General features: G+C 42.8%; 2 protein-coding genes across 3 annotated transcripts; both read right to left on the bottom strand.

The window, feature by feature from the left end:
- Positions 1–22159: 22159 nt before the first annotated feature.
- On the bottom strand, positions 22160–28277 carry LOC112263746 (ammonium transporter Rh type C). The gene is made up of 11 exons (XM_024440305.2): positions 27971–28277; positions 26985–27177; positions 25938–26088; positions 25598–25745; positions 25245–25411; positions 24939–25076; positions 24541–24677; positions 24108–24232; positions 23887–23960; positions 23540–23625; positions 22160–23281 (listed from the first exon to the last, which is right to left on the bottom strand). The coding sequence occupies exons 1-11, from the start codon at positions 28194–28196 to the stop codon at positions 23242–23244; spliced, it is 1485 nt and encodes a 494-aa protein (XP_024296073.1). The 5' UTR covers positions 28197–28277; the 3' UTR covers positions 22160–23241.
- Positions 28278–44791: 16514 nt separating this feature from the next.
- On the bottom strand, positions 44792–71764 carry LOC112263745 (tyrosine-protein kinase Fes/Fps). 2 transcript variants are annotated; one of them, XM_024440303.2, is made up of 19 exons: positions 71613–71764; positions 69716–70033; positions 68519–68692; positions 63992–64088; positions 63531–63714; positions 61610–61747; positions 61379–61498; positions 58359–58481; positions 56701–56896; positions 50593–50670; positions 49384–49593; positions 49047–49169; positions 47909–47962; positions 47668–47786; positions 47475–47569; positions 47257–47380; positions 46437–46594; positions 45891–46013; positions 44792–45252 (listed from the first exon to the last, which is right to left on the bottom strand). In XM_024440303.2, the coding sequence occupies exons 2-19, from the start codon at positions 69938–69940 to the stop codon at positions 45101–45103; spliced, it is 2493 nt and encodes an 830-aa protein (XP_024296071.1). In that variant the 5' UTR covers positions 69941–70033; positions 71613–71764; the 3' UTR covers positions 44792–45100. The 2 variants fall into 2 exon arrangements, with proteins under 2 accessions (XP_024296071.1, XP_024296072.1); XM_024440304.2 differs by having other exon boundaries at positions 69716–69976; positions 71613–71758.
- Positions 71765–72089: the final 325 nt, after the last annotated feature.

Raw genomic sequence — 72089 nt, 5'->3', positions numbered from 1 at the left:
GCTGCCAAACCCTACAGGGACACAATGGGCAGCCACTCGGCCTCTCTGTTTCATCTCCCTACCAGTCACCATGGGACAGTCTGACCACACATAGACATGTCACTCTCAGCTCCTTGATTTACATGCATGGGAATGTCTGTGTGAGGGCATACCAGCGCTGTATTGGACAATGTGTGTTCTGAGAACCAAGATAATAGGATTGGAAATAGCACTGACTGCAATCCATTTACTTCAATTTCATTATATCACACATCCTTCATAGGAAACCAAACACACTTGCAAAAAGATGACTCAAATTCAACTGCAGTTACAAAACAACGTTTAGTAGTGGCTGAGTCCAGAGCCTGAATGGATGACCATAGGGGCCAGTGACAATTACTGTGTCCCTCCCCTGTGTGTGGAGGAATGTGTGGAGTGCTTTCACTGCCGTGAGGAGTCAGACCTGCCTTCAATCAGACCGACTCATTCACAAGACTATGTGAGTGTGTATGTGTGATTATGTGTGTGCGTGTGCCACCCAGCAGGCTCAGGTTCCCTTAGAGGGACCAGGACAACGTGAGGCAGGCAGGGACGTGTCAATCACGGCTCCCGTTGGACAGAGATGTCTCGCCAGGAAGATTAATACCGCCAGACCAGGCTGCGTGCACTCTACAGCTCTCTGCCTTGCCTAGCAACCAGCCTCAAGTGAGAGAGAGGCGCCATCCCTAGCAACAAGAGCTGAGCAATGAAAAGGCCTTGCACCTTAGCAACGGGGCCCTGCAGTAGAGAGAGGGCCTTCGCTGTGACCGACTGAAAACGCCTCTTTATTTATCCTGTGTGAAGTTCATCTGATGGTTCAGAGAGGAGACCCCTCCCTCTCTCATTCACTTGCCACACAGAGAATGGAGAGATGCAGAAACTTGGAAAGGAAGAGAAGAAAGGGGCAGATACTTGGAGGATAAGATCATGACTAATGGTTGTTCTTTGCGGTGGAGGTCTGACAGAGACTAAAACAACTGCAGTGAAAAGGCAGGCCACTGGTACAGAATGATGATGACGGGCTGGGGGGTTGGAGCACAGGCTCTCCTTTGCATATGAAGGAAAAGAGCGGGAACGTAGAACGAGGAAGGAATAGGAATATCGGAAAAGTTACTCGAGAGCAACTTGCTTGAATGCTAAAGGGACAGATTTGTGCTACCAGAGAGAGATTAATTTGAGAGATCACCGATGTGACTGGCGTTTCGGCAAATAAACCAAAAAGTCAATCCCTTCTCAAAGTGTTGGCTTAAAAAACATCCTAACACCCCCAGATGGTGGAACAGAAGGGCTGTGAAGAGGTGTAGATGGTGGAACAGAAGGGCAGTGGGGAGGTGTAGATGGTGGAGCAGAAGGGCCGTGGAGAGGTGTAGATGGTGGAGCAGAAGGGCCGTGGAGAGGTGTAGATGGTGGAGCAGAAGGGCCGTGGGGAGGTGTAGATGGTGGAGCAGAAGGGCCGTGGGGAGGTGCAGATGGTAGAGCAGAAGGGCCGTGGAGAGGTGCAGATGGTGGAGCAGAAGGGCCGTGGGGAGGTGTAGATGGTGGAGCAGAAGGGCTGTGGGGAGGTGTAGATGGTGGAGCAGAAGGGCCGTGGGGAGGTGCAGATGGTGGAGCAGAAGGGCCGTGGAGAGGTGCAGATGGTGGAACAGAAGGGCTGTGGAGAGGTGCAGATGGTGGATCAGAAAGTCCGTGGGGAGGTGTAGATGGTGGAGCAGAAGGGCCGTGGGGAGGTGTAGATGGTGGAGCAGAAGGGCCGTGGGGAGGTGTAGATGGTGGAGCAGAAGGGCCGTGGGGAGGTGTAGATGGTGGAGCAGAAGGGCCGTGGGGAGGTGTAGATGGTGGAGCAGAAGGGCCGTGGAGAGGTGCAGATGGTGGAGCAGAAGGGCCGTGGGGAGGTGTAGATGGTGGAGCAGAAGGGCTGTGGGGAGGTGTAGATGGTGGAGCAGAAGGGCCGTGGGGAGGTGCAGATGGTGGAGCAGAAGGGCCGTGGAGAGGTGCAGATGGTGGAACAGAAGGGCTGTGGAGAGGTGCAGATGGTGGATCAGAAAGTCCGTGGGGAGGTGTAGATGGTGGAGCAGAAGGGCCGTGGGGAGGTGTAGATGGTGGAGCAGAAGGGCCGTGGGGAGGTGTAGATGGTGGAGCAGAAGGGCCGTGGGGAGGTGTAGATGGTGGAGCAGAAGGGCCGTGGGGAGGTGTAGATGGTGGAGCAGAAGGGCCGTGGGGAGGTGTAGATGGTGGAGCAGAAGGGCCGTGGGGAGGTGTAGATGATGGAGCAGAAGGGCCGTGGGGAGGTGTAGATGGTGGAGCAGAAGGGCCGTGGGGAGGTGTAGATGGTGGAGCAGAAGGGCTGTGGGGAGGTGTAGATGGTGGAGCAGAAGGGCCGTGGGGAGGTGTAGATGGTGGAGCAGAAGGGCCGTGGGGAGGTGTAGATGATGGAGCAGAAGGGCCGTGGGGAGGTGTAGATGATGGAGCAGAAGGGCCGTGGGGAGGTGTAGATGGTGGAGCAGAAGGGCCGTGGGGAGGTGTAGATGGTGGAGCAGAAGGGCCGTGGGGAGGTGTAGATGGTGGAGCAGAAGGGCCGTGGGGAGGTGTAGATGGTGGAGCAGAAGGGCCGTGGGGAGGTGTAGATGGTGGAGCAGAAGGGCCGTGGGGAGGTGTAGATGGTGGAGCAGAAGGGCCATGGGGAGGTGTAGATGGTGGAGCAGAAGGGCCATGGGGAGGTGTAGATGGTGGAGCAGAAGGGCCGTGGGGAGGTGTAGATGGTGGAGCAGAAGGGCCGTGGAGAGGTGCAGATGGTGGAACAGAAGGGCTGTGGGAGGTGTAGATGGTGGATCAGAAAGTCCGTGGGGAGGTGTAGATGGTGGAGCAGAAGGGCTGTGGGGAGGTGTAGATGGTGGAGCAGAAGGGCCGTGGGGAGGTGTAGATGGTGGAACAGAAGGGCCGTGGAGAGGTGTAGATGGTGGATCAGAAAGTCCGTGGGGAGGTGGAGATGGTGGAACAGAAGGGCCGTGGAGAGGTGTAGATGGTGGATCAGAAAGTCCGTGGGGAGGTGTAGATGGTGGAGCAGAAGGGCCGTGGAGAGGTGTAGATGGTGGAACAGAAGGACCGTGGAGAGGTGTAGATGGTGGATCAGAAAGTCCGTGGGGAGGTGTAGATGGTGGAGCAGAAGGGCCGTGGGGAGGTGTAGATGGTGGAGCAGAAGGGCCGTGGGGAGGTGTAGATGGTGGAACAGAAGGTCTGTGGAGAGGTGTAGATGGTGGATCAGAAAGTCAGTGGAGAGGTGGAGATGTCCTAAGTACTTCCTTTATGCTTCCTTTTTTTTGATGGTGGGTTAAATTTAGGGGCCTGTTGTATTTCCCTCTTTCTTTCTCTCTCTTTCTCTTTTCCGTCACTGTCAGGTAGCCATCCTTTTTTTCCGGGTCAGTGAAGGAGGATCATTTAAGTTCTCCTGTCTGTTTAGAGGGATTGATTAAAGGTCCAATGTAGCCATTTTAATCTCAATATCAAATCATTTATGGGTAGCAATTAAGTACTTTAATGTGATTGTTTATTTTTGACAATTTTAATTTAAAACAAAAATAGCTTCTTGGCAAAGAGCAATTTCTCAAGCAACAATTTCACTAGGACTGTCTGGGAGAGGTCTGCGTGAGGGGCTTAATTGGATGAGCCTAATGGGAGGGATATTTAACCTGAAAACTTACTGCTATTGGCAGAGAGGTTTCAATCTCTCTTTGTTATTGGTCTATTAACTTATAGCGCCTGGTGATGTTGCCTGGTAGGCTAAAACTCCATCCCACCAAAACAGGTTGAAATTTCATGTGGTCTTCTCAAACAGCTCTTACACTAAAAGGGCATTCAAATAATTTTCGCAATTTCACAATATAATTCCAACCTCAGTGTGTAAATATATATAAAACACAGGAAAATCACATATCTGACTGCACTGGGCTGGCAATCAGTTTATTCTTATCCATTAGTCCCTATCAGGGCTGTGGCAGGTCAGTAGGCCTGTATTCAGGGCCTAAAACCTGTCATTATCAGTAACTCTATTCCTCCAGCAGCATCCTGATGCTAGAAAGGACATTGTCCCCACTCAGAGACCACTCTGGGCGTGGGGATGAGCACCCAGGCTGCTCCAACAACTGCTTTACGGAAGTTTTATTTCCATCTCTGTTTTAGAATACCATCTTGCAATCACTATCACATCTTAACTTATTCTCAGGACCAGAAATATAATAACTTTATATTATAGTCAATGGTCTGCCATTGATAAAGTATCTGTGTACTGTCTATCAATATTAAAAATAAAATTGTCTGTTTTACCCTTTGACTTTATGTCCGCCAGCTATTTCTCCACCTACAATTCCAGAAAATGTTTAGCAACTAAGAAAACTAAGTAAACAAAGGAATGTCTGTGATGTTCTACTTGCATTTTCAATGAACCTTTAAGTCCTGAATGGTCACATTTCTAGTTTATGCTACGAGGGCATTGGGGTGCAATAAAACAACTGAGTGACAGTTGAAAATACAGCCTAGCGGGGTGAGTCATCCTCCCGACGTGACATGTCAACTAACGAGTGAACCCAGCTACAAAACTTTGTTGACACTGTCTAGACCAGGGGTGTTCCTGGAGAGACAGGTACTGCAGGATTTTGTCCCAACTAGGCACCACACCAGACCAACAGAGCTAATTGATCAGTTCAGTGATTGACTAAATTCAACACACCTCATCTTCCAGGTTGGTTAAATCAAAAACAGGACCAGGGTTGCCTACCCCTGGTCGAGACTTACAGTCCTGACTTATAGTTAATTATCCGGCAATAATCACAACATATTATATGCATTTCAACTTACTGTTGGGTTCATGATGAGCACCATCATGAGCATTGTAGCAGCTACACAGAACTTTCACACATTATACCCTTTCCATCTCCTATTCACTCTCTGATTCCACCTGCCAATCAAACCAAGCTATTGGTTTATAAAAGGCTAATGATCACCTCTCGATTAGACGGCACTATAAGACGTTTCCCCACCAGCCTACTCCAACTCTAATTGGTGGCCTGATGCAGGTGGAGAAACTAATTGGATCCTTTTAATCCAGCCCCGCTCGCCACCCCTTTCACACCATCACTGATCCTGCTGCTTTTGTGTCCTGATCAAAGCCCAGTCCATCTATGAATTGATGTTTCTCTGGTTCTCCCCCCTCAGTGACTCCTCTACAGAGTCATCCCCTCCCTGGAACATCCCATTTGACCCCAACAGATGGACTAATGTCAGATGGCAAAACAAATGTTTTACAATGAATAGTGTTTTATCTGTGAGGAGGTGACGATTGGTGATGGAAACGTAGAGGTATTGTAGGGTACTTCTCCATCGACGTAAGCATCCACCTTTGTAAAAAAAAAAACAGTCTCTAGAATCTACCTCTCTCACAGAGTGGAGAAGAACCAATCTACGACTACAACAGTCTCAGGTAGCAGTATCCTTTTCTCAGTGACCTGAAAGAACTTGATAGATAAAATCAACACACATCCAGTTATGTCACCTGACATGAAAGAATGTGGATCAGGAAAGAATAGTGATATGACTATATTACCTGACACTCCCTCTGCAAGGCACTCCTTCTCCAGGTTCTCCTTCTTGTCTTTCTCTGCCTCAGACACATCTACAGGCTCCCACAGCCCTGAAACCAATTGATGTTCACAAATTATCTTGCCCTGATGATCTAGACCCCCACCTACTACAATTAGCTGCAGACAAAATTGCTCCTCTTTTAACATACAGTCTCACCCTAAAATGTAATGAAATCCGCAAGTTGTGGAAATCAGCATTTGTTCTACCTCTTTAGAAAAGAGGTGATCCCACTCTACTAAGTATCGGCCCATATCTAAATTGTCTGTTCTGGCAAATGTATTGGAATCCCTAGTCATTAAGCAGTTTAAGGCCTACCCCCAGGAAAACAATATTTTCAGTGGTATGCAATCAGGTTTCAGTTCTAGCCACAGCACTGTCACAGCAACTTTGAAGGTTCTGAATGATGTTCACCGTGCCCTGGATGTCACGGTTTTCTGTATGGCAAAGAGAGTCGGACCAAAATGCAGCGTGGCTATTGAGATTCATGTTTAATAAAAACAAAGTAAACACGAATCAATACAAAAACCGTAATGTGAAAACCAAAACAGCCTAAACTGGTGCAAACTAACACTAGACAGATACAAGGACAATCACCCACAAAACCCAACACCAAACAGGCTACCTAAATATGGTTCCCAATCAGAGACAATGACGAACACCTGCCTCTGATTGAGAACCATATCAGGCCAAACATAGAACTAGACAAACTAGACATGTAACATAGAATGCCCACCCAGCTCACACCCTGACCAACCAAAACATAGAAACATACAAAGCAAACTATGGTCAGGGTGTGACACTGGATAAGAAGCTGCATTGTGTATCTGCATTCATAGACTTGTCAAAGGCATTTGACACTGTGGACCATACTGTCTTGGTGCAGAGCTTAACTTGTATTGGGATTACTCACGCTCTGGAGTGATTTGTGAACTACCTGTCAAATAGAACCCAGTGTGTTAAGGCAGATGGTTGTAAGTCGGACACTGTAGAGCTGTGCTGAAGTATGCCTCAAGGATCAATTTGAGGTCCCCTGTTGTTTATTATCTAGATCAACAACATTTGGAGACATATTGAGACAGCTGATGTAGATGTTTATGCAGATGACACTGTTCTCTATTCAAACGGCAGCCGTTGAGCTTTTTCAAAAGCCAAAGTCAAAACAGCTTTTAACATCATTCAAATCAAATCACATTTTATTTGTCACATACATATGGTTAGCAGATGTTAATGCGAGTGTAGCGAAATGCTTGTGCTTCTAGTTCCAACCATGCAGTAATATTTAACAAGTAATATAACCTAACAATTTCACAACAACTACCTTATACACACAAGTGTAAAGTAATGAATAAGAATATGTACGAAAAATATATGAATGAGCGATGGCCGAACTTCATAGGCAAGATGCAGTAGATGGTATAGAGTACAGTATATACATATGGGATGAGTAATGTAGGGTATGTAAACATTATATAAAGTGGCATTGTTTAAAGTGGCTAGTGATACATTTATTACATACATTTTTTCATTATTAAAGTGGCTAGAGATGAGTCAGTATGTTGGCAGCAGCCACTCAATGTTAGTGATGGCTGTTTAACAGTCTGATGGCCTTGAGATAGAAGCTGTTTTTCAGTCTCTCTGTCCCAGCTTTCCCAACTCCTCCCTGTAGGCCATCTCGTCGTTGTTGGTAATCAAGCCTACCACTGTAGTGTCGTCTGCAAACGTGATGATTGAGTTGGAGGCGTGCATGGCCACGCAGTCATGGGTGAACAGGGAGTGCAGGAGAGGGCTGAGAACACACCCTTGAGGATCAGCGGGGTGGAGATGTTGTGACCTATCCTCACCACCTGGGGGCTGCCCGTCAGGAAGTCCAGGACCCAGTTGCACAGGGTGGGGTCGAGACCCAGGGTCTCAAACTTAATGACGAGTTTGGAGGGTACTATGGTGTTAAATGCTGAGCTGTAGTCGTTGAACAGCATTTTTACATGGGTATTCATCTTGTCCAGATGGGTTAGGGCAGTGTGCAGTGTGATTGCAATTGTGTAGTCTGTGGACCTATTGGGGTGGTAAGCAAATTGGAGTGGGTCTAGAGTGTCAGGTAGGGTGGAGGTGATATGGTCCTTGACTAGTCTCTCAAAGCACTTCATGATTACGTAAGTGAGTGCTACAGGGCGATAGTCATTTAGCTCAGTTACCTAGCTTTCTTGGGAACAGGAACAATGGTGGCCCTCTTGAAGCATGTGGGAACAGCAGTCTGGGATAAGGATTGATTGAATATGTCCGTAAACACACCAGCCAGCTGGCCTGCGCATGCTATGAGGACGCAGCTGGGGATGCCGTCTGGGCCGCCAGCCTTGCGAGGGTTAACACATTTAAATGTTTTACTCACGTTGGCTGTAGTGAAGGAGAGCCCGCAGGTTTTGGTAGCGGGCCGTGTCAGTGACACTGTATTTTCCTCAAAGCGAGCAAAGAAGTTGTTTAGTTTGTCTGGGAGCAAGACATCGTGGTCCGCGACGGGGCTGGTTTTCCTTTTGTAGTCCGTGATTGACTGTAGACCCTGCCACATACCTCTCGTGTCTGAGCCGTTGAATTGCAACTCTACTTTGTCTCTATAGTGACGCTTAGCTTGTTTGATTGCCTTGCGGAGGGAATACTACACTATTTGTATTCGATCATGTTTCCAGTCACCTTGCCCTGATTATAAGCAGTTGTTCGCACTTTCAGTTTTGTGCGAATGCTGCCATCAATCCACGGTTGCTGGTTGGGGTATGTCTTAATAGACGCGGTGGGTATAACATCCCTGATGCACTTGCTTATTAACTTGCTCACCGAATCAGCGTATTCATCAATGTTATTGTCCAACGCTATGCGGAACATATCCCAGTCCACGTGATCAAAGCAATCTTGAGCGTGGAATCCGATTGGTTGGACAAGTGTTGAACAGACTCTTCCTGTTTTAGTTTCTGTCTATAGGTTGGGAACAACAAAATGGAGTCATGGTCAGATTTTCCAAAAGGAGGACGGGGGAGGGCTTTATATGCATCACGGAAGTTAGAATATCAATGATCCAGGGTTTTGCCAGCCCGGGTCGTGCGTTCGATAGGCTGATAAAATGTAGGGAGCCTGGTTTTCAGATTAGCCTTGTTAAAATCCCCAGCTACAATAAATGCAGCCTCAGGATATGTGGTTTCCAAATGAAGTTCTTTAAGGGCCGTCGATGTGTCTGCTTGGGGGGAGGGGGGGTTATACACGACTGTGATTATGATCGAAGAGAATTCTCTTGGTAGATAATGCGGTCGGCATTTGATTGTAAAGAATTCTAGGTCAGGTGAACAAAAGGACTTGAGTTCCTGTATGTTGTTATGATCACACCACGTCTCGTTAGTCATAAGGCATACAGCCCTGCCCTTCTTCTTACCAGAGAGATGTTTGTTTCTGTCGGCGCAATGCGTGAAGAAGCCAGGTGGCTGTACCGACTCTGATGACGTATCCCGAGTGAGCCATGTTTCCGTGAAACAAAGAACGTTACAATCTCTGATGTCTCTCTGGAAGGCAACCCTTGCTCGGATTTTGTCTACCTTGTTGTCAAGAGACTGGACATTGACGAGTAGTAAACTCGGGAGCGGTGCACGATGTGCCCGTCTACGGAGCCTGACCAGAAGACCGCTCTGTCTGCCCCTTCTGCTGCGCTGTTGTTTTGGGTCGCCGGCTGGGATCTGATCCATTGTCCTGGGTAGTGGACCAAACAGAGGCTCCGCTTTGGGAGAGTCGTATACCTGGTCATAATGTTGGTGAGTTGACGTTGCTCTTATATCCAATAGTTCCTCCCGACTGTATGTAATAAAACTTCAGATTTCCTGGGGTAAGAATGTAAGAAATAACTTATAAAAAAACAAAATACTACATAGTTTCCTAGGAGCACAAAGCGAGGTGGCCATCTCTGTCGGCGCCGGAAGTACATTCAACAAAATCTGTACGATTTGAGGCTTGTTGTTCCTTTGTCACCAGAAAATAGTTGATTTGTTGTACTTTTAATCTGTGTTGGACTAGGGTGATCCTATTTATGTGTAAACCTCAAACTCTACACTGAATGCTCTTGACTATAGTATAAATACTGTAGCAAAAAAAACGGTAATATACTATAGTAATTACTATAGTGTTTTGCGGACTGTAGTATACTGTAGTATTTACTATAGTTTTTTTTATTCTTGTGGTAGAAGTGGGGGCTTTGTCCTTGAGGAAATCTGTGGGACAAAATCCTCAAAGCGCAACTTTTCCATGACCTGTAGTGTTGGATGGTTGGTTGGTCAGAGGTCTGAACAGATAATTCAGAGCTTCTGCTCTTTTCTTTAATTAAAACCTCTTAAGGATCCGCTCCTTTCTTTCAATTTTCGCCTAAAATGACAAACCCAAATCTAACTGCCTGTAGCTCAGGACCTGAAGCAAGGATATGCATATTCTTGATACCATTTGAAAGGAAACACTGAAGTTTGTGGAAATGTGAAATTAATGTAGTAGAATGTAACACATTAGATCTGGTAAAAGTTAATACAAAGAAAAAATGTTTGTGCCGTCATCTTTGAAATGAAAGAGAAAGGCCATAATGAATTATTTTAGCCCAGGCGCAATTTAGACTTTAGCCACTAGATGACAGCAGAGTATGTGAAAACTTTTAGACTGATCCAATGAACTATTGTATATCTATTCAAAATGTTGTATCAAGACTGCCCAAATGTGCCTAATTGGTTTATTCATACATTTTCATGTTCATAACTGTGCACTCTCCTCAAACAATGGCATGGTATTCTTTCACTGTAATAGGTAATGTAAATTGGAAGTGCAGTTAGATGAACAAGAATTTAAGCTTTCTGCCCATGTCAGATAAATCTATGTCCTGGAATTTTTTTGGTTTCTTACAACCTCATGCTAATCACGTTAGCCTACTTTAGCTCAACCATCCCGAGGTCAGGACATAAATCCTGTAGAGGATAACCTCTAGGGAACACAATATATGGTTTATACTTGGCATGTAGTTTTCTCACTTATGGGTGGCACAATTTGGTATATGGGGAGGGTAATGGGCAGGGTATATGCAAATAATAAATACTGTAGTATATAAACTCAGAAAAAAAAAGAAAAGTCCCTTTTTCAGGACCCTGTCTGACAAAGATAATTCGTAAAAATCCAAATAACTTCACAGATCTTCATTGTAAAGGGTTTAAACACTGTTTCCCATGCTTGTTCAATGAACCATAAACAATTAATAAACATACACATGTGGAATGGTCGTTAAGACAATAACAGCTTACAAACGGTAGGCAATTAAGGTCACAGTTATTAAAACTTAGGACACTAAGAGGCCTTTCTCCTGACTCTGAAAAACACCAAAGAAAGATGTACGCTGCAAGGACTGCAGATGTGGCCAGGACAATAAATTGCAATGTCCTGTGAGATGAGATGTGAGATGCCTAAGACAGCGCTACAGGGAGACAAAACAGACAGCTGATTGTCCTCGCAATGGCAGACCACGTGCAACAACACCTGCACAGGTTTGGTATTTCCAAACAGAACACATGACAGGTACAGGATGGCAACAACAACTGCCCGAGCTACACCAGGAACACACAATCCCTCCATCAGTGCTGACTGTCCCCAATAGGCAGAGAGAGGCTGGACTGAGGGCTTGTAGGCCTGTTGTAAGGCAGATCCTCACCAGACATCACCGGCAACAACGTCGCAGCAACTTTGGATTTTGACCCCTACCCCTTTGTTCAGGGACACATTATTCCATTTCTGTTAGTCACATGTCTATGGAACTTGTTCAGTTCATGTCTCAGTTGTTGAATCGTATGTTCATGTAAATATTGACACATGTTAAGTTTGCTGAAAGTAAAGGCAGCTGACAGTGAGAGGACGTTTCTGAGTTTACTATAGTAATTACTGTTGTGTTTTTGCAGACATTACTGTATAATTTAATGTGGTGTTTTTGTGGTATGTTGTATAATGCAGTATTTACTATTATACTATTTATTCTACAGTATACTCCAACATTCTAAAGTAAGTGTACACATGATTGAGGTATACTACATTGCGTAGTATAGTATTCTACAGTTTACTACAGAATTCTATAGTAAGTACTATAGTATTCTATAGTAACCTGTATTATTTTTTTTATGTGGGGCCCTTCTATTGTCACCAATCATGTGATCTCTACTGTGTTGTGGGGTGGACATCACTAGCAACACTCAGGCTCAAACACTGGTACATTCTTATTTAGAAGGCCATTTTAGGAAAACTTCTATTTTATCTATAGCTTGAATGAATTCTCCTAGCTTGAATGAAAAGAAGCTCAAATCTCAATGTTGTTTTATGCTAACAGTCCTGAAAATTAGAACCGAGCATGGAAAAAGTCCTTTAAATTACTCCCCTGGTCTTGGAATTCCCTCCAAGCCAACCTAAAGCTCCAGGATCTGGTAGGAGTTGTTTCTAATTGTCACCTGATGTCACTAGTTTGTGTTTCCTTACATAAGGAAGCATGTTGTTTTACTTAACAAACCAAACACACACATCCACTGTTTGTTTGCTGGTGTATTTGTGCTGTTGCCAGTGTTTTCTGTCTGTGTTGTCCGTTTTGTCTTACTTTTTTTATCCCCTGTCCCCACAGGAGCCCTTTGCCTCTTGCCAGGCCGTCATTGTAAATAATAATTTGTTCTTAATTGACTTACCTGGTTAAATAAAGGTTAAAAAAAATATATGGCAATAGGCGTAGTTCTGTGTGTGGAACTGAAAATGAGATGAGAAGTTTCCTTTATGTAATATTCCACCCCTGATGCTTCTCACTTTTCAAAATGTTTCAAGAGGGTGTCCTTCCCAACCAGAAACCTCTTTCACATTCATTCCTTCCACATCACATCCATTCAAGCACATAAGCACAAAAGACCATCCACAGCCTCAGTGTTCAAATGAAATGGTGCGACTAGTTGAAGTTCTTCCTCCATTAATGGTCCACCTGGGACCTGGAGGGAAGCAGAGAGAAGCCTATTGTCTGTCATTAGGGAGCTGTGGTGTTGTGTGATGGCTGACTGACAGGGACAGACCTCTCAGGAAGCCTGATGATGATGAGTCCTGTTAAGAGCAGAGGAGCCCCTGATAGTTCATTGAGTGGTGGGTTGGTGAGACCAGTGTGAGTCTGAGAATAGAGATCTATCAGCCCAGATGGACCCTGCAGCCTGCTCCAATCAGCTCACAAAAGTGATATAATTACCAGGGCGGGAGGGGAGAGGGCCGCCACCTTTTGAGTTCTCCCGGTCCCCCCTTTCCCACCCACCCATTCTACCACACTCCAAGCTTACTGATTTTGCCACTCCTCCCAGCCCAGCCGTTATCCCCCCTCCAACAACAGGCCAATTTGTCCCCGCGGCCCAGTACCCCACGCCCACCCGCTGCGTTATTTAGCCCCTCTCCTGCACTTCAATGGCAGGTATTGATTAGAGAGCGACCACCCCCCCTTCACGTTCCCCAAAAACCTGGCCCCCCTCTTCCTAGCAACCTTTAATCTGATTACAGGCTTTCTGCAGCCTTTCACAGGGGGTTGGCCTCAGGGGGGACAATGGTAGGCAGAGTGGTTTCACACACACTCCCAGGGTCATGTGATCCAGGAAAGGAGCTCCCTCCAATCTCCTCCAGCACCCCGGGTCCTTTCAGGGGGGACTATAGTAGGGTCTGCCCACCTGCTTGTCCGCCTGCACTCTTCAAACACAGGATTAACAGGGACATCTCTGTTACAGTCCCACTGCCTCCTCCTCCTCCTGCCTTCTGCATCCCGCCTCCATCCCCCTCTGTCGGCCCCTCAAACCCACAGCCTTGTTTGATTAGCCTGAAGAAGATATATGAAGCCATTTCCCTCTCACTTTCTCCCCCTCATTCTCATTCTTTACCTCTTCTGTCTCGCGTTCTCACTCAGTTTGAAGCTCCAATCCTTCCTTCCTCCTCCAACCTCCTCATGGGAAAGCTATGTGAATCAGGGAAATCGCTGCTCCACCCTCCCTGCTCTCCCCTGCTGTCCATCTAATTTATCCCATGTAATCCCCTAAACCTGGGCTGGAGTTGTTGCACACTGCCTTAGTGTCAAGGTTCCCCTGGTTGACTTTCCTCCCATCAGGATTAGAAGTGGTGAATTCCTCATGAAGCCACTTCAGGGCTCAGGGGCCAAATCTAGGGACATGCGCTCACTGAACTTACTCCAGAGTAGATTCATTATGAGGAAGCTGTCCAATTCTTTCCAAATGCAGATATATACAGTATATTTTGCTACTCATTCCTGTAGAAGACCATTTCTATTGTGAATAAAGTGTCCCTTGTAAAATATTCTGAAAACTTATTGTGTTCAAACTGATAGTTAAGAGAAGTAACCTCATAATTAAGCTTAAATATATAAATCATAATTTGTGACCTCTTCACTCATGAAACCAGCTGGTTTGTCAGGCAGGTACAAAGCTAGGGTCCACACTGAGTGTTTAGAGTTCATTAAACGCCATGGTGATGGATCAGGAAATAACCCTATTGACTAGTCTGTCCAGCGATCGGGATCTCTGTTAGGCCTCATTACCATGAGAATACTGGGATTGGAAAGGTTGGCCCTGAGGGTGACCAGTCTGGTATGACCAAAATGGACAGGCAACAGACCTCCATCAGGCCAGCTCAGACCCTCTCCTTAACCCACCACGCCCTCACATATGCTCAGCGAGAAATGACATGGTTTGCTTTCTGTCTGTGTTTATGGTCATACTAATAACCCCCCTCTTTGACCTGATGCAGATACTCTTGAAATATAAATGCGTATGGGTATGTGAGAGTGAAAGTAAGAGTTATTCAGGGGTACTTGGTACAATGATGGTGATAATCATGTCTGTCAGACCTACAATGAACATACCATAGAGAGTCTCAGAAGACACAGGACATATTCCACATCAGTGGCGTATTTAACCTTTATTTTGACAGGGAGTCAATGCTGAGACCAAGGTCTCTTTTCCAGATGAGCCCTGTATAGCACCACAATACACATCAACATACAATATACACATTAAACTACACATCCATATACACATTAAAATATACAACAATACATTAAAATAATACCTGTCACAGAAAACACAGGGTGAGAGATGAGGGGAGGGACTTGGCTGAGAGTAACAGATGGTAGGGCCAATACCAGGCCTCAGTTAGTCAGAGGGGTGCTCATCACTTCACAGTGTGACAGAGATTGATCTAACCTTTGACCTCTAACATGTTGCCCTATAAGGCTAAACAAGTGTCTTTGGTTGTGTAATACAGCCCCTTGGGCCCCTGGATTGACCTCTCTAAGCCCTCCAACTCCCAACTTTGACCGGAGGAAGTGGCCAGGCTAGGTCACAATGACATCGGGTTGTGCTTCGTGAGACAGGACAGAGAACCCTGCTACATACCTCTGATTGGCTGTGGCTCAAGGCACAAGAGCAGGATCTTTATTTTTACTAGCTCAGATTTGAACACATGGTGAGGTCAAAGGTGCTGGTCTAAGATCTCACTTACTGTGGACAGGACAAAGGACCCTACATACATTGCAAAAGCTTTATGATAACTATGGGAGCAATAGCATCACACAATAAAGGTCCAAAGCTGATTCCTGGTAGGTATGCTCTGTCACACCAGCCTTCGCTTTGGCTTCCCTTCCTGTCCAGCTCAGTCGATCGACGTCGCCAGCCTTCCAGCTGCTGATGGCAAACGCCCTTCACTCATCAACCCCTGACTTGTCTCGTCATCATTACACACACCTGGTTCCAATCCCCACTCTGTCACTGTATATATACTCCCTCTGTCATTTGTCTTTGTTGGTCATTGTAAATGTTGCTTGTTTTCCTGAGAGGAATCTCTCCTACTATTTCCTGTGTACTTTTTTGCATTTTGGGTTTCATCCCGCTTTTATTTATATGTATGTGTGTATAAATTAACTAAATAAAAAAGAAACGTCCTCTCACTGTTAACTGCGTTTATTTTCAGCAAACTTAACATGTGTAAATATTTGTATGAACATAACAAGATTCAACAACTGAGACATAAACTGATCAAGTTCCAAAGACATGTGACCAACAGAATTTGAATAATGTGTCCCTGAACAAAGGGGGGGACAAAATCAAAAGTAACAATCAGTGTCTGGTGTGGCCACCAGCTGCATTAACTTCTTCGATATAGGGGGTGCTCTTGTAATTTTTGGATAAAAAAACGTTCCCGTTTTAAACAAGATATTTTGTCACGAAAAGATGCTCGACTATGCATATAATTGACAGATTTGGAAATAAAACACTCTGACATTTCCAAAACTGCAAAGATATTATCTGTGAGTGCCACAGAACTGATGCTACAGGCGAAACCAAGATGAAATTTCAAACAGGAAATGCCCCAGATTTTGAAGGCGCTGTGTTCCAATGTCTCCTTATATGGCTGTGAATGCGCCAGGAATGAGCTTACACTTTCTGTCGTTTCCCCAAGGTGTCTGCAGCATTGTGACGTATTTGTAGGCATATCATTGGAAGATTGACCATAAGAGCCTACATTTACCAGGTGCTCACTTGGTGTCCTCCGTCGAAATTATTGCGTAATCTCCAGCTGCGTGTATTTTTCCATTTGGTTCAGAGGAGAAACCAAACTGCCACGAATGATTCATCATCGAATAGATATGTGAAAAACACCTTGAGGATTGATTCTAAACAACGTTTGCCATGTTTCTGTCGATATTATGGAGTTAATTTGGATAAAAGTTCGGCTTTGTAATGACTGAATTTTCGGGGTTTTTTCTTAGCCAAACGTGATGAACAAAACGGAACGATTTCTCCTACACAAATAATCTTTTTGGAAAAACTGAACATTTGCTATCTAACTAAGAGTCTCCTCATTGAAAACATCTGAAGTTCTTCAAAGGTAAATGATTTTATTTGAATGCTTTTTTTGTTTTTGTGAAAATGTTGCCTGCTGAATGCTAGGCTTAATGCTATGCTAGCTATCAATACTCTTACACAAATGCTTGTGTAGCTATGGTTGAAAAGCATATTTTGAAAATCTGAGATGACAGTGTTGTTAACAAAAGGCTAAGCTTGTGAGTGAATATATTTCTTTCATTTCATTTGCGATTTTCATGAATAGTTAATGTTGCGTTATGGTAATGAGCTTGAGGCTATGATTACGCTCCCGGATACGGGATTGCTCGACGCAAGAAGTTAAGTACTGCAGTGCACCTCCTCATGGAGTGCACCAGATTTGCCAGTTCTTGCTGTGAGATATTACCCCACTCTTCCACCAAGGCACCTGCAAGTTCCCGGACATTTCTGGGGGGAATGGCCCTAGCCCTCACCCTCCGATCCAACAGGTCCCAGATATGCTCAATGGGATTGAGATCCGGGCTCTTCGCTGGCCATGGCAGAACACTGAAGTTCCTGTCTTGCAGGAAATCAAGCACAGAACGAGCAGTATGGCGGATGGCATTGTCATGCTGGAGGATCATGTCAGGATGAACCTGCAGGAAGGGTACCACATGAGGGAGGAGGATGTCTTCCCTGTAACACATAGCGTTGAGATTGCCTGCAATGAAAACAAGTTCAGTCCGATGATGCTGTGACACACCTCCCCAGACTATGACGGACTCTCCACCTCCAAATCGATCCAGAGTACAGGCCTTGGTGTAACGCTCATTCTTTCGACGATAAACACGAATCCGACCATCACCCCTGGTGAGACAAAACCGTGACTCGTCAGTGAAGGGCACTTTTTGCCGGTCCTGTCTGTTCCAGCGACGTTGGGTTTGTGCCCATAGGCGACGTTGTTGCCGGTGATGTCTGGTGAGGACCTGCCTTACAACAGGCCTACAAGCCCTCAGTCCAGCCTCTCTCTACCTATTGCGGACAGTCTTAGCACTGATGGAGGGATTGTGCGTTCCTGGTGTAACTCGGGCAGTTGTTGTTGCCATCCTGTACCTGTCCCGCAGGTGTGATGTTCGGATGTACCGATCCTGTGCAGGTGTTGTTACACGTGGTCTGCCACTGTGTGAACGATCAGCTGTCCGTCCTGTCTCCCTGTAGCGCTGTCTTAGGCGTCTCACAGTACGGACATTGCAATTTATTCCCCTGGCAACATCTGCAGTCCTCATGCCTCCTTGCAGCATGCCTAAGGCACGTTCACGCAGATGTCCAGGAACCCTGTGCATCTTTCTTTTGGTGTTTTTCAGAGTCAGTAGAAAGGCCTCTTTATAGTGTCCTAAGTTTTCATAACTGTGACCTTAATTGCCTACCATCTGTAAGCTGTTAGTGTCTTAATGACCGTTCCACAGGTGCATGTTCATTAATTTTTTATGGTTCATTGAACAAGTATGGGAAACAGTGTTTAAAAACCCTTTACAATGAAGATCTGTGAAGTTATTTAGATTTTTACAAATTATCTTTGAAAGACAGGGTCCTGAAAAAGGGACTTTTCTTCTTTTGCTGAGTTTATATATGTACACACTACCGTTCAAAAGTTTGGGGTCACTTAGAAATGTCCTTGTTTTTGAAAGAAAAGCACATTTTTTGTCCATTAAAATAACATCAAATTGATCAGAAATACAGTGTAGACATAGTTAATGTTGTAAATGACTATTGTAGCTGGAAAAGGCTGATTTTTAGTGGAATATCTTCATAGGCGTACAGAGACCCATTATCAGCAACCATCACTCCTGTGTTCCAATGGCACGTTGTGTTAGCTAATCCAAGTTTATCATTTTAAAAGGCTAATTGATCATTAGAAAACCATTTTGCAATTATGTTAGCACAGCTGAAAACGGTTAAAAAAGCAATAAAACTGGCCTTAGACTAGTGGAGCATCAGAATTTGTGGGTTCAATTACAGGCTCAAAACGGCCACAAACAAAGACTTTCTTCTAAAATTCGTCAGTCTATTCTTGTTCTGAGAAATGAAGGTTATTCCGTGTGAGAAATTGCCAAGAAACTGAAGATCTCGTACAACACTGTGTACTACTCCCTTCACAGAACAGCTCTAACCAGAATAGAAAGAGGAGTGGGAGGCCCCAATGCACAACTGAGCAAGAGGACAAGTACATTAGTGTCTAGTTTGAGAAACACCTCACAAGTCCTAAACTGGCAACAGTATTAAATAGTACCCGCAAAACACCAGTCTCAACGTCAACAGTGAGAGGTGACTCCGGGATGCTGGCCTTCTAGGCAGAGTTGCAAAGAAAAAGCCATATCTCAGACTGGCCAATAAAAAGAAAAGATTAAGATGGGCAAAAAAACACAGACACTGGACCGAGGAACTCTGCCAAGGAGGCCAGCATCCCGGAGTCGCCTCTTCACTGTTGATGTCGAAACTGGTGTTTTGCGGGTGTTTTTTCTCTAAAAGCTGGGATCTCTTAATGTAAACTGTACTATCCTGACTCTGTTTTATAAATCTTTCATTGAGAGTATTTTAACTTTTTGTATTATTTGTTGCTTTGGCAATGCCACTGTCAGCCAGAGAAATATGCTGAAAAGTATTATCACCACAGCAAGCAAGGTACTTGCTAAACAGTCAGACCTGGATGAGATCTTTCAGGTCAGGACCCTCCGCAAGGCTCACAAAATAATTTTAGACCCAAGCCACCCCCTGTACCCGGACTTTGAACTACTCCCCTCAGGGGGCAGATATCAGCACCCCTCAGCAGGAAAAACAGAACTAGACAATCATTTGTGCCAGGTGTGATATCACTCCTAAATAATATTAATGTTCCTATCGACTCAGGAAGGCCAGGAGGCTAGTCTTTAAAAAAAATTGTATTTATTGGTACGTAACTGTTATGAATGTTGTTTTGTATTTAAACGCTACTTTAAACGTGTACATGACACCGCAACAACATTTCCACATGAGGACAATAAAGTCAGTAAGTAAGTAATAGTTGCTGATAATCGGCCTCACTACGGCCTATCTAGATATTCCATTAAAAATCATCATGTTCCAGCTACAATAGTCATTTACAACATTAAAAATGTCTACTGTCATGACCAAAAGTTTTGAGCATGACACAAATATTACATTTCACAAAGTCTGCTGCCTCCGTTTGTATGATGGCAATTTGCATATACTCCAGAATGTTATGAAGAGTGATCAGACGAATTGCAATTCACTGCAAAGTCCCTCTTTGCCATGCAAATTAACTGAATCCCCAAAAACATTTCCACTGCATTTCAGCCCTGCCACAAAAGGACCAGCTGACATCATGTCAGTTATTCTCTCGTTAACACAGGTGTGAGTGTTGACGAGGACAAGGCTGGAGATCATTCTGTCATGCTGATTGAGTTCGAATAACAGACTGGAAGCTTCAAAAGGAGGGTGGTGCTTGGAATCATTGTTTTTCCTAGGTCAACCATGGTTACCTGCAAGGAAAGACGTGCCGTCATCATTGCTTTGCACAAAAAGGGCTTCACAGGCAAGGATATTGCTGCCAGTAAGATTGCACCTAAATTAACCATTTAACGGATCATTATGAACTTCAAGGAGAGCAGTTTAATTGTTGTGAAGAAGGCTTCAGGGCGCCCAAGAAAGTCCAGCAAGCGCCAGGACCGTCTCCTAAAGATGATTCAGCTGCGGGATCGGGGCACCACCAGTACAGAGCTTGCTCAGGAATGGCAGCAGGCAGGTGTGAGTGCATCTGCACGCACAGTGAGGCAAAGACTTTTGGAGGAGGCCCTGGTGTCAAGAAGGGCAGCAAAGAAGCTACTTCTCTCCAGGAGAAGCATCAGGGACAGACTGATATTCTGCAAAAGGTACAGGGATTGGACTGCTGAGGACTGGGGTGATGAATCCGCTTTCCGATTGTTTTGGGGCATCCAGAAAAAGCTTGTCCAGAGAAGACAAGGTGAGCGCTACCATCAATCCTGTGTCATGCCAACAGTAAAGCACCCTGAGATCATTCATGTGTGGGGTTGCTTCTCAGCCAAGGGAGTGGGCTCAGTCACAATTTTGCCCAAGAACACAGCCATGAATAAAGGATGGTACCAACACATCCTCCGAGAGCAACTTCTCCCAACCATCCAGGAACAGTTTGGTGACAAACAATGCCTTTTCCAGCATTATGGAGCACCTTGCCATGAGGCAAAAGTGATAACTAAGTGGCTCGGGGAACAAAACATCAATATTTTGGGTCCATGGCCAGGAAACTCCCCAGACCGTAATCCCATTGAGAACTTGTGGTCAATCCTCAAGAGGCAGGTGGACAAACAAAAACCCACCAATTATGACAAACTCCAAGCATATATATATATATATATATATATATATACAGTATATATATATATATACAGTATATATGTGTGTGTGGATATACTGTATGTATGTGCATTAATAAACTCAGTAGTTCTGAACCTGAGCCTGCCTCCTGACTACTGCTCTCTACACTTGTGACATGCTCAGAGTAATTGGACTAGAAAATAGGGATTCACAGCACTTCTATGAGGAAAACACTTGAGCACAACATACTTTTCAAACACACCTTTAAGTTATCACTGAAGCACTAGCCAATTATATAGTGATAGCCCAAGAAAAACATCCCAAAAATGACAAATTCCTGTTAAACATGTTGGAGCACTCAAAAAGCAGGCAGAGATAGGCATACCTAAACTCTAACCAAGAATGTACTCAATACAATTAAATAGCTAAACTTTTGGGTTGGTGGCTTTAGACTAAAAAACTGTTTTATCAAAGTTAAAATACAGCTGCTGTATTAAGCCTCTAGAAGACACATGAAAATGCCAGTTAGTCACATTTAAACTTGCAAATATACAGACATTAGATATACAGACAGTTTCAGAGGCAACTTACATAAAACTCCTTTCAAACTCTCCTTAGCTGTAGTCTGTCCCAAAGCATCGTGTTACACCTACAGTCAATATTTACAGGATTCATATATTCAAAACAATTTCAATGATATTACTGATTTGAAATAGACTCACCATGACTTTCAAACAATTCATCATCCTCAAACAGACACGGTCACATGGTGTAGGCCCCAAAGTAGTAGTCTCTCCAAAAGGGGGACACTTTTCACGGCACTTCCATAGAAAGAGATTTTCGTAGCAGGTTAGTTTTTGCTAACTCTGACCCGAATCCTTTTTCTTAACCTTAACCTCAGTCTCCTAACGTGCTACGTTCATTTTCCTAATCTGCCTCGAAAAAGTAATTTTGTGCCCAGTGAAAAGTGTTTCCCCTCTCCAAAATTGCTGACTGCAGTTGCCTTTTAAAGGGATAGCAGGTCATTGATTTTAGCCCTTCATTACCTCAGTGGTGGACATTCAAAAGTCCCCACCTGTTACAGTTCATGTTGATCATGCTGGTCTGTATGTTCATCTTATGTACAGTATCTTCTCATTCACACTGAGCATGACATCAGACATACACATACTGACATCCATCTTACATGACTGTGGAGCTATCAAGGAGAAGAGGCAAACACAGTATATCTAACATCACATTTTATTTGTTAAGTTACATGAGTAGCAACATTTAAATAAACATGATTTTGAGTATAGAATGAGATTTACATAAAACATCTAAATAAGTTTTGTCACTCAGACAACAGCACAGTAAAAACATCATTAACAGGTGGAAGACAGAGGGCTTCTCAGAAGGCAGGGGATACATTCAATCATTAGAGATGGTGATGAACGTGTGTTTGCAGAAGCGTAGCTTTAAAAGCTGTTTAAATGCATTATGTTACCAAAAACGTTCAAGTAAAGTTTAAATCGTTATCCCAAACAAAGAGGCAGTGATGAGTTGCAGAAGTACATTTAAAGTATTTAACCAAAGACAATGATCACATTGGGGACTCAAAGGGTACTCCTGCATTGTGAAAATAGAGCAAAACCATTTGGGGGATTTTCAGAGCACTAGAGACAAAATATTCACTTTGAACTAAAGGTAAACTACTGTCCTCTTCACATATGCACCAGCTGTATTAAAATAAAAAATTATCTGAAAAGAAAATGTGAAGAAAATGTACAACATACGAGGCCACAGAATGAGGATTAGTCATAGTGATTTCATTAAAAAATCCTTTCCTCAACCTCATTCAATTCAGTGGTTGTGGTCAAAGATTTCACAGTGTGTGATTATATATATATATACATATATATAAAACATATTACACAGTATACCAATACTCAGGAAAAGCTCTATTGGCCATTTTGTGTAGTAGGTTGTAGTTGCACATACATAATGTGGATTAAGTGCAGATCTTAGAGGTCCTTTCAATAGATCAGCATTTTACCAGAATTCAGGACACAGTGTTCCGTGTCAATGCATATCCATATAGGAAGTGTATGTGATCTAATGGTGTGGGTGGAGGGCTGAAGGCACGTACAGTATCTAATGGCTTCAAATGTAGGTAATGACCTTAACATAAGATGCAAGAAAGCATGTTTTAATGTTCTTTGTATAGGTGCCTTCATTTAAGGGGAGTGCGGTTGCCTGTTGGATTTCCGTGGTAATTCCGTGGTCCAGCAGCACATCTTTGGGTGGTGGTGTCTTCACACCTCTGTATTTAGCTTTCACAGTGTTCCACAGAGAAGTTGGACTCAGATCTATTAGGATAAGAGCAAAACATCACAGACTTAGAAAGAAAAACAGAAATGTTTCCCTCCACTGCTCTCTCTTGTGGAATGATTAGTCATTAAATAAAGGTAAAACAATTACAATAAACAGAGAACATAATAGTTTGAGAAAAGATTGGATTATCTATAAAGAAGTACTGTATTTAAAACTAATCCTTGATTATAACTTCAACAAATCACTAACGATTTGTGTGATATGGTCAAACAGAGCATGCTGAATGGACTTACAGGTCTTGTTGCTTGTGGATCATGTGGTTGTTGTACTCCAGAATGGGAGGGATGCTCTCCTGATGCTCCTCCTCTTCATCGGGGAGCTGTGAAGAAATCATAGGTGATTTAGGTTTTATTGTCCTACTTGTGTGAAATGTCTTCAGTGTGGTCAGTGCAATGCAATAGTTTTATCGACTACTATAGTTGATCTTTATTTCTCCTTTTTTTCTCTATTTAGTCATAGAAATTCAGATGTAGATCTCAAAGGAGGTCTGTAAGTCATCACGTGAGACTAAATCAAAGACAATGGCACCATCTAGTGGCTATATTGTGAACAGCAGGTGATGAGTGGCTGGTTCCCTTACCTCCCAGTACACCTCATCATCGAAGCAGTTCTCATCAGCAGGATCACCCCAAATGGGTAACTTCAGGATGGAACCTGTGAACAGAGGAGATAGCGTTTAACTTCAGTCCCTTTCCTTCAAGTACGTCACCCCTTATAACACCCATGTCACCTCTAGGTCACCCTTTATATGCCCATGGCTCCTCTCTATCTCTGATGCTAGGCTGTCGTGGCCAAACTCACCGACTATAGCTCCGCCTACAACCCCGAAGACGATGGACACACACATGCCAGCGGCCTGGTATCCACCCTGAGTTAACACGGTTCTGTCCTTAAAGTCTCCAGTAAAGTCAAACGTGTTGATCAACCTGGACAGAAAATAACAATGTACAGAGTCAGATTGTGTGCCATATTTAGGCTTATTGTTGAGTCTTCTAATGACTCTGTATATTTCCAACTAACTGTTAGACTACAGCCTAAACTGTAATTGACATAAATTGTTTGGTGTAAAATTACATTCATCGTTTAAGATCTGTCCTGTGACATACAGTAACTGTGTGATATGATTGGTTGATGAGAGGTTGTGTGGAAATATGTGTTCTGATTGTCTGGTAACAAGGACACATGTTCAGGTTCATGTGGTTTGGCTGTGTGGCCCTCGGGTCTCCTGACTCACCCCTGCTTTCCGTAGACTGACTCGCTGGCAGCTGCAGCAGTGATGGCTCCAACTATCCCGCCAATCACCCCAGGCATGGCGTGCAGGTTGTGTATTCCACACGTGTCCTGAATCTTCAGTGTCTTCTCCAAGAAGGGCTGGGAGGAGACAGGGAAAAGTTTAACACACCCGTAAACAGCCCCAAATAGTGTGTTACCGTTTATGGTAAAGGAATCTGCCCAAAGATTAGGCAACCATTTAGAGTGCTATACCTTCTTTTTGAGTGTGGCCCAACATCATTCATAAGAAGTAAATAAGAGCTGTAAGAGTTGGCATCCCTTTCGTTGGACAGAACCTACTATGCCTACAAAACAAGACATTGTAGCTTTAAGCTGTGAGTGGCCAGAGTTGAGACTCACAGAAATGAAGATGTAGCCCATGGTAGAGATGATGCCGCAGAAGAAGCCCACGATCAGAGCGCCGTAGGGAGAGATCATAAACTCAGCCGCTGTCCCCAAGGCAACACCCCCCGCCAGGGTGGAATTCTGGATATGCACCTGTTAAGCAAGAGAGAGCACCAGTCATGACACTCAAAGTTGTCAGTCAACAAGATGAGCGCAGAGGAGGATTGTGCAGACTGAGAGGTCATCAGCTAGTGTCACAAATACACAGTTACAGAGAATGTCACACATTCAAACACACATACACATAGTGATGATTCTTACCATGTCGAGCTTGCCAGTCTTCTGGGAGAGGCTGGAGATGGCCACTGTGGTGAGGACAGTGGAGGCCAGGCACAGGTAGGTGTTGATGACTGCCCTGTGCTGACCGTCTCCATGGTCAGTAATGGCCGAGTTGAAACTGGGCCAGAACATCCACAGGAACAGTGTGCCTGAGGATAGAGAAGGGACGACACAGTTGAAACACACCGATCATCACACACACTTCAGAACAGGAACAGTGCCATGGCAGAAAACCTTTACAAACTAAAGGTAGGTCACCATCACCAGAGGGAGTGAAACCCACACAGAGCCAATCAGAACCATTCATATGTTTATGCAATGAACAACTAGCTCACCAATCATGGCGAATGTATCGGAGTGGTACACAGAGCCCTGCATACGCTTGCTCTGGTGTAAATTAGGTCGGTAAAGGACCCGGGAGATGGCCAGACCATAATAACCTCCAAAGGTGTGAATAACCATGGAGCCACCGGCGTCCCTAGCCTGTGGGGATAGAAACAGTCGTTTGTTACCAGGTGTACCAAACCATGTGATTACGTGGCTGCAGGCCATTGAGGTTACATAAATACATTACTATATCAGGGTTATAGGGTGAATTCAATGAATCCAACCATGGCTAATACAGTGTGTTTAATTTAATAGTTGTACGCCCAGAGAGTGCTTGATGGGACTCACATGAAGTAAGTTCAGAATGATGTACTCTTCCACAGCGAACAGAGTGACACCAAACAGGGTCATAACCAACAGCTGGACCGGGCTGACTTTGCCCAGCACTGCCCCGTAGGCTATGAGACAGCCCGCCACACAGAAGTCAGCATTGATCAGACTGCAGATAGAAGACACAGGTGGGTGGGGTGGAGATTATTAATGGAGAGTCATGTGAGAGAGTCAGTCATGTATACAGTTGTAAAACCTGAATGACTAGATCAGTAAGTAATCCTCCTTCAGGTCTTTCTCTCAGCTATGAGAGTAATGATAGTCTGCCCTTCAAGATGAATACCACGGGAGAGAAGTCTCAAGGATAATGATATTTGTGATGAAGTCAACCTAAATGGTTACAACCTCCCCGCCTCTTGTTATTGAGATTCTCAGAACAAGAACCCATCCATCAGTTGAACCCAGGGATGGGCAACTTTGATGGGGGTGACCCCTCTCATGAGAGCGAAGAGAAAACATTTACATTTTAAAGTCAATTTCCTGCAATACAGCACATTTTGGCATGGGGTGGAGGCAAATATTTGCGTCGATGGGCCCCACACCGGTAGATATTACGATCATGCTAGATAGCTGGCCGCTAGACTAACTCAATCTAAACAATGTAGCTGACATGGGCTAATTGAGTGACTGCTGATGCACAACCACATTTTGAAATTGCACTTAGTTTATTCTATTATTCTAACTCTCAATAGTAAGTTGAGATCCCGACTGAGTCCCCCCCCCAGTTGAAATAATAATAATAATATGATGCCCGCGGACCGCCAGTTGCCCATACCTGTTTTAACCCATCACCGCTTAACCCATGGTGACAGCTTGCTTAACCCTAAGAGAGTCTATGGTACAGTCTATTGCTCCTACAACCATTCTGCCATTGTCTCAGTATGAGTAGCAACTCACTGACTAAGCCTCCTCCCCTCTCCTATGTGTGGGCATACCTCATCAGTTCTCACTCTAATTACTGAACAAATTGCAGCCTCATAGATGCACATCAGTGCAGTTGCATACCTTTCAACACCGATGAAGATCTTTCCTGTCTGGGGGTCTAGAGAGTGGAACCAGCCTTGCATGAGCAGAGCCCACTGCAGGCCGAAGGAGGCAATGAGGAAGTTGAAGCCGACCGCACCGAAGCTGTACCTCTTCAAGAAAGTCATGAGGAACCCGAAACCCACAAAGATCATCACATGGACATCCTGGAAGCCTGGAGAGAGGAGAGTTAGAAGGAGAAAGAGTGAGATAGAGAGAGATGGAGAAAGAGAGAGGGAGAGCGAGATAATTATTAAAAGTGTAAAATAAATCCTAATAGTTAATGAAACATGTTATTGCATCCAATGCAAGGGGCTCTCAGTAGTTGCATAGTTTTTTATAAAAATCAGTCCTGGTGTTCTGTACCATTTGGTCAAAGTTTTAAAGCTGTTAACTTGACATATTCAACTGGAAATGTCATCATCAGATTAGCAGGTTTAGGATACACACCCTGTCAGTTTACACGCCAGAGCTACAGGTAGGATATAATCCCTGACAAGTCAAAACACATATTATAAGAGGAAACAGATGCCACATAGCATTACAAGTAAACTTAACTTGTCACTCATTCAGCCTGGCTATCAGCAAAGATGCCCATCAGAAGCTGTTATGAACCAAGCTAGAATCAGACAAATTGGAAATAAGCACTGACCAACATGTGGTAAAGAGTTTACGTAGTTTTAACCCAAGTTAGGGAGGCAAATTTGGACTGCTACTGCATCAGTCCATTAATGAATAGATGCTTTCAAAATAACTGAGACTGAGATCGTTGTCCAGAGGATTTCACAGGGGAAATCAAACATCCTAGAGATCAAAGGTTGTCATCTGATCAAACAGCAAGCATGCTTCTTATTAATAACCAGAGTCTTTGTCATTTCAATGAAGATGAAACCATGAATCAGACATTTACTGTATATTGTCAACCTAAAGGATGCACCAGGCAGACCGGTGATTATGAATGTACTTACTGGGGTATCTGAAGTAGAAGTCATTCTCTATGTCGCTGGTGATGTTGTCATGGGCCTTGGTCTCTACCCAGTGTGTGTCCGACTCCTCGTCGTAGCGGATGAAGACTCCGAAGAGGATGATCATGGCAATCTGCCAGACGAAGCAGACTACCGGCAGTGTAAGACGGATGTTGGTGTTCTTTTGCCGAGAGAAATAGTCTTTGCATCCCTGGCTGCAATTCCCCATGGTGGTGGCTGAGTAAGTACTGAGACAGTGATGCTCTTTGACCTGCCCTGAGTGTGGCTGTGACCCTGAAACTACAGTCTGTATCACTACAGGTATATATGGGACAAAACAGAGGTGTGTCTCAGTGTGAGCCAGCTGTTGCCCTACCCAGTGCCAAACCCTCCCTCCCCTTCCTGCCCTCTGGCACCTTGATAGATGACATCTGACATGAGGCAGCAGAGAGTCCCGTGCATTTGATTGTTTGTCACAAACAACATGTTTCATTGGAGGGGTTAGAGGAAAATCTGATTTTTTTTTATTTGGTTGCCATTTTTTGTTGTTAGAGGAGATCTCCTTTGTTGTTACTGGGCAACAAGCAACCTGGTCTCCGAGAAAGAAGTGTAATACTAAACATCCTCCAAGATGTTTGATAAGTTAAGTCATCCAATTTGTATGCTATTGTACTGTACAACTGGGTAAGATGTATGATGATACACAGTACCAGTCAAAAGTTTGGACACAGATACTCATTCCAGGGTTTTACTTTATTTTTTACTATTTTCTACATTGTAGTATAATAGCAAAGACATCAAAACTATGAAAAAACACATATGGAATTATCTAGAAGCCAAAAAGTGTTAAACAAATCAAAATATATATATTTTTGAGATTCTTCAAAGTAGCCATCCTTTGCCTTGATGACAGCTCTGCACACTCAACTGGAATGCATTTCAATTAACAGGTGTGCCTTGTTAAAATGTAATTTGTGGAATTTCTTTCCATCTTAATGTGTTTGAGCCAATCAGTTGTGTTGTGACAAGGTAGAGGTGGTATACAGAAGATAGCCCTATTTGGTAAAAGACCAAGTCCATATTATTGTGTTAGGTTCTAAATAAACAGAGTAAAACTTAAGGACGATTAGTAAAGCTTAAACTAAGTTTATTCACCCATTGGGTCATACAGCTGCATAAGACAAAACATATTTCCACCAGTTGTAGTATATATATATCCCAATTTGGGAGGAGTCTCCTCCTTCCCTCTAAATATTACATCTTTATTACTAGGAAGGACGTCAAGTGATGCGGGCAATAAACTGTTCCTTCTCCCTTAATGTCATCTCACCTGACCTGACCTCGACCCCCTTCCTCACTAATCCACAGCTGTCCACCATTATCAGTGAACACAATAATGTGATTGACTCTCCTCTCCTCAGCACCTCCCAAAGCCCCCTGGCTCCTCCTGACCCAACCATATACAGTTGAAGTCAGTGGTTTACATACACCTTAGCCAAATACATTTAAACTCAGTTTTTCACAATTCCTGACATTTAATCCGAGTAAACATTCCCTGTTTTAGGTCAGGTAGGATCACCACTTTATTTTAAGAATGTGAAATGTCAAAATAATAGGAGAGAGAGAATTATTTATTTAAGTTTTTATTTCTTTCATCACATTCCCAGTGGGTCAGAAGTTTACATACACTCAATTAGAATTTGGTAGCATTGCCTTTAAATTGTTTAACTTGGGTCACATTTTTCAGGACCCTTCCACAAGCTTCCCACAATAAGTTGGGTGAATTTTGGCCCATTTCTCCTGACAGAGCTGGTGTAACTGAGTCAGGTTTGTAGGCCTCCTTGCTCGCACACACTTTTTCAGTTCTGCCCACACATGTTCTATAGGATTGAGGTCAGGGCTTTGTGATGGCCACTCCAATACCTTGACTTTGTTGACCTTAAGCTATTTTGCCACAACTTTGGAAGTGTGCTTGGTGTCATTGCCAATTTGGAAGACCCATTTGCGACCAAGTTTTAACTTCCTGACTGATGTCTTGAGATGTTGCTTCAATATATCCACATAATATTCCACCCTCATGATGCCATCTATTTTGTGAAGTGCACCAATCTCTCCTTCAGGGTTTGAGGTTACAGACGGACAGTGCTTTAAATATCTAATGGTGCAGTCGTCGTTCATCTCTTGCCAGGTCATGTTACTTAGCATTTCTTTCAAGGTGCTTGAGTGATTGTTAACATAAGATAATTGGGCTTTGTGACTGTGTTTACTCATGTTTGATCAATCACTCTGTGGTGTATGTCTGTCTGTCCCCCAACTTGTCTTCACGGTTGGGATGGTGTTCTTCGGCTTGCAAGCATCCCCCTTTTTCCACCAAGCATAACAATGGTCATTATGGCCAAACAGTTCTATTTTTGTTTCATCAGACCAGAGGACATATCTCCAAAAAGTACAATCTTTGTCCCCATGTGCAGTTGCAAACCGTAGTCTGGCTTTTTTATGGCTGTTTTGGAGCAGTGGCTTCGTCCTTGCTGAGCGGTCTTTCAGGTTATGTCGACATAGAACTCGTTTTACTGTGGATATAGATACTTTTGTACCTGTTTCCTCCAGCATCTTCACAAGGTCCTTTGCTGTTGTTCTGGGATTGATTTGCACTTTTCGCACCAAAGTAAGTTCATCTCTAGCAGACAGAATACGTCTCCTTCCTGAGTGGTATGACAGCTGCGTGGTCCCATGGTGTTTATACTTGAGGACTATTGTTTGTACAGATGAACGTGGTACATTCAGGTGTTTGGAAATTGCTCCCAAGGATGAAACAGACTTGTGGAGGCCTACAATTTCTTTCTGAGGTCCTGACTGATTTCTTTTGATTTTCCCATGATGTCAAGCAAAGAGGCACTCTGTTTGAAGGTAGGCCTTGAAATACATCAACAGGTACACCTCCAATTGACTGAAATTATGTCAATTAGCCTATCAAAAGCTTCTAAAGCCATGACATAATTTTCTGGAATTTTCCAAGCTGTTTAAAGGCATAGTGTATGTAAACTTCTGACGCACTGGAATTGTGATGCAGTGAATTATAAGTGAAATAATCTGTCATGAAAACAATTGTTGGAAAAATTACTTGTGTCATGCACAAAGTAGATGTCCTAACCGACTTGCCAAAACATTAGTTTGTTAACAAGAAATTTGTGGAGTGGTTGAAAAACGAGTTTTAGTGACTCCAACCTAAGTGTATGTAAACCTCCGACTTACACTGTACAGTCGTCCTACAGATACCCATTAACTTCTGGTGTATAAAGTTACCTGCCTCAGAAATTGCAGCCCAAAAAAATGCTTCACAGAGTTCAAGTAACAGACACATCTCAACATCAACTGTTCAGAGGAGACTGTGTGAATCAGGCCTTCATGGTCAAATTGCTGCAAAGAAACCACTGCTAAAGGACACCAATAATAATAAGAGACTTGCTTGGACTAAGAAACACGAGCAATGGACATTTGACCGGTGGAAATCTTTCCTTTGGTCTGATGAGTCCAAATTTGTTAGTTCCAACCGCCATGTCTTTGTGAGATGCAGGACAGGTGAACGGATGACCTCCGCATGTGTGGTTCCCACCGCGATGCATGGAGGAGGAGTTGTGACGGTGCTTTTCTGGTGACACTGTTGATGATTTATTTAGAATGCAAGGCACACTTAACCAGCATGGCTACCACAGCATTCTGCAGCGATACGCCATCCCATCTGGTTTGTGCTCAGTGGAACTATTGTTTGTTTTTCAATAGGACATTGACCCAACACGCCTTCAGGCTGTGTAACAGCTATTTGACTAAGAAAGAGAGTGATGGAGTGCTGCATCAGTTGACCCGGCCTCCACAATCATCCGACCTCAACCCAGTTGAGATAGTTTGGGATGAGTTGGACCGCAGAGTGAAGGAAAAGCAGCCAACATGTGCTCAGCATATATGGGAACTCCTTCAAGACTGTTGGAAAAGCATTCCAGGTGGAGATGGTCAAGAGAATGCCAAGAGTGTGCAAAGCTGTCATCAAGGCAAAGGGTGGCTACTTTGAAGAATCTCAAATCTCAAATATATTTTGATTTGTTTAACACTTTTTGGTTACTACATGATTCCATATGTGTTATTTCATAGTTTTGATGTCTCCACTATTATTCTACAATATAGAAAATAGTACAAATAAAGAAAAACCCTGAAATTAGTAGGTGTGTCCAAACTTTTGACTGGTACTGTACTTCCTATAATTCGTATGATATTGTATGACCACTATTCCATTCATAATGTCACCTAAAGTAGAAGTGTCAGAGATTTACTTACAGAATAATTTGACTTGCACTAAGAACACATTGGCTGCGGCCTGGAGTTACAAAGCAGAAATGATATAACTGTATTCATTACAAACAAAATTCTGCAATAGAGAAGGTCAGGGAAACTACAAATACTGTAGGTCATGGTTGACATGTTTTGTATTCAAAAGACAGATATATACAACATTTAAAGCTGCAATATGTAACTTTTTGGGCGACCCGACCAAATGCAAATGTGAGTTATAGATCTGTAAATCTCATTGAAAGCAAGTCTAAGAAGTTGTATATCTATTCCATGTGCACTATTTCTATGCTTCCCATGCTCAAGTTTAGTTTTTGCATCTTTTACTTTCGGATTTATACACCAGCTTCAAACAGCTGAAAATACAATACTTTTGGTGATGAAAAATATATTTTACAGCGGTTTAGATGGTACATGAGAGTTATTTAAGATATTCTTCAAAGAGGAAGGGTTTCAGAGGTTTTCGGAAGAGGGGCAGGGAACGTTGTCCTAACTTTAGTGGGAAGCTTGTTCCATCATTGGGGTGTCAGGACAGAGAAGAGCTTTGACTGGGTTGCGGGAGCTGCCCTCCCTTAGAGGTGGGAAGGCTGAGAGCCCAAGGGTGGCTGAACGGAGTGCTTGGGTTGGGACGTAGGGTTTGAACATAGCCTGAAGGAAAGGAGGGGCAGTTCCCCTTACTGCTCCGTAGGCAAGCACCAGGGTCTTGATGGTGATACGAGCTTCGACTGGAAGCCAGTGGACTGTGCGGAAGAGCAGGGTGACATGGGAACTTAGGAAGGTTGAACACCAGACATAAACAACACATTTGGTATGTTATCCCACAGCACTGTGTTGTATGCAATAAATTCCCCTTGTACCTGCAGTGTTTATATAAGAAAGCAGCTGATGGATCAGCAACCTCAGCTTTGGCTGCTTTGAGTTACCATGAACTGTATTTGCATCTTGGGGGGATATTGCCCTATCCGCTGTCTGTTATGTATGAATTAACATATATTTAAATATTTATGTTTGGACAAACAAATTATCCTTTTTTTTAACATCTTCCTTAATCCATTTGAGCAGACATAATTCATGTAGCCTAATAATGTTGAGATGAGTACCAAGGCTATGCAAATTGCAGTACCAAATCTTCTACCCATAGCTTGCAACTTAGTTGGTGCATTATTGATAGAATTTAAGGTCAGTGCAATAGAAAATATTATTATTTACAGCCTACATAGAGGCTTGTTTGTCCTGGTGATGCTACTTGGTGCCCTGACTAGTGTTGATGGTCATGTGTGGATTGATCTTAAATAAACACTGCAGGCAACCGGGGCATTTCTGACATACAATACAGGCCTGCGGGATAACATACCAAATGTTTTGTTTATGTCTGTATCAATTTAAATAGACACACACAGAGCAATATCTGTCCAGTCATCTGCCCAAAGTGGTAATGAGGTGTATCTGAGGTTATAAGGGCATCCGGTAACTCCATGTGCCACGCTGCCTTCACTGAACAGCAGCCCTGTATCAGTCTGGTTTATGTACATAGCCAGAGCACTAAGAGGAAACTGGCAGTATAATGTGGGGTAACATAATCATACTACTAAATATGTATTTTGAACAAAGTATATTGAATGAAATGGCTTTTCAATAATAAGTAATAATAAGTAATCTTAAAGTTTTGTTCAGGGTAGGGAGAGAATAGAGGAGTGTGAGAATTAGAAATTCAAGTAATCTAATCCTGAAACAAATGTTCAGTAAAGAAAATGACTCTCACCTGGACCTTGATATGGATCAATGTTGTTTCGTTTACCTTGGAGACTCCCTGATGTGGTTTTCAGTAGAGCCCAAACTTTAGCTATGATTTTGAGTTAAATTTTGCCTTGATTGTGCCCCTACCAAACTCTACTTTCGTTGATCAGTCATTGAAAAAACATAGAAAATTCATTTCAACATCTTCTAAAGTCATCAGTAGCTAACCACATAGGCCAACTACTGAATATATGATGAAATACAGTATTACTGAACCCTTAGTGAACTCAGTACACCGTATCAACAAGAACCTGTGTACCTGTACTAGAAGAGAACATCCTCCTAAATGCATGTGTTTTCTAGGTATGCAGGTGACGCGTGCACATGGGGTCTGATAAGAACACGTGATGGACACACACACAGCATGATGTCGGTTGCTGTCTTAGTTGGTGTCTCGCTGATGACTCTTATCTTAACTATGATCAAGGCCTTGGAGCGTTTCTTTTGCTATTCTAACATCTACTGTAGTTTTTGACAGTTGATAATCAGAGGGAATTTATGGACAAACTCATTGTATTGGTACTGTACAAGATCTTAGTGACATAAGCATAAAAAACTGCAAGGTAAAACATAAATTGATGTTGTACTGTAATCAACATGAAATGCAATGATAAGAATGCTATAATGGTTGTCAATTGTGCTGTAATAGCAACAATAAGAGTGGTATACATTTTTTATTTTGCTTATTGCATTTCAGATTAGGTTTGAGGTGTCTCTTTACAATGGTATCTTCAGTGTTCAACTATGGTAGCCTGGTCCCATCTCTGTTTGTGCTCTTGCCAATGCCAACTTCACTGTTGTCATTATCAAGCCAACATTGGCATTGGCATTGGCATGATAGCACAACCTGACTGGCACTGAGGCTTCAACTACGGAATATAACTTCAACAAAATATGTTGGATGAGCAGGCCTAATTTATTTTGTTTACAGACAACTGAATTGTACGAGGACAAAAGTGCCTTGCATATCTAATAGTTTGTCAAATAAGAAGTTCCTTGATGGTTCGGAATAATACAACAACCTTATTCAAAAATAAATGTATGACTGGGTCTCACCTCCTCATTGTTATGAGCCCGAACAGCCTTCAAAGAATTAACCATTAGAGACAGACTAAACCAGGGCAATGCCTTACAGACAGTTCAGGTTTTTTCAGTGATTGTTTTAATTAAACGTTTGAGTGAACGTCAGACATAGCCACTAGCCTCTAGTACCTCCAGAAGACCAACCATTCAGTTGGGCCAAGGTGAGTTATACAAACGTTTCACAAACAAAACAAATCAGTGAAAGAATGCGACGGAGGGATATTATGGAGTCACTTAGATCCTTATCTTCAAAGCTACATTCCTACAAGGCTCTCTATTACATGGTGTGGTGTCCTCAACTGTCATTGCGGCATGGATACATTCCACCAGTGATGTACCATAAGGTCTCATGGAGAGCTGCCAATCAATAGGCAGGTGAGTCACAGAACATCGCACCACAGATACTTCAGGCAATTTCTGAGTTTTGCTTTCTTAGCCCTCTCTGCCCAAAACAGTGAATGTGGTTTGCCTGCCAATGCTGCAATACAATAACACTATTAACCATCTCTGACACCACTGACGGGTGTAAAACCACATGAGGTCTGAAGATATGAGAAAATGTACAGTGTAAAGCAACAGGGACCTCTCTCCTTAAACTTAGCCAGTCTATTTTTGCTCTCTTACCAAATACTTATTGAATTATCATGTCTTTCATTGTTTTCCGTGACAAGGAGTTGGAATGATAGCACCGATCTGGGAGCAGGCTATAGCTGTGAAGGAGAGAAACAGTGAATATGAATGACACAACATCGGAGATGTGAAGGGAAGGGAAAGGGGATACCTAGTCAGTTGTTTTAACTGAATGCATTCAACTGAAATGTGTCTTCTGCATTTAACCCTTAACATTTAACTGAATCAGAGAGGTGCGGAGGGCTGCCTTAAACCATGTCATCGGCATCCGGGAAGCAGTTGTTGTTGGAGGTTAACTGCCTTGCTCAAGGGTAGAATGGCAGATTTTTCCACCTTGCTGGTTTAAAGGAAAATACACTATGCGTTTTGCATCATAATGATGTGGCAAGTGACACCTTGCTTCTTGAATGTCCAATATCTTGAAAACTTGACTGCTAACATGCAAAACATTTCGGGACTGTATCAACAGTAGACGAATGAAAAGAAAATCAAAGTATAGTTTTGGAGTGGGTTTTTCCTTTAAGTCAGGGATTTAAAGCATAAGAAGAGGTATAATCCACCCATTCTGCATTATAGCATTGCTGTACCATAATAATAGAAACCTAGCAAATGATAACAGGAACATCAGTAAAAGTTCCATTAAGGCCCAAGCCCAGTGATTGTTTACCATTGTCTCAGAAAGCTCCTCATCACTCATGCCATCTCTACTGTGAAAACAAATCAAATGTGATTTATGTGATACATGGTGATGCAGCAGTCTGAGTGACATACTGGCTCGGAGTGAAGCCTCCCTTGGCTCACATCACAGAGAATACATCCTTCGCCAGGTGATTAATAACCCATACAGCTGGGAGGTTTACCAAGAATTATCAGAGTCTCTCACATTTCCAGTTTGCTCCTTTGTTCGTGCACCTTGGTTGATGCTTAGAGACATATAGTATGCATACAGTATGCATTCATGAGATAGGTGATAGCGTAGAGGAATGAGAGACAGACAGCTATCTCTGGGTGACACCGACCCACACTCACTCATAGTAGGGCCTGACACTCTTGGTAGCCTGTTGACAGAGGGCACTGATCTACAACAGAGATACACTTCATCATACCTCACTGACGTGAAATACTTCACAATGGCTAGTCATGTGATAACTCACTTTTAAGATGTCACAGACTGACGCAAAACCCCTGGCGGAGTCATAAGGTTTCCTGCATCGTGATATGTGGACCAAAAAAACCTCAGGTAACGCTGAGGGATGGGGAGATAGGCTTCTGAGAAGTTTGGAGATTATTGGCGTTTTTGCACATAGAAGATGCACGCTTTTATGAATTGGAATGTTTATGCAGCAGCGTTTTGGGTTATTTTGTTGACCCCTACCCTGGTCATCCTGTGACATTCAGGCCCTGAAGACATTGTTGTTCAAAGCTCAGCCAGTAGGGTAGTAAATTGGACAGGCTCATAGAGAAGAGAAGCCAACCAAAACTAGCTATAAATCAGGCCCTGAGTCTTTACAGCTAATGTTTAAAAAGTGACTATTCCCAACACTTTGCTGTATTTGCTGCTTTTGAAATTGCTGTGTTAGCTTTGAAAAATCTTTATTAGCAATGTAATCTGTTCTATATGTAATAGCTCCCTAACTGCACTACAAACTGCATTAGCTTTGAAATTGTATTTGCTCAAAGAACATGCAGTGGTATTAAGCAGGGTATCCCAAACTCGGTCCTGGGGACCCCACTAGGTGCACATTTGAATTTTTGCCCTAGCACTACACAGCTGATTGAAATAATCTAAGCTTGATGATGAGTTGGCTGTTTGAATCAGCTTTGTAGTGCTTGAGCAAAACTCACAACGTGCGCCCAAGGGGGGCCCAGGACCGAGTTTGGGATACCCTGGTCTAAAGTACTTAAGTAAAAATACTTTAAAGTACTACTTAAGTTGTTTTTTGGGGTATCTGCACATTACTATTTATATTATTAACAACTTTTACTTTTACTTCAGTTCATAAAGAGAATAATGTACTTTTTACTGCATATATTTTCCCTGACATCCAAAAGTACTCGAATGCTTAGCAGGACAGGAAAACGGTCCGATTCACACACTTATCAAGACAACATTTCTGGTCATCCCTACTGCATATGATCTGGCTGACTCACTGAACACAAATGCTTTGTTTGTAAATTATGTCTGGGTGTTAGTGTGCCCCTGGCTATCCAAGAAAATGGTGCCATCTGGTTTGCTTAATGTAAGGAATTTGAAATGATTTATACATTTACTTTTGATACTTAAGTATATTTTAGCAATTACATTTACTTTTGATACTTAAGTATATTTTAAGCCAAATACCTTTGGACTTTTACTCAAGTAGTATTGTACTGGGTGACTTTCACTTTTACTATTTTCTATTCTCTTAATTTTCGATTAAGATGTCTTTACTTTTACTCAAGTATGACAATTGCGTACTTTTTCCACCACTGTGATCATTGCAGGACTAGTTGATTCACGTTGCTTAACACACCCTGTGAATGGAAAGAGGGAGGAAAGCATTTCTGTATTATTGATGTAAGATTAAAAATTTCTCCTGACCTATGTAAAGCTGGTATATATGAGATATGCGGCGCGAGCTTATGTACAAAAGCTTCAATGTCATAAATGTTTAAAAAATTGGCCACACGTCAAGCGTTTGCAAATGTAATATTATTGTTGAAGAGTCTGAGGATGCAAGGTATTCCAATTGTGATGGGAATCAGGTTCCAGAGTTCCCCGAGTGCCCTTTTAGGATGAAGGAGGTCAAAGTAAGAAGGATCAGGGCTGTCGAGAAGGTCTCCTATGCAGAGACAGTGAAAATGGTCAAATCAGCTAGTTGAGATGATGAAGCTATGGCAGTGGATGCCCAACAGTCTGTGGATGTCAGTCAGTTGAGAGATCCTGAAAGATTAATCGCTGAAGAAGGTTCATTTTGTTGTGTTTATTGCGCAGGTGATTCATTGTACAGGACAAGCTAACAAAATCATTTTGAAAGTGGCTAAAAGGTTCTTGGATATCCAGGATTTCAAGGCTGAAAACATTGCAGGGAATACTGTCGGAAGATGTTTTCCCCTCTCAGACCCTAGAGCCTGTAGGATCTGAGTACATTTATGAAGTGAAGGAGTACATATACTTTTGTTTAGCTAGTTGTTTGATAATACAACCTAGTTAGTTCATAGGTTATACAAGTTTATTGTGTATTGTCTAGATACTGCTGGTTATGTAAAGTTATCATTTGATAATGCTAGCGAGGCAGGTTAGCTAGCTATAGGCTAGTTAACGTTAGCTAGCTATGGCCTACATGTCGAGTTTGAACGTTAGTTTGTAGCTCATACAAGTGTGTTCTGTATTGTCTAGGGCAAAACTAAATAATGGATGCAGCTATGGTGGTAGCTAACACATGTCTCAGTAATACAGTGAACTAGGACTGGAGCAACAAACCATAGCGGCATTACCGGCCTGAATCTAATACAATCTGGTGCTACAGTCATTCTGTACAAAAGTTCACTTCCTGGTCTTAATTTAAGGTTAGGGTTATGCATAAGGTTAGCAGTGTGGTTAGGGTTAGGTTTAAAATCACATTCAAAGAAGTGTAATTGTAGAAATAGGTGGCGTTTATAACTTTGTGCCTGTGGTAACTAGTGACGACCTAGATTTAGCTTGACCCAAGTTACTGCCCTGGTGACACAGACGGCTTCATCAACAATGGTAATGTGTGTGAAAATGTGTCTAAAAAAATACTCGGTTTGATAAACTAGTTGGTTAATTACCCAGCAAAGCAGATACAAGGAGAAGTCATTTTGGTTGTGAAGTGCAAAAAAAGCTTTGACCTTTCTTTATAATAAAATGCAATTTACCACTTCTGCATCTATTGAATAACCCTGTCACAGGCCCTCCCAGTCAACAACACCTCATAAGATGAGGAAGTACATTGTTTATGAGGATTGCCTGTTGCAGAGATGTCCAGTTTAAAGCCGAACATGCAACATAGAGAAGACCAGCAGGGGGACCTTCAGCATCATGAAGACATGCCCTAGCTGTGCGCATTCCTATAAATGGAACAGGAATGACACTTGAAACAGGTTGGTGACATTTGACCTGGTCAAAGGTCAAAACAGTTGAGTTTTTCCTCAATTCCCCTTCATAACTTAGCCTGGTGGAACCAGCCTGCTCACTGTGTTTACCATTGTATTTCACTTCACAAACCATTATATCTGAAGTGAAATAGAAAGGTGAATACAGCAGTCAGGTTGGTTCCACCATGCTAATCTTAACCACCATTGATAATGTAATCAGTGCTTTGTGTGTGTGTTTGTGTATGGCCGACCAGTATCTTTGATGAGGGGCCAGGACCTGATCTACGCTGCCATGCCCGTCAATGGGGTGCTGACAAAAAACCTTACCTCCAGCCTCACCTCTTGCCTGCTCAACAATTTTTGTTGATGAGGAGACCATAATTAGGTAGGTTGAGTTTGACCTGTTCAAACTTTAACATAGTATACACTCCGTGGCCAGTATACCTTGTTCATAAGAATGGATTGCTCCTACAGACAGTGAGTCACGGGGCAGTGGCTTGCTATATAAAGCAGGCCGACAGGCATCGAGGCATTCAGTTACTGTTCGATTGAATGTTAGAATGGGCAAAACGAGTGGCCTAAGGGACTTCGAGCATGGTGTGATAAGTCAGTGCCAGGAGTGCCAGATCCAGTATCTCAGAAACGTCCTCCCTCCTGGGCTTTACACACACAACAGTGCCTAGGGTTTACTGAGAATGGTGTGACAAACAAAAAACATCCAGTCAGCGGCAGTCCTGAGGGCGGCCGAAGGAGATTGCCAATTAAGGTCAAAGGAGAACGGCAAGAATCGTGCAATCTAACAGGCGGGCCACAAATGGACAAATAATGGCACAGTACAACAGTGGTGTGCAGAATGGCATCTTGGAACACTCAACTAGTCGATCCTTGTCACTAATGGGCTATTGCAGCAGACGACCACACAGGGTTCCACTCCTATCTTCTAAAAACAAGAAGAAGCGGCTCCAGTGGGCACGCGATCAACAACACTGGACAATTGAAGAGTGAAAAACATTGCCTGGAACATGACAGCGTGTTCAGTTTACTTGCGTGTCCTGCACAGTCCCCAGACCTCAACCCAATAGAGCATCTTTGGAAAGATATAGAACTGGCTGTTCGCAGCATGAACGTACACCCGTCCAATCTGCAGAAACTGTGTGATGCCATAGCATTAGTATGGACTAACATCCCTGTGGAACGTTTCCAACAGCTTGTAGAATGCTCTGAAGAATTCAGGTTGTTCTGGAGGCAATGGGGTTCCGACACAGTACTACATAGATGGGTGTACCTAATAAACTGGTCAGTGAGTGTATGTTTGTCAGATATCAAGAGGCTCTATGGAGCCAGCACTTGGAGACTTGCAAGATGATCTGATAGAGTCCTGACCGACAGACAGGCTTGATACTGACGTCACTGAATGGACAGAGACCTGGCACTCAGCATTAACATTTTACTAGACAACTTTAACTTGTATTGTCGTTTTGTATTATTCGTTTTGTATGTATTCTGCATCAGGATCAGGAAATTCCTGTTGTGTACGGGACACCACACAGGAAGTTATGACCGCTCTGACATGTTTGTCAAGGTAGCCCTATTACCACCAGACAAAATCCCTGAGAAAGACATTGCACATTGCTATATTAGCAGAACACTGCTTATATGGTATTATATATTATGTAAACGGTTGTTTATTGTACATGGACCTGTTACTACATTTGAAAGTTATCAAAACACTTAGTTTAGAATATCTACATAAATTCAGCAATTGCATTCATCTCATATTACTCTGTAGGCTATTGACCTATTCACCACTTCATCCGGCATCTCCTCATACATCTATCTGCCTGTAGTTATTGAACTCAACCTGCAAGCAGTTTGTTTGTTGTGATTGAGTGGGGGAACCAGCTGCGAGCAAGGTTTTGACAGATGGGTGTGGCAAGGACACACACAAGAAACACCCACATCAAAACACACCCCAAAGCCAACTCACATTTGGCTTCTGTTATGGCCTCCAGCATTTCTTGAGGAGCAAGCCAAAAAACGAGGCCAATTCAGCGAGTGTAGTTCCCCTTTAACTACAACAATGAATATAATTAAACACAAAGATAATTTCAGTCAAAGATGTTGCAACTGCAGCTTCCTATTTCATGTGTATAAAAGTAGAGCCAAATTCACTCTTTGTTTTAAGTGAGATGTGAGAAATTGGTGTGTGTTGATTCCTGGAACAGAGTGCATTTGGTCCTACATTCAAAATCAGTCCCATTCCTTATCTCACTTATATCAAATAGTGAATGTGGCCTTACTTTTGTACACATAAATACTGTATGTAGCTGTCTACAAGATTTGGGCCAAATTAAGACCGGTATTCAATCCAATCATGAGTTGTAGTCATTGTGGCTTTTAAAGTCAACATTCCAAATTCACTCTGTTACAGGAATCGAGGGAAACTCCTGGAACAGAGTGAATTTGGTCCTACTTTTCAAACCAGCCCATTCCTTACATCTCACTTAGAACAAAGGGTGAATTCTGCCCTACTTTTGCACACATTAAATGGGTAGTTGCAACATCTTTGACTCAAACTAACTCAAAGTTTGTGTTTATGCATATACATTTGTGTAGTTAGTAATGACTGTCTGTGACTACCTGTGTGTTTGAGGAAAAATGGGTGTTATAACTGAAAAGAGATAAAGGCCGTTGCCATACTTTATTTTCATCCACTGGAGTCAATAAGATAAATATTAGATGGGTTCTCTTTGTTTGTTGTTCTCTATAGAGACCGAACACACTCTTTCTTTTTTTAAACCTTTATTCAACTAGGTAAGTCAGTTAAGAAAAAATATTATTTTCAATGACGGCCTAGGTTAACTTCCTTGTTCAGGGGCAGAATGACAGATTTGTACCTTGTCGGCTTGATCTTGCAACCTTGCGGTTACTGGTCCAACGCTCTAACCACTAGGCTACCTGCCGCCCCCTCACCTTAAGACATTCAGCTGATGCAGAAAGTGACTGAACATGCTTAACTGGCGAGGTGCTTTTCACATCAGGCTAGTTGCACAATCACAGAGAATATGACATTTTTATGACCTGGCTGTCTGCCTGTCATGCTATTTGCTGAAGATGGGGGATGAGTGAATTGCTGCCACTCCCCCAGGACTGTGTAGGTATTGCTCCTGTTAGCCATATTACACATCTGCATTCTTCTACAACAGACAGGATCCAAATCACTTGGGCTACTCTCCTGTACGTTCATCTGTCTTTTTTTATTCTCACTCTTGCTTAAACAGGTAGAATAATGTGACATATTTGTCTAACAATGACTATTTGCTGACCTTTCGGAATCAAGAGCTTTAGTGATGAGTCACGAGTGTCACCATTGTCTTTTAGCTCCTTTTTAGAACTCTGTTTTGCTAGTCTGGTCTCAGATCTGTATGTGCTTTAGCCAACCATTCTGACTATCATTGCGTGTCAAGTTGGCTAATGCAGAAACAGATCTAGGAACAGGCTACTGTTTCCCCTCTTGTCATTTAGAATTGTTGTGAAAGGTCTTAATGATATAAGGTCTTGACATGAAAGATCTGAATAAAAACACATTGATGCCTGTAGACAAAGGCCAGTCTAAGAATCTGGAATTAAATGATGGGCCAATCACTAGAAATAAAGTTCTGAGAATGTGACAGTGTTTAGACGAGGTCCCGTGCCGAGGGTGTGTCACATACAATACTGTACAGTAGTTATCTACATGTGAACTGTCTCATCACTAGCCTCACTGTAAGTGGATCACTCTTTCATACACACAGCGCTGCTCTCTAGTGGCCACCTTTAAAAAGCAGTAGAAAACACTGGCATCATCATGATCAGAGGATTTGAATTCATAAAAATACACGGAACAAAAATATAAACGCAACATGCAACAATTTCAAAGATTGTACTGAGTTACAGATCATATAAATAAATAAATTAGGCCCTAATCTATTGATTTTGCCTGACTGGAAATACAAATATCCATCTGTTAGTCACAGATACCTTAAAAAAAAGGTAGGGGAATGTGTCAGCATCTGGTGTGAACATCATTTGCCTCATGCAGCGCGACACATCTCCTTCGTATAGAGTTGGTCAGGTTGTCGATTGTGGCCTGTGGAATGTTATCCCACTCTTCGCTCGCCCACATGACACCATACTCGTGGTCTGCCGACTGCCCGGTACAGTTGAAACTGGGATTCATCCGTGAAGAGCACACTTCTCCAGGGTGCCAGTGGCTGTTGAAGCTGAGCATTTGACCACTGAAGTCAGTTACAATGTCAAGCTGCAGTAGGTCAAGACCCTGGTGAGGATGACGAGAATGCAGATGAGCTTCCCTGAGATAGAATATCTGCACAAACTGTCAAAAACTTAGGTTGTGCAAACCCACAGTTTCATCAGCTGTCTGGATGGCTGGTCTCATATGATCCCGCAAGTGAAGAAGCCAGATTGGGAGGTCCTTGGCTGGCGCGGTTACACGTGGTCTGCAGTTGTATCTCCTGCCAAATTCTCTAAAACGACATTGGAGACAGCTTATGGTAGAGAAATGGCAACAGCTCTGGTGGACATTCATGCAGTCAGCATGCCAATTGCGCACTCCCTCAAAACTTGAGACATCTGTGGCTTTGTGTTGTGTGACAGAACTGCACATTTTAGTGGCCTTTTATTGATCCCAGCACAAGGTGCACCTCTGTAATGTTCATGCTGTTTATTCAGCTTCTTGATATGCCATACCTGTCAGGTGATTTAACTATCTTGGCAAAGGAGAAAGGCTCATTAACAGGGATGTAACCAAACACTTTACATGTTGCTTTCAAATTTTTGTTCAGTGTATATTAAAAAAGACAAGAGAGAAAAATATCCCATCAACTCTTTAAAGCTGATATAATAGGAACATTCAATTTGTACATTTACAGTAACGTAATACAGTAAACAATAGCAATATTCAATAGATATAGAATATGCTACTTTGTAGAATATGGTACCAATGTTTTCAATACACACATGTCCTGTGTACTTATATTACCTGTGGTCTCACAGCCTGTTGGATCATCACTACTTAAATATGGCCAATTCAAAATCACATAGCAACTGGTTCTCTATAATCAATGAATATGAAATAAAGGCAACATCTGCTCCATATAAAAAGGTAAAAGAGAATCAAACAAGTCACTTGAGTAAGGACAGTTTCTGGTATAAAGCACTGAGTTCGGTCCTGAGTTTGCTGAAGGACGGCCGGTTCCTGGAGTCGTACTGCCAGCAGTGACACATAACAGCATACACATCTGGAGGACAGGAGTTTGGGGCTAGCATCCGGTATCCTAGGAGACGGGACAGGAGAGCATGATTGGACATCAGGTTGGCTTCACCTGGGGTTAATCCAGAGGGCTGTAATGTTTTGGACACCTGTATAGAGCTGACCTAACTCCATATTCTACCCAGAGTCATGTCTGTTCTATACACTTCTATAATGTTGCATCTCTACTCCTAAACTAGCTACACGGACTGTCTGAGTTAACCTTGTATCCTTATAGACCTTTTTATTTTTGCACGGTCTATGCACACTCACAGAGTCCTGCACACTCACTCCAACTGCTCACTCACGCATAATATGCACATACATTTATACTGACTCGATACACACGCACACCAACTCGCATACAAGCTGCTGCTACTCTGTTTATCTTATATCCTGGTGCCTTGTCACCTTACCCCTATACATATCTACCTCCATCACTCCAGTATCCCTGCACATTGTAAACATGGTATTGGAATTGACCCTGTATATAATATGCTTATGTACTTATTGTGTTCCTCATATTTCTCGTGGTTTTTTGTCCAGTATTACATTGCATTGTTGAGATTTGAGTTTGCAAGAAAGGCATTTGTGACATTAAAACTCTAAACTCCTACAAAGCAAATTCTGACTCGTGTTAGAAATCTCAATAACTCGCTGTACCTTTCTCCACCTCGTCCCGTGTCTGCTGGTTGGTCATGCTAGTGTAGGGGGTGACTCCCCTGGAGAATATCTCCCATAGGAGAACTCCAAAACTCCACACGTCACTCTCCGTGGTGTACCTCCCTGAAACACAGGCAGGGGGCAGCATTGAGACAGCTATTACATTTGATGATGGTCCTATTCAACTGTACTACAGCACACTATTCCACAATCACAGCCTGAGAAAAGTAGTGATAGAGTTTTGAAAATGAAGCTTCCTCTAAGCCCCAAAAGGTATGTTCTGATTTTTTTTCTGACAGAACTCTTCTATGTTTCGCCAGCACTCCAACCCCAGTTCAGCGTGTGTCTGTTAGAGATGACATTTCAGAGAAATACAAAAGCAGTACACTGATCACAGGGTACGGAATGATGTCTGGGTTGACAGGTTGTTGCCGTGTTTAGTGAGTTCTCTAGCCTTGGGATATGCAGATAGAGATTTATGAATAAAGAGAGGAGGGGAGAGAGGGATGGTTGTGAGTGTTGTGGCCGCGGGGCAGAGCCAGGTACCATAGTTGAGGGCTTCGGGGGCCGTCCATTTGACAGGGATCTGTTTGAGGCCCCCCGCGGAAGAGTAGACCCCGTCCTGCTGCTCGCGAGACATCCCAAAGTCACTGATCTTCACCCTGCTCTGTTCTCCCACCAGACAGTTACGGGCAGCCAGGTCCCTGCACACAGAGACAGAGAGAGACCGAGACAGAGAGACCGAGACAGAGAGAGAGAGAGACAGAGAGACAGAGAGAGCGAGAGAGAGACCGAAACAGAGAGAGAGCCAGAGAGAGAGAGAGAGAGAGCCAGTGAGAGAGCCAGAGAGAGAGCGAGACAGAGAGAAAGAGAGCGAGAGCCAGAGCGAATGAAGGAAGCAAATGACAGCTGATAAATAAGTGAGAGAAAATCAGCCACTCTTGTCATCTGTGGGCTCCATGATGCAGGGTGTAGTAGTGAGCGGAGGAAGTTTGACATGCAGTGTTAGGAGGAGTGTTAGAGGGTAACGGGGGCTGGAGCATCCAGCCTGGATGTGTTCCTGCTGGGTTAATTATCCAGCACTCCTCTGATGAGCCAGGAGCCAGGGCTCTGAGCCCTACGTCCTCTGCTCCTCTACTACCTCCTCAGAGACACAGCAGCTTAACACTTCTAGGGTCATTCCTACGCTACAGGCTCCAGTAACCCCTACACACTGGGTTAACTTCACTGTCCCAAAAACCTCAATCTGTTTCATCATATAGAATAAATTGTGCAATCAAAGGAAATGTAATCTTGTCATATTGTATGCCAGCCTTCATACAGCTCCATATCTGGGAAGACTAGATCCATCTCCCTAGCCTCTCACCGGTGGATGCATTTCTTGCTCTCCAGATACTCCATGCCAGATGCCACATTCTCTGCCATTTTCACCAGCATATTTGACTTCAGGTTGTGACCTTCACAGCGCAGGAAGGACAAGAAGTCTCCCCCTGGCAGAACACACACACTTTATTAGTCCATTGTAATGATAGAATGTACTGTAGCTGTGGTTAGAGTGTAAAGGCCCTCAATAGATTGGCTCACCCTGTACCAGCTCCATAATGATATAGATGGGTTGTTTCTGTGTGCAGACACCAATCAGCTTCACTATGTTAGGATGGTCATACTGCTTCAGGATCCTGCACAGCAGAGAGAGAGAGAGAGAGAGGTAGCAATGTCAATGTGAATGCGAGAGATACTGAGAACGAGAACGAGAGAGGGAGAGAAACAGACTGACCTGGCCTCCATAAGGAACCTGTTCTTGTGTTCTGGGGCCAGGTTCTCTTTGCAGGCTTTCACAGCTACAGGGGTGTTATCAGAAAGCAGACGACCACTGTACACCTCTCCAAAGTTACCCTGGACAACAGACACACATCAGGCTTCATTCTGGAGCTTGGCCAAAACAAAAACAGAATGCCAACCTGACAATCAGAGCCTCTCATAACTCCAAACAGACATTCCACAGGTGGTGAGCTCACCCGGCCAATGCTCTGCCCCAGGATGACATCATCGTGTTCCAGAACCCACTTGTCCTGGAGGGAGAGAGATAGAGAGGAACCAATCAGAGACACCGGTGCTGCTGTTCCTTCTGAATGGGTAGAGCATTTCGGACAAACTTCTAAAACTGCATTGTGTAAAATAGTGTGTGTGTGTGTGTGTAGAATGGAGACCTTGTAGTGTGTGAAAAACACTGGAGCCCTTTTGATGGGCAGCATGGTGGTAGTACAGTATGTATGCAGCTCTATACTCTAGAGAACATGTGAGTGTGGTATGTATAGCACTCTGCAGGAGGGTGGAGAGCAAGTATGAGTATGTGGATCTTGGGAGCTCATTAAAATCTGATGGATCCTAACGCTGAGACAGCTGCTACACACAGAGTGGTGAGCAGAGCAGGGGTGTTCCGAGCCCATTCGCTCCCAACATGCTCAGGAGAGGTGTAAATAGAAGCTTGCACGCATGCAGGCACACACACAGTGTTTTGCACACACTACTATGTCGCTATTCCACACACACAAAACATAGGCCTACATATATACATACAAGAACACCCCCTGACACACACATCTCCCTCCTCCCACAGACAAAGTTAAACCCACAGGTCCACCCAACACCAGCACACAGGAACGGAGACACGGGGCCCAATAACAACACTTTTCTAGGCCCCAGACTTAATTGATGGCCGCATCGTTATTCTCAACCTGTTGGAAGCATTAACCAACAGCCACATGTCCCACAGCACAGAATGAGAAGGGCAGCTGAGGGTTTTTACTGTGGACAGATTTAGAACACCATCTGATATAAAATTGTACGTAATTCATCTGTAAAAGTATAACTCCCTGATAAATGAAAGGTACAATAAAAATAAAGGAGTCTATTATGTAACTACTAGAGAAAGATAACTCAACATGTGGGAGTGTAATGTAATCCTTATTTAGTTAAGTTAATATTTAAGCAATACTTAGACAAACAAAGCATTGGGGAACCTTGAATTAAACACAATAAAGGTGTTTAACAAAGGTAAAACAAGATCGACAACAGATTACAGTTGACCTGTGTGTGTGTGTGTGTGTGTGTGTGTGTGTGTGTGTGTGTGTGTGTGGGCAGCAGGTGCGTTACCTTTAGGACAGGTCTCTTCAGGATAATGTCGGACCTCTTGGTGACATGTTGGTGTGAGGAGACCAGGTGGTTCATCAGCATGGGAACGGTGTGGAATCCCTCTCCATCCAGGCGGTACATATTCTAAACACACACACTTTATAACCATACAAACTGTACAGACATGATCACATTGTAAATACACACACACACTTTATAACTATACAAACTGTACAGACATGATCATATTGTAAATACACGCACACTCACTCACTCACTCACTCACTCACTCACTCACTCACTCACTCACTCACTCACTCACTCACTCACTCACTCACTCACTCACTCACTCACTCACGTCTGTGCTCTGGATAAGGAAGTGCCTGCAAGAGCCAGCCCAGTGGACAGAGAGGACATACTCCTGTTTGCCCTGACTCTGTCTGACCAGGAAGTCTCCATCACACCTCAGCAGCTCCTGGACTTCAAGCCTGGGGATGACTCCGTGGTACCAGTTCTGCTGCTCCAGGGGGCGCTCTACCTCTGGGACTGGGGACAGGGCAGGGGGCACCTGGAGGGGGTTCACACAGCAAGGTCAATGAGGGGCCAGGTAAGGAGGGACCTGGGATTGGAGCGCCCACTGTGAGACTCATTCATAAACAATAGATTGATTTCAATGGGAGATTAGTGCGGTTTGAGATGCATGAGTCTCACACGTGTATCTCTAGATGAGATTCAGCACAGGGGAACAAACACTACTAAAGTACATTCAGTGGTGTAGTGGAGGGTAAAACAAGTCAACACAGTTTACACACCTTTTTTTATGCCCAGCAATTTACACACCTTTTGCGGAATAAATGCATTGAAAGAATAGGAAGGATTAAATATTTCACCACAACCGGCGATCAGAGTTTACCCACCAACTTTGTTACCACTACATCACAGAAGAATACATAGACAGGGTAACAATACACTGTTAAGGAGACTAGATACAAGGAAGATACAGCTACCAACAACATTGATCAGGAGATACAAAACACACTGCTCAAAAACAATACGATGTATATCTAAAGACCACACACATGGATACCTAGTGATTTTTTTTTTACTACAGACAACATGGCGCCAATTCAAAAAGATACTACTGTTCAGATGACAAGATAAGGCATACTACAACATTGTAAACAAACATATCTAGAGATAAGATAGATAAAGAGGAAAGACAGATGAGAAACAAGGCGTTTTACTACTGGAGTCCTACTCTGAACAGTTTGGCTTACAGAGAAAACACAGCCAATTGCTGTTTGACAAGGGAACTGTTTGACTGTCTGACTTGAGTTGTTTGAATAGACAGAGACAGATAAATCAAAGGCAGCAGGTGGGTGAAAACAAAACAGGTCCATCTGTGACAGGGGTGATAACAATGATGCCTCACAGACAATGAATGACCATAGTTGACCGTGTATGAACATAACAGATTGTGTATGCTGCATCAGTGGTATGACCACAACTGCGTAGTATGTCGGACCATAGCTGACTATTTATGAACACTGTATGTTACATCACTAACCGTGTATTTGGGTTTGAACAGGCCACTAAGGTGGCCTATGATGCCGTCCACACTGACGTTTCTGAGGCCGTCCCTCTCCTGAAACAACACAGAGCACAACCATCATCATCAACCTCCCTTTTAGGATTGCTCATCACCACCAGTACCTGTGTTTATAATAACAACATGTAACAGCACTCAGAAACACAACATAATCCACAGATCAAATCAAATCAAATTGTATTTGTCACATACACATGGTTAGCAGATTTTAATGCGAGTGTAGCGAAATGCTTGTGCTTCTAGTTCCGACAATGCAGTAATAACCAAACAAGTAATCTAGCTAACAATTCCAAAACTACTACCTTATAGACGCAAGTGTAAGGGGATAAAGAATATGTACATAAAGATATATGAGTGAGTGATGGTACAGAGCAGCATAGGCAAGATACAGTAGATGGTATTGAGTGCAGTATATACATATGAGATGAGTATGTAAACAAAGTGGCATTGTTAAAGTGGCTAGTGATACATGTATTACATAAAGATGCAGTAGATGATATAGAGTACAGTATATACATATACATATGAGATGAATAATGTAGGGTATGTAAACATTATATTAGGTAGCATTGTTTAAAGTGGCTAGTGATATATTTTACATAATTTCCCATCAATTCCCATTATTAAAGTGGCTGGAGTTGAGTCAGTGTGTTGGCAGCAGCCACTCAATGTTAGATGAGGAGAGAATATCACAATATCACAAAACATTACAAAAATGATTAGAGTAGAGAATATCAAAGAAGAAACTACTTGTTTGCTTTAGGGCGGATCTGGATAAAACAGCACAATGAGTGAAGGAATGCACTCGAGTCAACACCATGACAGACAGCAAAGTATGCAAAGCACCAAGATCCTCAATCATGCCTCTGTTTCAATAGAGATGGTTGTGTCTGAACGAGACACGAGTATAGGTTGTCCTCAGTACAGAACAGACTGGTTGAGTCAGTCGGTAGTTCAGATGCCTTCTAGTTGAACTGTAAGGTAACATAAGGGCAATTCCATGGCAGCAGAATGATGCTAGAATTTTTTTATTTAAAAGTATGCCAAACCAAAACCACTGATTGCAAAGTTAAACAAGTCATACAACTCTATGCACAAGCAGTACTTCTAAACATTTCCACAGAATTTTACAAAAACACATTTACTGGAAGAACAGTGCAGATGTAAAGTTTGTTAAATGGCTGCAATCCCACTACCGGGATCGATATGACAACTACCAGTGAAAATAGAGGGCGCCAAATTCAAACCACAGAAATCTCATAATTACAATTCCTAAAACATACATGTGTCTTATATAATTTTAAAGGTAATCTTGTTGTTAATCCCACCAAAGTGTCCAATTTCAAATAGGCTTTTCAGCGAAAGCACTACAAACGATTATGTTAGGTCTCCACCAAACCACAATAAGCACAGCCATTTTCCAGCGAAATATAGCATTCACAAAAAAGCAGAAATAAAGATAAAATGAATCACTAACCTTGAATTATCTTCATCAGATGACACTCATAGGACTTCATGTTACACAATGCGTGCATGTTTTGTTTGATAAAGTTCATATTTATACAAAAAAATCTGAGTTTACATTGGCTTATTAGATTCACTAGTTCCAAAAACATCAAGTGATTTTGCATAGCCACATCGTTTCAACAATACTCATCATAAATGTAGATGATAATACAAGTTATACACATGCAATTATAGATATCTCTCCTTAATGCAACCGCTGTGTCAGATTTTTTTTAAAGTTTACGGAAAAAGCAACACATGCAATAATCTGAGACGGCGCTCAGAACAGAAGCCAAATTAGCCGCCATGTTGGAGTCAACAGAAACCAGAAAATACATGATAAATGTTTCCTTACCTTTGATGAACTTCATCAGAATGCAGTCCTCGGAATCCCAGGTCCACAATAAATGCTTGATTTGTTTGAAAATGTCCGTTATTTATGTCCAATTAGCTACTTTGGTTAGCGCGTTTGGTAAACAATTCCAAAGTCACAAAGCGCGTCCACTATAACGTGACGAAATGTCCAAAACTTCCGTAACAGTCAGTAGAAACATGTCAGACGATGATCTTTAGAATGTTGTTTACATATATCTTGAATAACGTTCCAACCGTAGAATTAGAAGGACTTCAGATGACCGGTGGAACGCAGGTCCTTCCCCTGTGAACGCGCATAGTGAATGCATGGTCAACTCGTGGCAGTGGTGACTATTTCCTGTCTCATTCGACCTCCCTTCACATTAGAGTCATCAGACAAAGTTCTATTTTTAGTTATTTATTTTATTTTACTAGGCAAGTCAGTTAAGAACAAATTCTTATTTTCAATGATGGCCTAGGAACAGTGGGTTAACTGCCTGTTCAGGGGCAGAACGACAGATTTTGTACCTTGTCAGCTCGGGGATTTGAACTTGCAAACTTCCGGTTACTAGTCCAACGCTCTAACCACTAGGCTACCCTGCCGCCCCGACTGTTGACATGTAGTGGAAGGTGTAGGAAGTGAAAACTCATCCATATCTCGCTGTAATTTCAATGAGAGCTTGGTTGAAAATCTGCCACCCCCAGAAGAAAAAAAACAGGAAGTGGAATTTCTCAGGTTTTTGCCTGCTATATGAGTTCTGTTATACTCACAGACAAAATTCAAACAATTTTAGAAACTTCAGAGTGTTTTCAATCCAATATTAATAATAATATGCAAATATTAGCAACTATGACTGAGGACCAGGCCATTGAATTGGGCACCGCTGTGCACCTTTCATCCAAGCTACTCAATACTGCCCCTGCAGCCATAAGAAGTTAACAGAATGACTGTAAAATCTCCTTCAGTTTTTTTGTGTGACCACGTTTTCCAAAAACTCTTAAATATCTACTACAAATTAAGATTCAAAGATGTCTGCAGAAAGATTGGGGTGTCAGCTATAGCATGATACCTTGAGTTTGAAAAAAATCTCTATTTTGGTTATTGAACTACAGTAAGTGAAGTGGATTACCACCCGGTAACAGAGTGATGGTAACATAATGGCATCATGGGTGCTGAACTCTACTATACAGAAATGCATAATCATGAATGGCATTCTCTTCATGGTGATGTATCCTGAATAGGTACACAAAGGTAGAAATATTTTACATCCTCTCATCCTCTGCATGTTTGGGTATTATTCTACATACTGGCTATTATTCTAATGAGCACCGTCCCAAAACAAGATGAAATTTGGTTGGTCCGGACCACACCAAATCTGTACCAATAGACGTCTATGTTTCACAAGTTTGTACATCACAGATTAGCACAGTAGAGTTCAGTACAGCACAGCAGAGTTCAGTACAGTGAAGTATAGTACTATACAATAAAGTATACTGTACTCTACTCTAGGGTGCTCTACTGTAGTGTACTAAACTCTACTATACTGTAAAGTACAGTACTGACCTATACTCTAGTTTTCTTTACTGTGCTGTACTCAATCAAATCAGTTTGTATTAGACTACTATGAAACGCTAAGCTTAGGAGCTCTTCCCAACGATGCACAGTTATAAATAAGAAAATAAGAAAAATACAAATTGTAACACAAGAATGAAGCTGTATAAAAGGGAGTACCAGTACCATGTCACTGAGCAGGGGTACAAAGTACATAAAGGCAGGGTACCGTGACTCGGCATCAGAATAGATAACAATAAGAGTAAAATAAAGAACAGAGTAGCAGCATATGATGATTGTGAAATTATGTGTGTATGGCGTCGGTGTGTGTGTGTGTGTGTGTGTGTATGTGAATGGGTTTGTGTGAGACTGTCAGTGTAATCTGGGTTGGCGCCCCCCCTTGGGTTGTGCCGTGGCGGAGATCTTTGTGGGCTATACACGGCCTTGTCTCAGGATGGTAAGTTGGTGGTTGAAGATATCCCTCTAGTGGTGTGGGGGCTGTGCTTTGGCAAAGTGGGGTTATATCCTTCCTGTTTGGCCCGGTCCGGGGGTATCATCGGATGGGGCCACAGTGTCTCCTGACCCCTCCAGTATTTATGCTGCAGTAGTTTATGTGTCGGGGGGCTAGGGTCAGTTTGTTATATCTGGAGTCCCCCTCCTGTCCTATCCGGTGTCCTGTGTGAATTTAAGTATGCTCTCTCTAATTCTCTCTTTCTTTCTCTCTCTCGGAGGACCTGAGCCCTAGGACCATGCCTCAGGACAACCTGGCATGATGACTCTGGAATTAAAATAGATTATTGGGGGGTTTGTATTATTTGATTTACACAACATGCCTACCACTTTGAAGATGCAACATCTTTTTTATTATTGTGAAACAAAAAAGAAATAAGACAAAAAAACAGAAAACTTGAGGATGCATAACTATTCACCCCCCTAAAGTCAATACTTTGTAGAGCCACCTTTTGCAGCAACTACAGCTGCAAGTCTCTTGAGATATGTCTCTATAAGCTTGGCACATCTAGCCACTGAGATTTTTGCCCATTCTTTAAGGCAAAACTGCTCCAGCTCCTTCAAGCTGGATGGGTTCCTGCTGGTTTCCAGCAATCTTTAAGTCATACCACAGATTCTCAATTGGATTGAGTTCTGGTATTTGACTAGGCTATTCCAAGACATTTAAATGTTTTCCTTAAACTACTCAAGTGTTGCTTTAGCAGTATGCTTAGGGTCATTGTCCTGCTGGAAGGTGAACCTCGGTCCCAGTCTCAAATCTCTGGAAGACAGAAACAGGTTTCCCTCAAGAATGTCCCTGCATTTAGCAGCAATTCTGACCAGTTTCCCAGTCCCTGCTGATGAAAAACATCCCCACAGCATGATGCTGCCACCACCATGCTTCACTGTGGGGATGATTGTTCTCGGGGTGATGAGAGGTGTTGGGTTTGTGCCAGACATAGCGTTATCCTTGATGGCCAAAAAGCTCCATTTTAGTCTCATCTGACCAGAGTACCTTCTTCCATAAGTTTGGGGAGTCTCCCACATTCCCTTTGGTGAACCCCAAACATGTTTGCTTCTTTTTTTCTTTAAGCAATGGCTTTTTTTCTGGCCACTCTTCCGTAAAGCCCAGCTCTGTGGAGTGTATGGCTTAAAGTGGTCCTATGGACAGATACTACAATCTGCACTGTGGAGCTTTGCAGCTCCTTCAGGGTTATCTTTGGTCTCTTTGTTGCCTCTCTGATTAATGCCCTCCTTGCCTGGTCCGTGAGTTTTGGTGGGCGGCCCTCTCTTGGCAGGTTTGATGTGGTGCCATATTCTTTCCATTTTTTATTAATGGATTTAATGGTGCTTCGTGGGATGTTAAAAGTTTCTGATATTTTTTATAACCCAACCCTGATCTGTACTTCTCCACAACTCTGTCCCTGACCTGTTTGGAGAGCTCCTTGATCTTTATGGTCCCGCTTGCTTGTTGGTGCCCCTTGCTTAGTGGTGTTGCAGACTCTGGGGCCTTTCAGAACAGGTGTTTATATACACTGACATCATGTGACAGATCAGGTGACACACACAGGTGGACTTTATTTAATTAATCACGTGACTTCTGAAGGTAATTGGTTGCACCAGATCTTATTTAGGGGCTTCATAGCAAAGGGGGTGAATACATATGCACGCACCACTTTGTTTTTTATTTTTTTGAATTTTTTGAAATAGGTATTTTTTTAAATTTCACTTCACTGATCTGGATTATTTTCTGCATGTTCATTACATGAAATCCAAATAAAAATCCATTTAAATTACAGGTTGTAATGCAACAAAATAGGAAAAACGCCAAGGGGTTAATACTTTTGCAAGGTACTGTAATGAATGAGTAGAACCTGAACTCTGAACACACAATGGAGGACTAGAAACGAACAAGAGCCAATAACGTCATGTTTTACAACATCTTACACAATGAGTGCAATCACAGGTCAGATTCCCATACGAGACAAGACAATGAAACAGACACAAGGGACAGAGATCATCTCAACCACAGGAAGCATGGTATCTCTTTCAGATGAGTGGCAGGGATCAGATATGCAGAGGGTGTGTGTGCGTGTGTTTGAGAGAGAGGGAGAGAGAGAGAGAGAGAGAGAGAGAGAGAGAGAGAGAGGGAGAGAGAGACCTACACTAGAGGTGATGGAGGACAGGGAGATAAGGTCCTCTTCCAGCCCCAAGGCAGGAGGGGGTTCACTGGATCCCAGCCATTCCAGCTTCCCCTTCAGCAGCAACCTCTGTGCCTCCAGCCTAGTTCTAGCTCCCAGGGACAGCATCACCTGCTGTCGGCTCTCCTCCAGCGCATGCCTCTTACTGAACTGGTAAACCCTGCAGAGAGAGCAGCAGCCTGTCAGCTCATCAATTAAAGCATTGTGATGATATTGTGGAACAATGTGTTTCCATTACAACAAGTAGCAACAATTCCATTGACTGTCGCCTCACTGTCAATATATTTACAGCGTAACTGACATGCCCGATGGTTTTACACAAGAATGCTGGTTCACTGGCCCATCCCCTACACCTTAGCCATATCACTTCCGCAGGGCACTCACCAACAGTATAGTTTAATTGAGATATTCTATATGGGAGAAGTAGGGTTAAAGATGCCGTAAGTCATGTCAGAAGGTAGCAGATGTATTACTCAACAACAGCTGCAAATTCCAATAAAACTACATCACGTTTTGAAATTCCCTTTCCTTACTTTGTCTAACAACACTATCATGAATCTAGTGAAGAAGTTTTGTGGGTCAGAGTGCAGTATTTATTTAGTTCAAAGCACAAATGTTTGTTAGCACGTTTCTCACACTGGCTTTTTAGCCATGGCGGGAGCAGACCAGACCAGGCACGAGCCTTGTAGGGAGACGTCTTCATAGTGTGACAAATTCCCATGATTTGTGAATCTGTTTGACCCAAACAGCTAGTGCGATAGCTAAAATGGCTTTGTAAAAATATATATTTCAGCTAATCTAACAAATTAAATACATGATGGCATTCACTAATCATAAACATTCGACATATAATAGATATGTGGGTATATTTGTGGACAGAATTCTTCCTTACTTAACTTTCAAATATTACACTGCTACATCAACTAACATCACCACTTGGGTAAAATAGTTATTTACTAATCCAGGAAGCATTGTCTGTATCTGTTGATTTCCAAAGTGTTTCATCAAACCCATGACTCCTTAAGGAGAGGCATGTTTCCCTCGGCACCAGTGAACATTAGGCTAGTGTCAGTCAAAACAGCTGCTCCATCTATGCACGAAGAGCTTATTAGTAACTTCTAATAACAGCGGACAGGCATCTAAACCAAGACAAATGAGAGGAGAAGCTTGAAAAGTCTCCTCATATCACCATGTTATATTCATAAGGCATAGTGAGTCTGTCCCCCAGAGAGCAGCCAGCTTAGCCAGCCATAGCAGAGAGGAGAGCAGACTAAACTACTCTGACAGGAGACTGCCTGCAGATGAACACCACCGTTGATCAACACACTGCAAAAATACCAACACACTGCACAGATATGATGCAGATCAATGCCAAAATTCATTACTCTTTTTTTCCTAGTCAGTGTTGGTGAAGACAGTGGTTTGGTGCAGCCAGAGCCAACTTTATCCTGGTTCAGACCATAGAAATATAATTATATTCTGTTTACCCAGGATAAATTATCATATTATCAGGTATAACAGCTGTAAGTACTATCTAATTACACTACATCTGCCTAAGTGCTTACCAAGTATGCTTGCCCATGTAAAGTTGGACCTTCCTGTACATGTGGATATCACCTCACCTCTGACCCCGTTTGATGCCCTCTTCCTCTGCCTCCAGCTCCAACTCCAGTTGGTTGACTGAGGCCTGTTGGGAAACCACATTACCAGCAAGAGACAGCAGTTCCTCTTCCACTACAGTCAACCTGGTAGAGGTGGAGAGACATGGGGAGAGAAGGGGGACAAAGGGGTGAAATGTGTTGTTGGTGTTGAGAGTGTGTGAGTGTGTGCAATGCGTGTGCATGCAATGCGTGTGCGTGCGTGCGCGTGTGTGATATATATAGTACCAGTCAAACGTTTAGACACATCTACTCATTCCAGGTATTTTTTTAAACTATTTTTACAATGTAGAATAATAAACAATAGTGAAGACATCAAAACTCTAAAATACCACATATGGAATCATGAAGTAATAAAAAAAAAGTGTTAAACAAATCTAAATATATTTTATATTTGAAATTCTTCAAATATAAAAATTCAACCAAGTAGCCACCCATTGAATTGATGACAGCTTTGCACACTCTTGCCATTCTCTCAACCAGCTTCACGAGGTAATCACCTGGAATGCATTTCAATTAACAGGTGTGCCTTGATAAAAGTTCATTTGTGGAATTTCTTTCCTTAATGCGTTTGAGCCAAATCAGTTGTGTTGTGACAAAGCAGGGGTGGTATACAGAAGATAGCCCTATTTGGTATATAATGGCAAGAACAGCTCAAATAAGCAAAGAGAAAAGACAGTCCATCATTATTTTAATCTGGAAAATTTCAAGAACTTTCAAAGTTTCTTCAAGTGCAGTCGCAAAAACCATCAAGCGCTATGATTAAACTGGCTCTCATGAGGACCGCCACAAGAAAGGAAGACCCAGAGTTACCTCTGTACAGAGAATAGTTCATTAGAGTTACCAGCCTCAGAAATTGCAGCCCAAATAAGTGCTTCACAGAGTTCAAGTAACAGACATCTCAACATCAACTGTTCAGAGGAGACTGCATGAATAAGACAAATTGCTGGTCGAATTGCTGCAAAGAATCCACTACTAAAGGAGACCAATAATAAGAAGAGACTCGCTGGGCCAAGAAACACGAGCAATGGACATTAGACCGGTGGAAATCTGTCCTTTGGTCTGATGAGTCCCAATTTGAGATGCAGAGTAAATGAACGGGTGATCTCTGCATGTGTAGCTCCCACCGTGAAGCATGGAGGAGGAAGTGTGATGGTGCTTTGCTGGTGACACAGTCCGTAATTTATTTAGAATTCAAGGCACACTTAACCAGCATGGCTACCACAGTTTCTGCAGAGATACGCCATCCCATCTGGTTTGTGGGACTACCATTTGGTTTTCAACAGGACAATAACCTAACACATCTCCAGGCTGTGTAAGGGCTATTTGACCAAGAAGGAGAATGATAGAGTGCTGCATCAGATGACCTGGCCTCCACAATCACCCGACCTCAGCCCAATTGAAAAAGCATTCCAGGTGAAGTTGATTGAGAGAATGCCAAGAATCTGCAAAGCTGTAATCAAGGCAAAGGGTGGCTACTTTGAAGAAGCTAAAATATTTTTTCATTTGCTTAACAAATGTTAATCTTTCCCTAGTTTCCACCATAATTTGCAAATCAATTCATTAAAAATCCTACAATGTGTTTTTCTTGATTTTTTTTTCTCATTATGTCTGTCATAGTTGAAGTGTACCTATGATGTAAATTACAGGCCTCTCTCATCTTTTTAAGTGGGAGAACTTGCACAATTGGTGGCTAACTAAATACTTTTTTGCGCCACTGTACATAAGTATTCATACCCTTAATCAGTACTCTGTTGAAGCCCCTTTGGCAGCGATGACAGCCTTGAGTCTTCCTTGGTATGACGCTACAAGCTTGGCACCCCTGTATTTGGGGAGTTTCTACCATTCATCTCTGCAGATCCTCTCAAGCTCTGTCAGGCTGAATGGGGAGAATCGCTGCACAGCTATTTTCTGGTCTCTCCAGAGATGTTTGATTGGGTTCAAGTCCGGGCTCTGGCTGGGCCACTCAAGGACATTCAGACTTGTCCCAAAGCCAGTGCTGCATTGTCTTGGCTGTGTGCTTAAGGTAGTTGTCCTGTTGGAAGGTGAACCTTCGCCTCAGTCAGAGGTCCTGAGTGGTCTGGAGCAGGTTTCCATCAAGGATCTCTCAGTACTTTGCTCTGTTCATCTTTCCCTCAATCCTAACTAGTCTCCCAGTCCCTGCTGCTGGAAAATATCCCCACAGCTCGATGCTCCCACCATCATGCTTCAGGCCAAAGAGTTCAATCTTGGTTTTATCAGGCCAGAGAATCTTGTTTCTCATGATCTGAATCTTTAGGTGCCTTTTGGCAAACTCCATGCGGGCTGTCATGTGCCTTTTACTGAGGAGTGGCTTCCGTCTGGCCATTCTACCATAAAGGCTTGATTGGTGGAGCGATGCAGAGATGATTCTCCTTCTGGAGGGTTCTCCAATCTCTACGGAGGAACTCTGGAGCTCTGTCAGAGTGACTATCGGGTTCTTGGTCACCTCCCTGACCATGACCCTTATTCCCTGATTGCTCAGTTTGGCTGAGTGGCCAGCTCTGGGTAGGCCACTGTTCTTGGGGACCTTCAAAGTTGCAGAAATGTTTTGGTAGCCTTCCCCAGATCTATGCCTCGACACAATCCTGTCTCGGAGCTCTATGGACAATTTATTCGACCTCATGGCTTGGTTTTTCTCTGACATGCACTGTTAACTGTGTGATCTTATACTGTATAGACAGGTGTGTGCCTTTCCAAATAATGTCCAATCAATTCAATTGATTCCACAGGTGGAATCCAATCAAGTTGTAGAAACATCTCAAGGATGATCAATGGAAAAAGGGTGCACCTGATCTCAATTTCGAGTCTCACAGCAAAGGTTCTGAATTCTTATTTAAATAAGGTATTTCTGTTTTTATAAATGTGCAAAAAAAATTATAAAAACCTATTTGCACTATGTCATTATGGGGAATTGTATGTAGATTGGGGAAAATTGCGCTGTCTGTGTGTGCGTATAAACTAACCTGTGCTGGATCCCCTCCACTGTAAGCTCATTTAGTTCCAGCTCTCCAGTCTTTAGTCGTTCTGTGTTCTCCAGAAGACCAGAGTCAAACTCCACACACACTGGAACCTCCCCTACAGACCTGAACACACATGGTGAAACTTTTCAGCCTCTTGACTGCACTAAGATCAGCATATTTACCTTTTAGTCATTTAGCAGATTCTCTTATCTAGAGCAACTTGCAGCTGAATACCTGTTCTGATGGATGAAGCTCTCGTACTCTTTGTGTGGCTCTATGGCCTTCAGAGCAGTAGACATCTCCTCGTGGACAGATACCACCTCCTGTTGGAGCATACTGGACATGTCATAGTACTCCTGCAGGATCTCCTTCCTGGGTTACAGGGAAAAAAGTCAAAGGTCTGGTAGAGGTCAGGGCAGTATTATTCAACCCTGGTCTGGGGACCCACTGGGTGTGCAGGCTTTTTTTCTAGCTCAGCACTAACGCACCTGCTTCATCTAATCAAAGGCTTGATGATCCGTTATTAAATAGGTCAGTGTCTTCGGAAAGTATTTAGACCCCTTACATTTCTCCACATTTCGTCAGGTTACAGCCTGATTCTAAAATGGTTTAAATCGTTCCTCCTCTCATCAATCTACACACAATACACCATAATGACAAAGCAACAACTGTTTAGACATTTTTTGCTAACTCATTTTTAAAAAAATTAAAAAACTGAAATATCACATTTACATAAGTATTCAGACCCTTTCCTCAGTACTTTGTTGAAGCACCTTTGGCAGCAATTACAGGCTCGAGTCTTCTTGGGTATGACGCTCCAAGCTTGGCACACCTGTATTTGGGGAGTTTCTCCAATTCTTCTCAGCAGATCCGCTCAAGCTCTGTCAGGCTGGAGGGGGAGTGTTGCTGCACAGCTATTTTCAGTCTCTCCAGAGATTCGATTGGGTTCAAGGCCGGGCCACTAAAGGACATTCAGAGACTTGTCCTGAAGCCACTCCTGAGTTGTCTTGGCTGTGTGCTTAGGGTCGTTGCCCTGTTGGGAGGTGAACATTCACCCCAGTTTGAGATCCTGAGCTCTCTAGAGCACGTTTTCATCAAGGATCTCTGTGTACTTTGATCCGTTCATCTTTTCCTCAAACCCTGACTAGTTTCTCAGTCCCTGCTGCTGAAAAACATCCCCACAGCATGATGCTGCCACCACGCTTCACCCCCAATTGCTCAGTTTGGACAGGCGGCCAGCTTTAGGAAGAATCTTGGCGGTTCCGAACTTCTTCCAATTAAGAATGATGGAGGCAACTGTGTTCTTGGGGACCTTCAATGCTGCATAAATGTTTTGGTAGCCTTCCCCAGATCTGTGCCAACACAATCCTGTCTCAGAGCTCTACGGACAATTCCTTCGACCTCATGGCTTTTCTCTGACATGCACTGTCATCTGTGGGACCTTATATAGACAGGTGTGTGCGCCTTTCCCGAATCATGTCCAATCAATTGAATTTACCATAGGTGGACACCAATCAAGTTGTAGAAACATCTCAAGGAAGATCAATGGAAACAGGATGCACCCGAGCTCAATTTCGAGTCTCATAGCAAAGGGTCTGAATATTTATCTAAATAAGGTATTTCAGTTTTTGTTTTAATTGTGCAAAAATGTATAAAAAACAGTTTTCACTTTGTCATTATGGGGTATTGTGTGTAGATTGCTGAGGAAATTGTTTTATTTTATCCATTTTAGAATAAGGCTGTAACGTAACAAAATGTAGAAAAAGTCAAGGGGTCTGAATACTTTCCGAAGGCACTGTATGTATAGTACTGGGCTGAAATACACTGTGGGTCTCCAGGGCCAGTATTGATTAAATTACGTGGGTTTGGACAACAGCCAAAAACTATTATATCAAACTTCCCATGAGAGTGCTTGAATTCTTATCAAAAGGGAAGGATATTAGGTGAGATACAAAACCATGCAGTGTAACAATAGGATGACCATAGTCACAGTACTTTCCTACCACGGTGGACACACACGCAATATGATCTCATCACTGGCTGGGAATTCACTGACAGAGTTGTGCTTCTCACTCTCACTCACTCACACACACACACACACACACACACACACACACACACACACACACACACACACACACACACACACACTTACAGTACGAGTACCATCTCCTGCTGTAGGCTCTGTAGTGCCATGAGCAGGGCAGGTTGGGCCTGGCTGTAGTGGTGCTGATGGTACACCTGGGCTGCTCTGACTGACAGCACATACTCATTATGAAGCTCATGGAGCCTCAGAGTAGCCTTCACATAGCGCTCCCTTGCACGCTCACGCTCTTTATCTAAACAAACATAAGACACAATACATATATATATCAGTAGAACACACACAAATGTAGCATAGAATGGAAAAACAATACACATGACAAATAGTCACTACTAATATGATCAACTGTGTTAATTCGGTGAATCATTAGGACACCAGTTGTCTAAACAGAACTATCAGGAGGTAATGATCATCTGTTGTCCAGAATGTAATCCTTTCAGTCAGTCAAAGTGAGAGTGTGTCTGTGCTGTTTGGAGAAATGAGACGGAGCCAGACAGAGTGAGCTTCCCCACCTTTACTGGCCTCCTGGTACTTCCTCTTTGCCTGTGCTGCATCCCTCACCAGCTGCCTATAGCTGGCCTTCAGCCTCTCCAGCTCTGTCTGGGTCACCTGACAAATGGAAAGGGTATATTAATGTTACCTCATCCAAACAAGGTGCATAAATTGAATAACAAAAGGGATGAGTAGAGAGATATTCAGCCACTCTCTGAGGACAATGAGAGTCCTCAAATACATTTCTACTATCTAACCACACAGCACTGTCATCAGAGAGGGAAAGGAGGGGAGTTAAAAAGGAGTGGAGGTGATACTGTACAAACAAGTGATACGGGTGTGGTTTGTTAAAAGCAGGAGTGCCTTCACAATGCAGGCTTTTGTTTGACCCCAGCTTTGCCACCTCTGAGACAACACAGACAGACAAGAGAGAGGAGAAAGACCAGACAGGAAAGACCGGAACCCAGACCCTATAGGTCTGTATCCCAACACCTCTCAACTCAGAAGTAGAAGCACACAGGAAGTGGTCGGTGACATCAGAGAGGCCCTGGTAACAGAAACTGGTTTGACTCCATTTTTTTTTACCCTTAACATTTCCATTAGCCACCATCTAAGGCAGTGGTCACCAACCTTTTCTGAGTCAAGATCACTTTCAGAGTCAAAACGCAAGTTGAGCATGCATGTTAAAAAATGTTTTTAAACATGACTTAAAAAACATAAGCCTACATTAACCAATTAAAAACAGTTCTGTAGCAATGATGTTTGTGCAGTAGGCTTGGATGGCCCAATACATTATCACTGCATATTGGCTATGCTTGAAATGCCCTGCCAATTATGTTCTTCTCAGAATTTTTGGAAATTATATTTAAAAAATGTAGGTATATGATCACACTGGTAATAGATAATTTTATGTAGTACTTGTGAGGCGGTGAGCTGAGTGAACATAATATTATTATATATTTATTACTGGACTGATGGCCTGCATCTGATGGTCAGTCTGAGGAGAGGGAGGGAGCAGCAGTCCCTCCGCTGAGAAAAGAGAACAGTCTTCTAGCTGATGGCAAAGCTCAAGTCACACTGCATTATTTCTGCCTCATGTACCAATTCATGTTGTTCTTCCTATGACCAGAGAAAGTTAAATATTCCTTGATATTAAAAAAGACACAAGCCGCTAATAATAACAACAATGCAAGCTTATCGAAAATTTGCTACACTCATTCATTGCAGCTGCAGTGCTGTTTGTAGCATGGGTGGAATTAGGGAGAAAGTGTATTTTATGGCTTATAAAAGTGTTGAACAAAGTGTTGACAGTGCGGAACAGCAACTTAAACACGAACTTACTCATGAAAACAGCAGCTCTTTGCTGTACTCATTGAGTCTTCATAGCCATCGTTTAAAAAACACATACATTTCACGGTATCAACTTGTCTGTGAAGACGCCGGTGCACTTGATTTGCTCTCTAGGAGTTCTACCTTCAGACATGAAATGGTTCAAAATGGGAACACTTTGCCTTCCCGGGACTGGGGCTGCTGAATGAGGTGCACCTACCACCAACAGAACAAAAAAAAAATAGGAACAAGGCTTTATCGTAGTTTTATTTACAGAAATGTTTGGTGATCGATGAGGAATGCCTTGAGATCGACCAGTCGATTGCGTTCGATCGGTTGGTGACCACTGACCTAAGGTTAATTATAACTATATATATATTTTTTTAGGGGGTAGATCAGCTTTAATATTACAGATAGATTGTAGCTTCCATCAATGTAATTGTCTGCATAATTTCCACTTTCATCCTAGATACCTGCCTTTCTAGGGAGTTTTTCCTAGCAACTGTGCTTCTACATCTGCATTGCTTGCCATTTAGGATTTTTGGCTGGGTTTCTGTATACCACTTTGTGACATATATTTGATTGATTGATTGATTGATTTATTTATTCCTTCAACTCCACTCAACCCCTCCCATCTATCTCTGAACACCATCCAGTTGATTTCTAGTTGCCATATATTTTTCAACTGTGCTGTGACGTTTCACAAAAGTTTACAAAAGGTTAATTATACCCTGCACTACCAAAGTGCAGAGGATGTCTGCATTAGGCCTGTGACTTGTTTGTAGTGCACTGTACAAGGTACTAAGGCAAAACCTGACCCAGGAAACGTACGAACTGCAACCCATAAACCCAGGAATTCATTAAAGATTAATACATAATTTGCTCGCCGTAATATGGTAATGATATAAATCACGGAAAGGGCAAAAACTATTGTCATATTAAAGTCCCTGGTGGCTTTTGTTCATCAAAATGCATTTGCTATGCAAGAGCAGTTCTCAATTAGACAACAATAGCCAAACTCAGTTACAGCCCATTGGCTTTCATTTCAACTGAGTGCTGTCTGTTAATGAAGTTGCAATAACTGTGCAGCTCTGCATCTCAAAGAGGAGCGCCTGCTGCATATCCACACTGGTGAAAAGGAAATGCATTAAATTCACACATTTGTGATTCATTTAACTATTTCAAGACCAAAGTGTAAAACAGCTTTCTTTGCAACCTATGCCATGATCTTCATATTAAGCACATCATATTTCAGAGATTAGGTGACCGTCTGATTTGACTGTTTGTTTCAGGTGATAACAGTATTCCTACGTAAGGTCTTTCGGCACAATACGCCTTTATAATAGTAATATTAATAGTCTTACAGCAATAGCCCTTTGTGTTACAGGATCTTTGATCATTGTTATTTGTACATTTCCTGTTTGACAAGATCAGTGGCAAAAGGCTCTACATAGAGATGTATACTGTCTCTAAAATAGAGTGGTAACCAAAGAAACCATCAGAACTCATAACAAACAAACCAAATACAGTATGAGCTACAGTGGCTAGGGAAAGTATTCACCCCCTTGGCATTTTTCCTATTTTGTTGCCTTACAACCTGGAATTAGAATTGATTTTTGGGGGGTTTGTATCATTTGATTTACACAACATACCAATTTGAAGATGCAAAATATGTTTTTACTGTGAAACAAACAAGAAATAACACACAAAAAACAGATAACTTGGTGTACAGCAATCTTTAAGTCATACTACAGTTTCTCAATTGGATTGAGGTCTGGGATTTGACTAGGCCATTCCAAAACATTTACATTTCCCTTAAACCACTCGAGTGTTGCTTTAGCAGGTTTCCCTCAAGAATATTCCTGTATTTAGCACCATCCATCATTCCTTCAATTCTGACCAGTTTCCCAGTCCCTGCGGATGAAAAACATTCCCACAGCATGATGCTGCCACCACCATACTTTACTGTGGGGATGATTGTTCTCGGGGTGATGAGAGGTGTTGGGTTTGTGCCAGACATAGCGTTATCCTTGATGGCCAAAAAGCTCAATTTTAGTCTCATCTGACCAGAGTACCTTCTTCCATATGTTTGCGGAGTCTCCCACATGCCCTTTGGTGAACACTAAACCTGTTTGCTTCTTTTTTTCTTTAAGCAATGGATTTTTTCTGGCCACTCTTCCATAAAGCCCCGCTCTGTGGAGTGTACGGCTTAAAGTGGTACTATGGACATATATTACAATCTCCGCTGTGGAGCTTTGCAGCTCCTTCAGGGTTATCTTTGGTTTCTTTGTTGCATCTCTGATTAATGCCCTCCTTGCCTGGTCCGTGAGTTTTGGTGGGTGGCCCTCTCTTGGCAGGTTTGTTATGGTGCCATATTCTTTCCATTTTTTATTAATGGATTTAATGGTGCTCCGTGGGATGTTAAAAGTTTCAGATATTTTTTATAACCCAACCCTGATCTGTACTTCTTCGCAATTTTGTCCCTGACCTGTTTGGAGAGCTCCTTGGTCTTCATGGTGACGCTTGCTTGGTGGTGCCCCTTGCTTAGTGGTGGTGCGGACTCTGAGGCCTTTAAGAACAAGTGTATATATACTGAGATCATGTGACACTTAAATAAAGTCCACCTGTGTACAATCTAACTAATTATGTGACTTCTGAAGGTAATTGGTTGCACCAGCTCTTATTTAGGGACTTCATAGCAAAGGGGGTGAATACAAATGCACGCACCACTTTTCAGTTGTAATTTTTTTGTTTGTTTTTGTTTGTTTTTTGAAACAACATTTTTTTCACTTCACCAATTTGTACTATTTTGTGTATGTCCATTACCTGAAATCCCCTCCAAAATCTATTTAAATTACAGGTTGTAATGCAACAAAATAGGAAAAACGCCAATGGTGATGAATACTTTTGCAAGGCAATGTACAAACAAGACTCAGAAATAGCACCACTCTCAGTAAATTTGTGTGATTTTTTCAACACTGTAGGCTACTGCATATTTCTCCAGCACAAGCATATAGCTGAAAGCCAGCATGTGAAAGTGGAAGCTACTTCCCATTTTGAAAGCAAACTGACAAGGTGTTTGGTGGAGGACTACAAAGTGCCTGGTAATATTTATCAGGGCAAATTGAGTTTTACAGAGTGATATGTTCATCTGTTTGTGTGTGTGTATGTGTGTGTGTGTGTGTGTGTATCTGTGTAGTTGTGTGTGTGTGTCTGACCCTGCTGAGCTCCTGGCTGAGCTGGCTCCACTGCTCTGCATAGGTCTTCCTGAGCTGCTGCTTGTCTCTGATCAGCAGGGTCAGTTTGCTGAGAGGCCCAACTTGCAGGTCCTCAGACTGCCGCCGCATCACACGACTCAAACTCTCAGTCTGAGCCACCAGCACACCCCACGACTGAAAGAGGAAGAGAGAAAGAGAGAGAGAGAGAAAGAGACCGAATTAATAAAGAGAATACTCTGCGTATCGCCATCTACTGATCAAACGTAATGCTCAATCATCAATACTGTTGAAATGTCAAGTCCACTTTGCAGCTGGGGATGGATGTGGTCTAATGTCTAAACCAATGAGCTTGCTAAAACCCACTGATATAGTGTAGGGGTCATTCCATTTGATTTCAATCACTGAATGAAAGTTCCAATTCATATTTGCCCATGGTCAGAAAGTGGTCAGAAAATTGACTTTTTGGACCGGAATGACAAAATATTTAGGAGATGTGTTCAAAGTCGACCCATTTTGCCTACCCTACCCTACCATGATGCATACTATACATGCTTTAATCACTGGAAAAGATAAACGGTTGAGTTTGACATAATAAAAAAATGTAAACAGGGTTGTCAAACCCTTTAACATCAATTACCTACAAACAAGTAAATGACTCTGTTTTTTTGTTTTGGCTTATGTTGTAGCTTAGACCCTATTTTACAGAATCTGAGATGTTTATATTGTGCTCGCCATCGGTTGAGACGCAGTATACTTTTGAATACAGGGTGGATGTCATTTCAATTAAAGAAATAGAATTCATAAAATGGACATATCCCAGACCACTACCATTTAGATGGTACATCATTGAACAAAGATGGCCACTGATCCACCCACCGTGGAATGTCAACTTAAATAGGAATGGCTATTCTTTTATCTATATTCAATAGGTTTCCTATGGAAGATTGACAGTATAATTTAAAACAACTGTCACTATCAAACCCAACTGTTTATATTTTCCAGTGATGAAGACATGGATGTCTCATGTTGGGGTGAGGTATGCAAAATGGGCCAACACTGAGCACTTCTATCTTCTAAATATTTTGGCATTCAGGTCCAAAAAGTTACTTTCTGACCACTTCTATGATGGGCAAATATGTATAAAATGTTTCATTCAAAACAAAAGATGTCAATCAAATGGAAGGACCCATAAAGAACCTGGTTGAGCTGGCTGATGTAGTCCAGTCCTCCCCCAGGCTGGGGCCCCTCCAGTTTCTCAACCATGGCAGCCATCTGGTGCAGCTGAACAGAGAACTCCCGGTCGCTCTTGGACCGCTGGCTCATCCACTTCTTCATCACCTCCATCAGACGCAGCTCCGAGTCCTGCAGCCGCATCAGGGCCGCATGGGCCTGGGGACACCACAGGTCCTCCCCAAACCCCATCAGATATGCACCCAGAGGAGTGGGAACCCAGTCAAACTGTAGACAGTAGACACTGGAGTGGATTTGAGTGAATGAACCACACACGTGACCTGGCTAATAAGGTGCAGGAAGATGAAAAGAAAAACTGAATGAGAATGCATGGGATTTATCCTCTCAGTCTAGACTCTGGACTTTGGGTGTACTTTCTTTACTGGACTGTAGAGTCATTTGAATTAGTTCAACTTAGTGAGGCCAAGGTGTTTAAATAAGAATTCCAAGACTACACAACTGGTTATTTAAACAAGTTGTATTTGTGTAACTAAGCAAATGTGGCATGTGGAGGGTTTCACTTCTGGGTGTTTTATTTCAAAGGGAGAACAGTTAGGCAGCACTTCCTCTTGAAATACAGAAGTGCTGAGAAGTGTGACATGGCTCTAAACCTTTTTTTATTTTAATTTTATTTTTTTTAAGTATAATTTTACTAAGTGAGTTAATTATACTATTACAGAGAAAAACATTCAAATAAGTTGGACTTGAGGCTTAACATAATGCAGCCTACTGTGGAACTCTGGCATCATCCATAACAACTCTCCTTTACCAAGATAATCCATCCACCTGATGGCCAAGGACAAAAAAGGCCACTCTAAAATGTACTGTTTTGTCACACAACCCAATGCCACAGATCTCTTGAATTGAGGGAGCGTGCAATTCGCATGCTGACTGCAGGAATGCAGGTTTGCTGATGTCAAAGTGTCAGAGTGCCCCAAGGTGGCAGTGGGGTTATGGTATGGGCAGGCATTAGCTATGAACAACAAACACAAATGCATTTTATTGATGGAAAATTTGAATGCACAGAGATATGGTGACGAGATCCTAAGGCCCATTGCCATGTGATTCATCCGCTGCCATCACCTCATGTTTCAGCATGATAATGTACGTCACCATGTCGCAAGGATCTGTACACAATTACTGGAAGCTGAAAATGTCCCAGTTCTTCTGTGGCCTGCATACTCACCAGACATGTTACCGAATAGAGCACATTTGGGATGCTCTGGAGAAACGTGTGACAGCATGTTCCAGTTCAAGCCAATATCCAGCAACTTCGCAAAGCTATTGAAGAGGAGTGGGACAACATTCCACAGGCCACAATCAACAGCCTGATCAACACTATGTGAAGGAGATGTATCCCACTGCATGAGGCAAATTATGGTCCCACCAGATACGGTCTGGTTTACTGATCCATGCCCCTTCTTTTTTTATGGTATATGTGACCAAGAGATGCATATCTGTACTCCCAGTCATGTGAAATCCATAGATTAGGGCCTAATTTATTCATTTCAATTGACTGATTTCCTTATATTAACTGTTACTCAGTAAAATCTTTGAAATTATTGCACGTTGAATCTATACATTTGTTCTGCGTACATACAGCAGGGATGAGTAATATGTTGACGAAACCTACAACTGAACATGTAAACGCGCCCTGATGATGAATTTACCTTGATCGAAATTCGATTACACAAAATCCTTTATCTAACTACATAGGTGATATGTGCATGTGTAGCTTGCTGTTGAATCCGATACAAATTGTATCTTTATCAATAGCCCATGTAGTATATCATTAAGAGTTAAATAATAGTATACAGTAGTGTAGTGTACTATGAGTTTACGTTGTCCGAAAAAATATTCTCACCTCAGGTTATTGCAAGCAGTCCACTCCTAAATTTCAAGGATTTATAGCATATGTAAGGCTATGACGATTCTTATCGAGGAGGCATTAATTGTGCGGACAGAAACTGTTACAGTGAGTTAGTACTGATATCACTGGTCTGGCTCCGCGACCATACTCGCATCAGAAACATAAAAGCAGGAAGCTAGCGCTGTCCTACCACAGCGGGACTGACTGGGGAGGTGAGCGACTGCGTCCTCTTCGGGACGGAAGGCTTGGTACAGCACAGTTCAAGAACATAACATCTCATTAACTGGGTGGATAAACGGGGACAATAATTGAGGTAAGCAGGTGACTAAGTTGGAACGCATCATTAGCTTGAGCAGCGGTTGGCCTACAGCACTTGCCCAAGTGACACTCAGGATCCAAAATGATACTTTCTGAAAATGCTGTAGAACACCTGCCTACAGCACAATGGAATGTATTAGTATGAAATGTACA

This window comes from Oncorhynchus tshawytscha, linkage group LG04, assembly GCF_018296145.1.
Source record: "Oncorhynchus tshawytscha isolate Ot180627B linkage group LG04, Otsh_v2.0, whole genome shotgun sequence".
In the NCBI taxonomy this organism is placed as follows: Eukaryota; Metazoa; Chordata; class Actinopteri; order Salmoniformes; family Salmonidae; genus Oncorhynchus; species Oncorhynchus tshawytscha.
This window is presented reverse-complemented; position numbering and strand designations above follow the sequence as displayed.

Excerpts from the sequence above, each read along its gene's own strand:
- LOC112263745 (XM_024440303.2), bottom strand. The coding sequence starts at position 69,940 with ATGGGGTTTGGGGAGGACCTGTGGTGTCCCCAGGCCCATGCGGCCCTG. Across the intron at positions 64,089-68,518 it reads TCAGCCAGGAGCTCAGCAGG|GTGACCCAGACAGAGCTGGA; the intron begins GTCAGACACACA and ends TCCATTTGTCAG. Across the intron at positions 50,671-56,700 it reads TGTCCTCCATCACCTCTAGT|GAGAGGGACGGCCTCAGAAA; the intron begins GTAGGTCTCTCT and ends GTGTTGTTTCAG.
- LOC112263746 (XM_024440305.2), bottom strand. The coding sequence starts at position 28,196 with ATGGGGAATTGCAGCCAGGGATGCAAAGACTATTTCTCTCGGCAAAAG. Across the intron at positions 25,746-25,937 it reads TCATTCTGAACTTACTTCAT|GCTAGGGACGCCGGTGGCTC; the intron begins GTGAGTCCCATC and ends CTATCCCCACAG. Across the intron at positions 23,961-24,107 it reads TGTAGGCGGAGCTATAGTCG|GTTCCATCCTGAAGTTACCC; the intron begins GTGAGTTTGGCC and ends CTCTGTTCACAG.